The following is a 52,668-nucleotide window of genomic DNA, read 5'->3' as shown; positions in this document are numbered from 1 at the left end:
CATAAAAGCTGTACAATAAAAACCATGGCAGAGTTAACCATTAACCACTGCGGATGGATGTATTGTTAATTGGCTGCCCAGACCTTGTGGAATAGAGATATATTCAGCAGAAGTTTATTTTATTATTAATTTTTATTAATTTATTTAACATAATTACAACATATAAACAAAATATTGCAAATACATACATACATACATACATACATACATACATATACATTTGAGATAAGCACACATATACAAAAAAAGAACAAAAGAGAAAAAGGAAGAAAGAAGAAAGAAAAAGAAAAAATAAAGAGAAGGAGAAGAAAAGTTGGAAGAATTTCTTCCAAATTTATTCTACAAATATCTCAAAAATAAAACTTCATTGATTGACTTCCATCGCTTACACTGCACTTCCTATATACATGCTGGAAGCAAACAGACATGTGACCTACAACAAGCCACACATCTGTTCTAAAGGTGGAATGGAACTATATCCTAACAGCCGGGAGGCGCTGCGTCCAGCCTCCATGTGCTGGTCCCAGGGGGGGTACCATTCAGCGTGGTCCATGTCTGGTCCGAGGCTGAAGCGGGGTCCAAGGCAGGGAGTCGGGCATGGGCAGGAACTCTGGCAGAAAGCAGGACAGGATGCCGGCAGGAGCAGGTAACCAACAATGTTGCTCCCACAACCTGGGACTGGGCGGGCTGGCCTTTATCTCCTCTGAGGCATAGGGTGGCCCCGGTCCACAGGTGACTCGCCTCTCCTGGCCTGGAGGCGAGCACTCCTCCTGCGGGAACTTAGTTCCCCCCGCCTCTCTGCCCTGAGCCTCTGGAGAGGCTGGAGGGTGACCGGACCCAGAGGCCACCTCCGCTTCCTCTGACGGGGCTGAGAGTGGAGCAATGGGTCCTCCATCACCTCCGGAGCCAGAGCAGATTCAGCTGGTGCCTGCTCCTGAGGATCCGGCACAGGTGAGGGCCCTTCAGGTTCAAGCCCCCGCCCCTGCTCAGCCGGCCCTGGAGGCGGGGACCCCTGTGCAGGCTGGGATTCCTCAGGTTCAGCCTCTGAATCCGATTCCCAGGCCATCACACTCCGCCTCTTCCCTGGCGCCCTCCAGAACTTGGCGCCCTGGCGTCCCGTGCCACTAGCCTCTATGGGTAAGACGACCCTGCCTTTGAGGAACTTATTAAGAAAGGAGAGGATCCCCACAAGCCCTTTTGTTTGGGTATAGTGGGTAGAGACAAGATAAAAAAAAATTCTTATATGCAACAACTGCGGCAAGAATTTTGTTAGCCCAAAGATGGAAACAACAGGAGTTACCAACAAAAGAAGAGTGGCAGATGAAGATGATGGACTTTGCAGAACTGGCGAAACTGACAGGAAGAATTCTGAACCAGCGAGACCAAGCATTCCAAAAGGACTGGAACAAATTTATATTATATTTGAAATACAACTGGAAGCAATTAACATCATTAGCAAGGTTATCTGAAGATCTGTAAGATGAAATTGCTACCTATCCAGGTTGAGTAATATAATATTTTAGGTAATGATATAACAAGGGTAGGAAACGAAGCGAAATGTGAAGATGTGAAGATTAATTTTGCAAACCACCAGATGCGAGGGAAGGAAGTCATGAGGTTCAGTCGAGCCAAAGAGATGAAGTAAGAGGTTACATAAAGTGATTATATGTAAAACCAATAAAAATCATTTATAGGAAGGAAGGAAGGAAGGAAGGAAGGAAGGAAGGAAGGAAGGAAGGAAGGAAGGAAGGAAGAGTGAGTTATGTATTAAGCTGAATCCTAGAACAATAGGATCCAGAATGCAGCAGTCTGACTGGTCCGCAGGAGCCACCCAATCCAGCTCCAGGTGGAAGTGAATCAGTGACCTGATTGGCCTGCAGGAGCAGCCAATCAGGCTTCTGGAGGAAGTGAAGCCGCAACCTGATTGGCCTACAGGAGCAGCCCAGAATTAGCCAATCACATGCGGCCCATTGTGTAAATAATGTATATATAGCTAGACGTTTTGAAAATGGTATAGGTGCAATATACTCTGAACAAAAGGCTAAACTAATTGTAAACAATGTGGTGACGGAAGAATTTAAGATAGAAAAAGGGACACGACAGGGGTATCCAATCTCCCCACTGCTTTTTATATCGGTCCTGGAGTTTCTGCTAAATATGATTAGAAGGGACCGGTTGGTTGAAGGTACAGTGGTGCCCCGCAAGACGAACGCCTCGCAAGACGGAAAACCCGCTAGACGAAAGGGTTTTCCGTTTTGGAGACGCTTCGCAAAACGAATTTCCCTATGGGCTTCCTTCGCAAGACGAAAGCCCATAGGGAAATCTCCGGGACAGCTGGGAAGCGCAGCACGTCTTCCCCACTGTCCTCGGACCTCCTCCGAAGCCTGGCGGGGGGGGGCGGAGAGACCTCCTCCCGCCGCCAGGCTTTGGAAGGCTGCTCTGAAGCCTGGGGGGGGGCGGAGAGGTTTTTTTAAAACCCCGGGACAGCGGAGGACTTCTCCGCTGTCGGGGCGATTTTAAAATGCTGGCGGGCGGCAGCGCTGCCGCCCGCCAGCATTTTAAAATCGCCCCGGACAGCAGAGAAGTCCCCCGCTGTCCCGAGGTTTTTAAAAATGCTGGCATCTTCCCCGCTGTTCCCGGACATCTTTTGAAGCAAGGGGCGGCAACGCGGAGGAGCGATCTTCTCCCCTCCGCCCCTTGCTTCAAAAGAGGGGACAGAGGGGAAAGCGCGCGCGTCTTCCCCTTTCTCCCCGGACCCCTTTTGAAGCAAGGGGCAGCAACGGGGAGAAGCGATCTTCTCCCCTCCGCCCCTTGCTTCAAAAGAGGGGACAGAGGGAAAGGCGCGCGCGCCTGCCCCTCTCTCCCCGGACCCCTTTTGAAGCAAGGGGCAGCAACCGGGAGAAGCGATCTTCTCCCCTTCGCCCCTTGCTTCAAAAGAGGGGACAGAGGGGAAAGCGCGCGCGTCTTCCCCTTTCTCCCCGGACCCCTTTTGAAGCAAGGGGCAGCAACGGGGAGAAGCGATCTTCTCCCCTCCGCCCCTTGCTTCAAAAGAGGGGACAGAGGGAAAGGCGCGCGCGCCTGCCCCTCTCTCCCCGGACCCCTTTTGAAGCAAGGGGCGCGCCTTCCCCTCTGTCCCCGGAGATTGCGGGGGAGGCAACGGGGAGAAGCAATCTTCTCCCCGCTGCCCCTTGCTTTAAAACAGGTCCGGGGACAGAGGAGAAGGCGCGCGGCGCTTCCCCTCTGTCCCCGACGGTCTCCTTAGGAACGCATTGATTGATTTTCAATGCATTCCTATGGGAAACTGTGCTTTGCAAGACGAAAAACTCGCAAGACGACAAAACTTGCAGAAAGAATTAATTTCGTCTTGCGAGGCACCACTGTATACAGGTCGGAGCCAAACAGTACAAACTGAGAGCATTTGCAGATGATTTAGTATTGACGCTACAGGAGCCAGAATCTAGTACTAAAAGAGTTTTAGAACTGATTCAAGAATTTGGTCAAGTGGCAGGATTTAAACTGAACAAGCTAAAAACTAAGGCAGTGTTTCCCAACCACTGTTCCGTGGCACACTAGTGTGCCGCGAGATGTTGCCTGGTGTGCCGCGGGAAAAATTTAAAAAATTGAAAGATTTTTTTTTTTAGAAGTCAAATTCTCGATTGGGGCGCCATCACTAGATGACCCCTGGGGTTCCCTCCCTTCCTCCCGCTCTGCGCCTCCCTCCTCCTCCTCCGGGGAGGCCCTTCCTGGCTCTCAGCCAAGGCTTGGCGGCTGCCACTCACTCACTCGCTCGCCCACCCGTCCCTCCATCCCTGCACCCGGCCTCTCCCCCTCCGTCCCCGGCGCGGGGGCTGCCGGGATCCGTAGTCCCCTCGCCCTTGGGCTCCGCGCCCGCGCGGGGTGCGCAAACTACGTTTCCCAGCGTGGCCTGGCGGGCCGGGCGTTTTATTTGAAGCGCTCTTCTCCTGGCCATGGAATGAGCGCGGCGGCGGCGGCCGGGCGGGCAGGGGCTCTTCCGCGCAGACCCCGCGCAGCCTGCCTGCGCCCCCGCGGAGATTGGGCAGCAGGATGGAGCCCGGGGATCCCCGCGGAGGTGGAGCGGTGGAGGCTGCCCCCCAGGTAGGGCTGCGTCGGGGGGGGGTATTTTTGCAATGCTGCATCCGCGCCGGAGGGGACGCATCGGACCGCGGGGAGACCCCTTGGCGTGCGTGCAAGGCAATGCATGCGTGCAGGCGTTGCTTGGAGTGCAGTGCAATGCAATGGCAACGTGGCGCCCTGCATGCATGCATGCAACTTCCACCGGCGCTCCGGACTTGGCAGGTGAGGGGGGTCCCCAGTGGGCGGCAGAGAGAGCCGGGAGGGCGAAGGGGAGCCAGGGGGGAGCAGTGCTGCTCCCCGAGCCGAGCCCGGGGGGAAACTTCAGCGTCGTTGCGCCGGGTGTTGGAAGCGGAGGCTGGCGGGGGCCCCTCACCTGCAAAACCTGGTCGCCTCTCATATATTTCGTGCATTGCATTCATCGCCCGCTTTCTCCTCCAAGGAGCTCCCGGGGGCGCACGTGGTTCTCCCCGTGTTATCCTCGCAACAACAGCCCTGCGAGGTGGGTCAGGCGAGTGGCCCAAGGGAGCACCCAGGGATTGTCCTGGCCAGGTGGGGTGATTTGAACCCTGCTCTCTGCCTGGTCTTCGTCCTCATTTAGCCCCCACATGTGCATGACTGTGCATGACTGAGGTTTCCCCCCCTCGTCTTGGCTATGGTGTGAGTCTGTGCTGTTAATTAATGGGGTTCTGCCTTCGGAGAAGATGATCCAGCCCTCAAGGAGGTGATTATGTAATTTGCTAGCAATTCATGTCCCTCCCGGCGTGACGCTGCGCGCTGACGTCACGGGGCTGTAATGGTGGTGTGCCTCGAGATTTTTTTCATGAAACAAGTGTGCCTTTGCCCAAAAAAGGTTGGGAAACACTGAACTAAGGTTTTAGAGAAAAATTTAACACTGATTGAAAGAGAGAGGTTTCAGAATGAGACAGGCTTGACTGTGGTTAAGAAAGTGAAATACTTGGGGATTAATATGACAGCAAAAAAATGGGAATTTATTTAAAGACAATTATGAAAAATGCTGGGCCAAAGTGAAAAAAGATTTAGAAAAACTTGAAGCTTTCACTGTTGGGTCGTATTGCTGTGACAAAAATGAATGTATTGCCTAGAATGTTGTTTTTGTTTCAGACATTGCAAATTGTGGACAAGATGGACTGTTTCAAGAAGTGGCAGAGAGATATTTCTAGATTTGTCTGGCAGGGCAAGAAGCCCAGAATAAAATTTAAGATATTAACTGATGCAAAGGAAAGAGGTGGATTCGCCCTGCCAGACTTTAAACTTTACTATGAATCAGCAGCTTTTTGCTGGTTGAAAGAATGGCTGCTTCTTGAAAATACAGACATTTTGGATTTAGAAGGTTTTAACAACGTATTTGGATGGCATGCATATTTATGGTATGATAAAGTCAAAGCACACAAAGCATTCAAAAATCATATTGTCAGGAAAGCATTGTTTAATGTTTGGATAAGATACAAGGATTTATTGGAAAATAAAACCCCAAGGTGGTTGTCACCGATGGAAGCGGAAGCTTTGAAAAGGCTCAATATGGAGGCCAAATTGCCGAAATATTGGGAAATTTTGGAACAAGAAGGAGACAAATTGAAATTGCAGAGTTTCGAGAAATTAAAAAACAAAGTGAGAGACTGGCTTCATTATTATCAGATAATGGAAGCATATAATTTGGATAAGAAAATTGGCTTCCAGGTGGAAAAGTCAAAACTAGAAACAGAACTGTTAGAACCCAAAACTAAGAATTTGTCAAGAATGTATAACTTGCTGTTGAAATGGAATACTCAGGATGAAACGGTGAAATCTGCTATGATTAAATGGGCAAAAGATGTTGGACATAATATTATGTTTGCTGACTGGGAACAGTTATGGACCACAGGTATGAAGTTTACGGCATGTAATGCCCTAAGAGAGAATATTATGAAAATGATATACAGATGGTACATGACACCAGTCAAGCTTGCAAAAATCTATCACTTGCCCGATAATAAATGTTGGAAATGTAAAGAAACTGAAGGTACATTCTTTCACCTTTGGTGGACGTGCCCAAGGATTAAGGCTTTCTGGGAAATGATATATAATGAACTGAAAAAGGTATTTAAATATACCTTCCTGAAGAAACCAGAGGCCTTTCTCCTGGGCATCGTCGGCCAATTGGTGTTAAAGAAGGACAGAACTTTTTTATGTATGCCACAACAGCAGCAAGAATACTCATCGCAAAGTATTGGAAGACACAAGATCTACCCACCTTGGAAGAATGGCAGGTGAAGGTGATGGATTACATGGAATTGGCAGAAATGACCGGCAGAATCCGAGACCAGGGAGAAGAGTCGGTGGAAGAAGATTGGAAGAAATTTAAAGATTATCTACAGAAATATTGTAAAATTAATGAAGAATAGAATGATGTTGGATAGTAATTAAGGGGTTTCCAGCTGTAATGCTTTAAGAGAATATGAAAAAAGGGTTACAAATGGGTTAGAATTTAATGGTAAGGATTTGCTGAACCAATAATTTGAAGTGGAATACAAAAAAGGGAGGTATGAGGAGGTCCGGGAAATAAGTTAAAGGAAAATAAGTGACAGAAAATATGTGTCTTTTTTTTTAACTGTCTTTATTTTGTATTTTTATTTTTTGTTTTTTATTTTTTACTGTATTACTTTAAAAAAACTTAATAAATAATATATATATATAGAGAGAGAGAGAGAGAGAGCGCTAGAAGTTTTGGGGGAAGTTTCATTCATTGCTACTAGGAGCTGAATAAAGAGCATGAAATTCACACTCGACTCAGAGTATATTTCAGAGAAGATCCCTGCAGAGTTCCTCCTGCAGGCAGATTTCAAACCTGCTGCAGATAGACATGCGCAGGCCCAGCAGCCAGGTCTGTGTGACAGAGACTGAGTGTTCCCTGCTCACAATAAGATCCCTATCGGTTGCACATAACATCTCAGAACATCTTGATGCCTCTGTGATGCTATCAAAGGTATTGTGCAAGATCAAAGTCACTTGTGGTTCAGAACAATGCAGTGGGGGGGGGAGAGATCTTGCAGGCCCTGGGCAGAACCGCAGTGGGAAATGTAGCATGCCAGGAAGACCTGCGAGTGAGAAAGAGCTCCTGTTCTCTAGCTTTGCACTGTAAGGGAAACAGCAGCTGTCATAATCCATCCTGGTTTCTGATTTGATCCCGGAATGTCCCAGGAACGAGCCGCCGCTTGTGCTGCCAGTGGTGCCGTGCTCTCACAGGGGTCAGTGCTGCCAAAAGACGTCCGAACCAGCTGATTTGCGCAGCACCAAAAGATGTGTGTCCCAATTTTAATTAGGGAAATGCTGGTGGGTATGTGCTCATACGCATTTCTGCTTCTCCCTCTGCGTCCCCATGGGAAGAAACGCTCCTTAACACAGAATCGGAGCAAACTTCAGCTGGGTTTTTAACAGACTGCTGCTTGTTCTGATTCAGTACTACAGTCGTATCTTGGATGTTGAACAGAATCCATTCCGGAAGTCCGTTCGACTTCCAAAATGTTTGGAAACCAAAGCTGGCCCGGGAACTCTAGGGTGTTGCTATTTATGGACCTTAAGGTCCTCCACGGGGCATATTGGGAGAGGCAAAGCACCTTGGCAGAAAGGCAGGATATAAATGCAACCATTGCAATAAATAAATAAAAGGTGGCAGCAGATGATCTTGAGGTAGAAGTGGTGAAAGGGCCTCTCATTGGTCAGAGACAGTAGGGTGTAGTGGTTAGAGTCAGACCTAGGAGACCAGCGTTCAGATCTCCCACTCATCCAGGAAGCTCCCTGGGTGTGACCTTGGCCAGTCACTGCCTCTCAGCCTACCCTACCTCTCAGGGTGGTGGGGGGATGAAATGAGGTGGGGAAGAACCACCTGGGCACCATCTTGATCTCCCTAGAGAAAAGGGTCTGGGTGCAAATAAATAAATAAATAAACAAACCCATATGCTGAAAGCAAATTTCAGGCACATTTTCCACACCCACCCCAAAGAATCCTGGGAACTGTAGTTTGTTAAAGGTGCTGGGAATTGTAGGTCTGCAAGGGGAAAGCTCCTGTTCCAAGATTCCTGGCTTTCAATGTATGCTGTGGGTGTGTTTGTAGTGGTCTTCTGCTAAGCCTGAGGCTTCTTTGGGTCTCAGTGGGGAATGGTTCTCAGAGCAGGGAACAGAAGTGGGGTCCCCAAGTCAGTTCCCTGCCTGCCTTCTTGGGGTGCCGCCCTGTTGCTGGACCTATTCAGCCCCTCAGGATCTCGCTTCCTCTTGCCCAACCAGATGCTTCTAGGGAGTCACACACTTTTCTCCTTTTGTTCACCAGAATTGCGTCTGCTCCTTATTAATCTATTGTTTCCTTAGAACAAAGTGTGGACATTATTTTTAAGAACTGGGTCAGGACTTTCTCCATGGAAAGGTGGAGGCTCAGAAATGAACAGAATAATCCTTTGTCTGGAAAGAGAAAGCCGGCGACAAGAGTTCCTTCTTTTTTTCCCGAGGTGGCTTTGCGTTTCCAAGATGGAGTTTTTGTCTTACGTCTTTGATACTTATCACTTAGTTCAGGGGTCAGCAAACGTTTTCAGCAGGGGGCCAGTACACTGTCCCTCAGACATTGTGGGGGGCTGGACTATATTTTGTGGTGGGGGGGAATGAATGAATTCCTATGCCCCACAAATAACCCAGATATGCATTTTAAATAAAAGGGCACATTCTACACGCTTATTCCCGGACCATCTGCGGGCTGGATTTAGAAGGTGACTGGGCTGGATCCGGCCCCCCGGGCCTTAGTTTGCCTACCCATGGCTTAGTTCATCATTGTCAGCATCATTGTTCATTAATCCACTTTCGCCCAAAGAGCTATATGAAACCAAAATATAGAGAGAGCTCAAAAATCAGGTGACAGTGATGGCCACGAACCTGGATGACTTTAAAAGAGGATTAGACCAATTCATGGAGGAGAATAAGGCTTTTGATGGCTCAACTCTGCTTCCAAAGTCAGAAGCAGCAATGCTTCTGAATACCAGTTGCAAGAGACAACTGGATGGCAGAAGACTCTTGGCTCAAATCCTGCCTACTGGTTTCCCATTGGGGGCTCTGCCGTTCATGTGAAATGGGTGCAAGTGTGATCTAGCAATGGCCCAAATCAAACCAATCTCCCTTTGAGCTCACACTTTCCCCACCCAGATATGTCCGCCACCAAACCATATTGTGGAGTCTTCCTGGCCTTCTCTGTGGGGTCTGGATCCTCCAGACAGGGCGGGTCTATCCTTCTGACCTGCCCTTTTCATCTCATGGGACGATAGTGACCACCCCTGCCTTCCCATCACCTTTGACAATAGTTCAGACAGAGACCAGGACAGAGAAATGAAAGGACTCTTTCATGCAGCGCGTAGTTAACTAGGGAACTCACCCTCCCAGGAGGCAGAGATGCCACCAACCTAGATTGCTTTAAAAGAGGGTTGGACAAATTCATGGAGGATGAGAGGGCTATTGATGGCTACTAGCCAAGAGGACCATGCTTCTGAAAACTAGCTACTGGAAACTGCAGGAGAGGAGATTTCCTCTTCTGCTTGAATCCTGCTTGTGGGCTTCCCAGGAGAGGCAACTGGTTGCCCATGAATCCAGCAAATGTTCTTCTTATGTTCCTATGTTCTAACAAGCCCCAGGGGGTTCATGTTGCTGGGAGCCTCCCGGGCAAGACCCCGGGTTTGGAAGAGGATATGACATCTTTGAGATTACTCCTTGGTAGAGCTGCCTTAAAGGTAAAGGGACCCCTGACCGTTAGGTCCAGTCGTGGCTGACTCTGGGGTTGCAGTGCTCATCTCGCTTTATTGGCCGAGGGAGCTGGTGTACAGCTTCCGGGTCATGTGGCCAGCAGGACTAAGCCGCTTCTGGAGAACCAGAGCAGCGCACGGAAACGCCATTTACCTTCCCGCCGGGGCGGTACCTATTTTTCTACTTGCACTTTAACGTGCTTTCGAACTGCTAGGTTGGCAGGAGCAGGGACCGAGCAACGGGAGCTCACCCCGTCGCGGGGATTTGAACCGCCGACCTTCTGATCGGCAAGTCCTAGGCTCTGTGGTTTAACCCACAGCGCCACCCACGTCCCACTAGAGCTGCCTTACTGATAAGAAAAATAAAAAGAAAGCAGAGAGCATTTCCCAACTCTGACAGCTACATATCTGGCCTGGAAGCTAGTTCCAGGACTGTGGAAACAAGCTAGGGTTGCTCCATAGTGAGTGGGAAATGATCTCTGCACATGCTCAGACAGACTGTTCTTAATTTTAGTCTCTACATAGCTCTGAGCCTGGTTGGAAGTCTGGAATCTTCCCTCTGTGGTTCAGCATTCAGGAACTTTTGGAGTCCAGCTTTCTGAGGAAGGTGAAGCTCTCAGCCCACAGAGCGCAATATAAATAGAGGGCTTTAAAACATTATTTTGCAGGTGTAATCACAGGGACAGAGTTTCTGTCACCTCCAGTTTGACAATGAACAGGAAGGGTTCGGTGAGAAAATATATCAGAGAAGAAGGGGGATTCCAACTAAACACCGGGAAGAACTTTGTGAGCTATTCAACGGTGGGACAAACAACCTCAGAAGGTGGTTGGGGGATTTTCAGCAGAGGTTAGGTTATCCCCCAGGGATTCTTTAGCTGTGATTGCTAGATATCCCTTGGGGCTCTTTCCAACTCTACAATTCTATGAGGCTTCGAGTTGGTGACCCTAAACATTGATGGGAATTCGCCGCAGGATCGGCCAGCTTTGTGTCCAAAAAAAGGATGGAACTTGGTTCTAATGCCTCAAAAGCTCATTTTGGCCAATTATCCAAAGCCATTGGGCCGATGTGCTGGGATGGATTTCATGAAGCACCTGCTGACCATTTTAAACGGCATTTTACCAGGGGTGGTTAAAACATCTGACATAGTTGCCATAGAGTACTCAGATCAAGACGGTCACTCGGTACGGTCGCGTTTCTAGATCATAACCTGTTAAATTTTATTTTCAGAGCAAGAAATCTATTCAAAAGCAAAAGGATACAGCTACTAAGATTTTTTTTTCTATGAGGTTTTGCACTCTGGTGTTGTTTCTTCACCTTCCTGGAGTGTGGCACCATGCACGTCCAATGGCTCTCTTGGCAGGAGAAGCAGCTCAGGTGTACAGGTGTGTGAATCTGCAGCAACACAGCCTGCTCCTTCTTCCAGCAGGGGTGGGGCTGGCTCCAGCTGCTGTGCCTCTCTTTCCTCCTCCCCTCCCATCTTTCCGATGGGAGGTATAAAATAAACAGACGCTGGAGCCGGCCAAAGTGCCATGGAGATGATGATGAAGAAGACCCAGTGCACCTTCCTCCTCGTGGGTCTCTTAGCCTTCTGGGCCAGGGTGCCACCTGCCTCAGCTCAGGGAGGTGAGTGGACATGGAGCAAAACCTTGAAGCTGTGCTTGAAAACTAGGTGTGATGTTGCCCTGGCAAGGACCTTTGCGCTTAATCTACAGGGTTCCAAAATGCAAATAGCAGTTGTTGTTGTTGCTGCTGCTGCTGCTGCTGCTATTCTTGGGAAGGTGGGAGTGGGGAGCTGATCATGAACAGGCGTGTAGGAAGGGGTGTTAACCATCCCTGCCACCTGTAATCCAGCTGAAATCCCTCCTGTTAAGTTTGTCTCTCCACTAAGACCCCTAGATTCTTTTCACAGGTACTACTGTTGCCTGAAGAACTTGGTATGGGCTGCTGTTGCTTTAACTGTGTTGAGGTCAAATCCTTGGAAATCTCTCCTTTCTCCACAGATTCAGTGTCATCGTCATCTGAGGAACACCTAGCACCTCCTGGTGTGCCTCTGCCAAAAACCCCTGGTATGTCCACCACTTCCCCTTCCGGGTCTGTGGGCAGGCTCCTTCGCTGCCGGTCAGTTGTCCTTCCCCCCATCCCTGACTCCCATGCAGCACCAGATGTCCTGCTCCCCCTCCCTGTAGTGCTGCTTTTGCATTGGAAACTAAAACTCCCAAGGGTGCCACTATTGGGGCCTCTTTGCAAGATGGTACCTGGTGTGCCAATAGTACATGTGAGAAGGATCTAGGGGTCTCAGTAGATTAAGGGATGCCATAGTACCCTCTATTCTGCCCTGGCCAGACCACACCTGGAGGAATCCTGTGTCCCTGGCAGATGGCCATCCAACCTCTGCTTGAAAAATCTCCAAGGAAGGACAGGCCACTACCTTCCAAGGCTGTCTGCTCCACCGGGAACAAACAAGCTTGCTCCACCTGCCATGTGACAGCCCTCGATATATTTGACGGTGGCCCTCATATCTCCTCTCAGGGCTTATGCACACACACACACACACACACACACCGCTCTTTCCAGACACCTGTCTACTTTTTAAAGCTCTGTGTCTGAGCATTTGGGGTTTTTAAAGCCGACTTATGGTGCTGGAGAAGACTCTTGAGAGTCCCATGGACTGCAAGAAGATCAAACCTCTCCATTCTGAATGAAATCAGCCCTGAGTGCTCACTGGAAGGACAGATCCTGAAGCTGAGGCTCCAATACTTTGGCCACCTCAGGAGAAGAGGAGACTCCCTGGAAAAGACCCTGATGTTGGGAAAGATGGAGGGCACAAGGAGAAGGGGACGACAGAGGATGAGATGGCTGGACAGTGTTCTCGAAGCTACAAACATGAGTCTGACCAAACTGCGGGAGGCAGTGGAAGACAGGAGGGCCTGGCGTGCTCTGGTCCAGGGGGTCACAAAGAGGCAGACACGACTAAATGACTAAACAACAGCAACAACACCCTAGAACTTTCTGCCCCCAAACCTGTTCTTTAGTGCTCAATGGGAGCAAACATCATTTTCCTGCAGATTGCAGTTTGCTAAAACAGAGCTTTAAAAAGTGGGTTTTCGAGGGGAAAGCTGCTGAGCGAAAGAAAAAAGGGTGCTCAGACATGCAGCTTTAAATCACAAACTGCCTGGAAGGAGTAGAGAGAGGGTTAGGCTCTTGTGCTGTTGGTCAGTTGCCCTCCACCCATCCCTGCCTCTGACGGTTTTCCTTTCTCTCCCAGCCATGAGATGCCCCACCAACTTGAAGGACCAAGAGCTGGAGTGTGGCGCTCAGTGCACATCACACAGCAACTGCCCAGGAGAGCAGATGTGTTGCAGGTATGGCCGCCTGCGGAGGTGCATGTTGCCCGTCAACGGTGAGTCCTCTCCCCTTGTCCCTTCTCAGCTTGTAAATTGCTTCAGTATTTACATTTATGGAGAACTCATCAGGTGGAAAGTTTCCCTATGTTTCAGAGTTTTTGTCTGTGCACATAGAATCATAGAATCATAGAGTTGGAAGAGACCACAAGGGCCATTGAGTCCAACCCCCTGCCAAGCAGGAAACACCATCAGAGCACTCCTGACATATGGTTGTCAAGCCTCTGCTTAAAGACCTCCAAAGTAGGAGACTCCACCACACTCCTTGGCTGCAAATTCCACTGTCGAACAGCTCGTACTGTCAGGAAGTTCTTCCTCATGTTTAGGTGGAATCTTCTTTCTTGTAGTTTGGATCCATTGCTCCGTGTCCGCTTCTCTGGAGCAGTACAAAACAACCTTTCTCCCTCCTCTATGTGACATCCTTTTATATATTTGAACATGGCTATCATATCACCCCTTAACCTCCTCTTCTCCAGGCTAAACATGCCCAGCTCCCTTAGCCGTTCCTCATAAGGCATCGTTTCCAGGCCTTTGACCATTTTGGTTGCCCTCCTCTGGACACGTTCCAGTTTGTCAGTGTCCTTCTTGAATTGTGGTGCCCAGAACTGGACACAGTACTCCAGGTGAGGTCTGACCAGAGCAGAATACAGTGGCACTATTACTTCCCTTGATCTAGATGCTGTACTCCTATTGCTGCAGCCCAGAATTGCATTGGCTTTTTTAGCTGCCGCGTCACACAGTTGGCTCATGTCAAGTTTGTGGTCAACCAAGACTCCTAGATCCTTTTCACTTGGGAATTCCAGTATTCAGGGGGAGCGCTCCCACCATCTTATATTGTTACGAGCAACCCAGTGAGACTCCAGGCACTTACACAGGTTCTGTTTCCTTGGAACAAAGGTCAGCAAAGACTGTGGTGCCTTGAGGATATATGCTTTAATTTGCACCAGGGGTGCCATCTTGGCCCCGCAACCATGGGTCCCTGGGGCCCTGTGCATGGCCCTGGCGCCGAAATTTGTGTTGGGATGTGTCCAAGGAAACGGGGGCAATTGGCAGGCCCCCAGCTGACTTCAGCCCACCGGCGGCAGCCGGGCGAACTCCGGTCCATGGAACAGCATCAAACTGCGACTCAGAGCTTCAGAAGCCTTTCAGAAGCTGATCACACAAGCCAGCAGAGATAACAAACTCTTCGCAACGGAAGGGCGGACAGAGACATATGTAAAACATACTTACATGCAGTTTATTCAGCATACATCAGGACAAAGGGAAAACATGTCTTCTCCCTTTCATGTCCAAGCAAGACAGAATAAGCAAAAGCTCTACACAAACAGAAGTTCCCAGCAAGCTGTGCTGGAGTGTAAACATGCATGTGATACACAACAATCATGCCTCTTCCTTTTAAGATGGAACGGAATATTCTAACAATTTGTGGGTGCCCAACCTCTTCATGGGGAACTGTGTGGGTGCTCAGGCACCCAGGGCCCCAGGGAGTCGGCACCTATGATTTGCACAGGTATGCAACCTGAGGGTGGAGGAGTCACAGCATGAACACACTTCCAGGAGATCTTCCTTCGTCACATCTTTGGATCCAGCACAGAGCAATCAGCTCTCTCTGTCTCCAGATTCCAGGAACGGGGGGGAGGGCCACATTCCCTTCTGGGCAGCCTTCCAGGGGCCACATGCCAGGGGTGGGTGGGGCCAGAGGCAAAGGTGAGCTGTGTATGCAATATTTACCTTTTGAACAGTTCCCTTTTCTACATACCCTTGCAGGGACGTTGTCAGAGGTCAAGGGTGGATGCCTGTCCTGCCACAAAATGATGTATATGAAGCAGGTGCAGGGAAGGGTTTCCTGGAGAGGGTCCAAAGGGCCAAATAGAGAGGTCTGGAGGGCCACATTCCTGATGGCGACTGTGCTATTTGCTCCTTCTTTTCCACTTCTCATTTGAAAACAGTCCTCTGTAGGCGGCAGCAGATGGTGGGAAGAAAAATAGGGACTGCTGCATTTCTTCAGAAAGAGGACAGACTGCTATTGTTATTGTTATTGTTGGAATTAGAATTGGAATTTATATACTGCCCTATACCCAGAGGTCTCAGGGCGGTTCACAGAACTAAAGGCCACTGAATGAGAAGATATTTGGTTCCTTGCCTTAGCTTTATTATTTGTCATGAAAATATACATCAAAGCGGTTTACATCAATATAAAGCCATACAGTGAAATCCATGAAAAATTAAAAACAGTCCTCAGTCCTCATTGTGGAAGGATGTATCCCTGACCTTGCAGGGCAGCAGCTGAAGAAGGAGCAAAAAAGGTTTTCTTGTGTGTGTTTCTTTGTGGCTGATTAGCTGCTCTCCCTGTGCAAAGGTCAGAGGGGGCAGGGTTTCTACTGAGACAAGTGATTAGCTGTGGGAGGAGCTTATCAGAGCTTGCAGGGCAGCGGCGCGCGCCTAGTGGTGCGCGCAGTTTGATCCATCTTTTAGATTTAGGGGAGCTAGTCTCAAACGTTTGTTGGGGGAGACCTAGGTTTTTTTGTGGGGGAAGTTATTTGTCCTGTCTTCAAGCTTTTTATGATGGAGGACCTCTGTAGCCACCCCCAACGACACGTTCTCAAGATGGAGGGGGAGGGAACAGCTGCAGTCGCCTGCGATTCCTGCGCAATGTTTGCCATCTTGCCAAAGGTTGCAGGCAGCTTTACCTGCAGCAATTGCATGTTGATTGCCCTCTTAAAAGACAAAGTCCAGCAACTGGAGGAAAGTGTAGCTACGCTCCAAAGAATTAGAGAGCTGGAGCTCTTCTTGGAAGCAACAGAGCACACCGTCCCCACCAAGGAGGAGACAGGGGACTCCCCTGAGAAGGAGGCTAGTTCACCAACACAGGAGCCAGATATATGGAGAAACGTGACTCAAAGAAGTAGGAGGCCCAGGGTTCGCTCTGATTGTTTAGAAATACACAATTGCTTTGAGGTCCTCTCCCCTAGCATGGAAGACGAAGAGCAGACTCCATTTGAGGATCTCTCCCTCATTACAGTCGATCAGGTATATGAAGACGAGCAGCAAAGTCAGTCCTCAGGGAATGTGCAGGTGACCTTGGAACGGACAGCTCACGGAAGAACCCCGACCAAACCTAAGAGGAGGCGTGAAGTGGTGATAGGGGATTCCCTACTGAGGGGAACAGAAGCAGTGATCTGTGGGCCTGACAAGATGTCTTGGGAAGTGTGCTGTCTCCCTGGGGCTAAGATCCAAGATGTAACTGAACGACTGCAAGGAATCATAAAACCCACTGACAAATACCCCTTCCTCTTGGTTCATATGGGAACCAATGACACTGCAAGCAATAGCCTCCAGAAGATCAAAAGAGACTACGAGGCTCTCGGCAGGAAATTGAAGCAATTAAATGCACAAATTGTCATCTCATCTGTCCTCCCAGTTGAACAACGTGGCCCAGGGAGAGAGGGAAAAATAGTGGAAGTGAACAGCTGGCTTCACAAATGGTGTAAACAGGAACGGTTTGGATTCTTAGATCACGGACTGCAGTTTCTTGAAGATGGACTTCTGGCAAGTGATGGGCTGCACCTCACAACGGTTGGGAGGAATGTTTTTGCCAAAAATCTCAGAAACCTCATCAGGAGGGCTTTAAACTGACTAATGTGGGGGAGGGAGATAGTGCTCCTGAAGGTAGGAGTCTATCAATTGATGAAGATGATCATCCAAATGTCATAGACCAAATGGAGCAAACAGCACGCAGACCTAGTGGTGGGAGGAAAAAATCCTTAAATAAGAGACACGGGGGAATGATTAATGGACTTCAATGTCTGTACACTAATGTGCAAAGCATGGGAAATAAACAAGATGAGCTTGAGCTCTTGGTACAGCAAACTAAATATGACATAATAGGCATCACTGAAACCTGGTGGGATAAGTCCCACAATTGGAATGTAATAATGGGGGGATACAATCTATTTCAGAGAAACAGACCAGACAAGAAAGGAGGAGGAGTGGCGTTATATGTCAGGGATGTGTAAACCTGTGAAGAGATCCAAGATTTAGAACCTCAAAGCCAAAGTGAGAGCATTTGGGTCAAAATCAAGGGAGAGAAGAATAACAGTGACCTCATTGTGGGAGTTTACTATAGATCCCCAAGCCAAACGGAGGACATAGATGATGCCTTCCTGGAACAGATGGCCAAGCATGCAAAAGGAAGGGAGATAGTAGTAATGGGGGACTTCAATTACCCGGATATTTGTTGGATGTCAAACTCAGCCAAGAGCATAAGGTCAAACAGATTCCTCACTGGCCTTGCAGACAACTTCATTGTCCAGAAAGTGGGAGAAGCAACAAGAGGAACAGCCATTTTAGATCTGGTGCTAACCAATGTTGATGACCTGGTTAGTGGGGTAGAAATGGAAGGATCATTAGGCGCGAGTGATCATGCTCTTCTATACAGTTTACTATACAGCGGAAAGGAGCAGCCAAGCATACTAGGACTCAATTTCTTGACTTTAAGAAAGCCGACTTCATAAAACTTAGGGAAGTGCTGGGTGAGATCCCATGGACAGCAATACTAAAAGGAAAGGGAGTTCATGATGGCTGGGAGTTTGTTAAGAGGGAGATAGTAAAAGCACAACGTCAGGCAATACCAATGAGACGGAAACATGGAAGGTGCCTAAAGAAGCCAGGGTGGCTATCTAAAGAACTTTTAACTGAGTTAAGATTAAAAAAGGATGTGTACAAAAAATGGAAAAGGGGGGAAACCACCAAAGAGGAATTCAAACAAATAGCCAGCACGTGTAGACACAAAGTCAGAAAAGCTAAAGCACAGAATGAACTCAGGCTTGCTAGAGAGGTTAAAAGCAACAAAAAAGGCTTTTATGGGTATGTTCGTAGCAAAAGGAAGAACAAAGAAACAGTGGGGTCACTCAGAGGAGAAGATGGTGAAATGTATCTGAAGAAGTGTGCATGCACACGAAAGCTCATACCAAGAACTAACTTAGTTGGTCTTTAAGGTGCTACTGGAAGGAATTTTTTTTATTTTGATAATTAAAGAAGGAGGAAAATGGAAATTAAAACCATATGAACAAGTTAAAGAATACGTTTATGATTGGTTGCATTATCTTCAGGTTAATGAAATGTTTAAAAAAGACATCAAAGAAAGTGGCTATGTAGAAAAAGATTCTAAGTTTCAAATGGATATTATAAACAATGATTGTAAAAATCTGTCAAAAATGTATAAGATATTGTTGGAATGGCATACGAAAGACGAAGAAGGGAAATCGGTAATGATACAATGGGCCAGGGATTTTGGTTATAATATACAATTTGATGATTGGAAAAAATTATGGAAAGAAAATTTAAAATTTTCTGCATGCATGGCGTTAAAGGAAAATGTGATGAAAATGTTTTATAGATGGTATATAACACCAGTAAAACTAGCAAAAATGTTTAAGACGTGTAACAAGTGTTGGAAATGTAAAGAAAAGGAAGGAACGTTTTATCATATGTGGTGGGACTGTAAGAAAGTGAAAAGTTTCTGGGAGATGAAATATAATGAGCTGAAAAAGATGCTAAAATACACATTTGTAAAGAAACCAGAGGCTTTTCTTTTAGGGATTTTTCGTGGCAGCAGCAGCTACATTTTGCACTCCCAGCCTGTTGGTCTCAGGCAAGTGCCCTCGCCGTACCTTTTCCGGCACCTGCTAAAAATGTTTCTTTGACAAATCTGCCCAGACGTTTAGAAAGTTGGTGCAAGTTTTAATCTGTTGTTAGCCTATTGCTCTTTAACTTTTTGAATGTTTCAAGTAGTTGTTGTTGATTTTTCAATAGTTATATCGTTTTCTCTTTTTTTGTAAACCACACTGAGCTGTGTTTGTTCTTACAATCAAGCAGTGTATAATTTTTAAGGAATAAGTAAATCAATAAAAGGGGCCCAATCCAAGCCCCTCCGAGGACTGTTTCGGAGCACATTTTAAGGCACCTTTACCTGCCCTACACCTGGCATCACCTACCTGTGGGGCAGGTGGGCTTGGCTTGCTGGGGGAAGGGAACAGCCTCATGAACCAAATTAGGATCCCTGCCAGTTCTGATGAAGCCACAGGGCTGCTTGGTTCATTCCTCTCTGAGGTCAAGATGGTGGTCTCCCATCATTTCAACTTGCCCTGCTTCCTCTCTTCTGTTTTCCGGCAGATCTCTGCAACCTCCCCAGGGATCCTGGCTCCTGCAATTTGTCCTTGAACTACTTCTACTACCACGCCCCCACCAAGAGGTGCAGGAGGTTCAAGTACAGCGGCTGCAAAGGGAACGCCAATCGCTTCTACACCAGGAAGCATTGCATGGACGTCTGTGGGGAAGTTGGTAGGTGAGATGTCGAGCTCTGTTGGAAGCTTGGTTTGCAGATCAGGAACAGATGGATGGGTGAATTGTTAAGTATAATTGTTTAATTGTACACTGAAATGGAAAATGACTCTGTAATGTGTCTGTATGTATACTGTGTAGCACGGCATGGAAATTTCCACTGATGCTAAGTAGAGAGCCTAACGGCTAATGATTAAGTGAGACTGGTATTTAACTTAAATCAGATGAAAACGATGCAATCGCCAGCCTATGCATATGTTAATCTGTAGGTCTCAGTTTGGGGTGTGCTAGTTTTTGTTCTGAAGCCACTGAAGAGAAAGAACTCTCACTCTAGGAAAACAGCCTCAGGCTAATGACGGAGGTTGTTTGCAAGAGAGGCAGAGCTTTGATTTCAGCTCTGGATGGGAGATATTCATAATCTAAGATCATAGAAATCATAGAATCATAGAGTTGGAAGAGACCACAAGGGCCATCGAGTCCAACCCCCTGCCAAGCAGGAAACACCATCAGAGCACTCCTGACATATGGTTGTCAAGCCTCTGCTTAAAGACCTCCAAAGTAGGAGACTCCACCACACTCCTTGGCAGCAAATTCCACTGTCGAACAGCTCTTACTGTCAGGAAGTTCTTCCTAATATCTAGGCAGTGGTGTAGAGTGGGTTGTCAGCACCCGGGGCAAGGCAAGTAATTTGCGCCCCCTAACCCATGGATTTGCGCCCCCTAACCCACGGATTTGCACCCCCTAACCCTAACCCCCAGATGTTGCGCCCGGTGTGGCCACCCCCCCCTGCACCCCCCACGCTACGCTAATGTGTCTAGGTGGAATCCTCCTTCTTGTAGTGTTGGGATCAGCATAAGATATCATGCATCTATCTGAGTGTAACTTTATTGTTCTAAGTTTGTTTTGGAGTTAAGTTCTGAAGTAAAGCTTTTGAACCATATTTTTGGACTGGAGTATTTTTTATTTCAAGAACAGTTTGCTTGTATTCATCCCATTTGCTTCCATATGCACAATATTAGCAGCCTCAGGATGAATCAGTAATGAATGAATTATTTGGCAATGAATGAATCAGGAGAAGCGAATGATCTATCTGCACAAAATTCCCACAGAGGTCATGCAACGGTCTGGTTTACTGAGCATTCATTCTGATTGGAAAGAATCAGACCCACTGGCTGGTGACAACCATCACCTGGTTGCAAATTTTATGGAAAGAGGGTTGCAGGGAGAGCAAGAATTGCAAGTACTCTTAGATGAAACTGGTCATCTTGGCTCATCTCTGTCTGGGTTCAGGCCTGGTTATGGGGCTGAACTGGCCCTGTCAGCCTTCTTGAGAGAAGGATGGGGGAAGGAAGGGGGTGGCTATCTAGGGGTTCCTTCATCTCTCAGCAGCTTTTAATTCCATTGACCGTGGCATCTTTTTTTTTAAAATAATATTTATTGCTTTTAAACCTTACAAAAAGAAAAAAAGAAAAAAGAAAAGAAGAAAAGAAAAAGAAAAAGAAAAAACAATACAATACAATACAATATATAAACAATACAAAACGCAACATTAAGATTAACACATTAAACAAAACAAAAGCAAAAACAATTCAAAAAAACACACATCATACCATCTCAATATCCTCTCTTTCATTCCCTTGTTTCATCGACATCCTCTCACCTCCCTTTTTGTATTCCATTTCTATTAATTGTTTCAGCAAATCCTTTCCACCTTTCTCTATTTCTGTCATGTAATTATCTTAACATATTTTAACCTTATTTTCCATTAATACTATAATACTTATTTATACTTAATTCCTTAAAATATTTCTACTAAAGCCGTATAATTCCCTTCCAACATTTTTCTAACACTCATTAATTTTACATTATTTCCATATATAGATTTTACACTTTTTCCAATATTCTTCCACCGTCTCTTCTCCCTGGTCTCGGGTTCTGCCAGTCATTTCCGTCAATTCCAAATAGCCCATCAACCTGGTGATCTTCTGTTCGAGGCTCTTAACTCTTTTCCAGGTCCCTTCTGCAAATCTTCTTCATGTTTATACATGCACTTTACTTTGTCTTCTCCTGATCTTGTTCTTATTTTCCTTCCTTTGATGCTGAAAAGTAGATCTCCGGGAAATTCCCATCTAGCAATGTTTTTATTCCTTCTCGACAAGTCAGCCAAATCTCCATAGTTAGAACTGAAATTCAAAAGATATTTCCAGTTGTGTTTCAAAGTTCCTCCAAGTCTGGCAGTCCCCACAACTCCAGTCTCCTCCTGACCCAAGTCCAGGTCCCAAAGGTCAATAAACCCCTGCATGAGAGGATCTGTCCAACTTTCTTTCTCCAGTCTAAGCGGGGCTCCAATCCTAAAAGTCTGACTTTCTCTAAATTCAGTCTTGAAAGGCATCAACTTATAATCATCGAGTTGCAACTGTACGGCTGGGGCACTCTTCCTCTCCACTTGTGCCACTTTAGGTTCCACTGCAAAAACTTTCTCCCCCGCCTTCTCCTCGATTTGCCATGTCAAAATAGATCCCTGTATCGATTCCTGAATAGTTTCTGTATTAATATTGACTTTTTGTGCCAAATTAGTCACTTTTTGTTCCAAGTTATCAATTTTTATAGTCCTCGCATCTGTCTTCTTGTAAAGCTGTTCCAGTAAATCATTAATCTTACAAAATGCAACCACTAAGGCTTCTTCTGTCGACATTCTTAACGGTTCAAGGTCAATTCCAGATTCTCACAGTTTTATCTTGCAGGTGGAGATGGAAATTCTCCCAGCTCAGCTCTTGTAACAATTTCAAAGGCTTCCTCTAGGGGGAAACAATTTCTATTTGTATCAATCCTTTTAAGCACAGTTCAAACAATAAAGTTAGTTTCAATTTTCAGTTACTTTTACTCCTTTTTAAACGCAGAAGGAAACAATGGAAACAATGTATTTCTCTTCTTTAACTTACTGTCAGCAAACGATCTATTCACAGTCAATGAGCATATCCAAAACTTCAATGCTTACTAGCAGCCCATTTCCAGGTTCTGAGAGGTGGTAATTTGACTTTCTTCACTCTCTCCTGCAGGCTTACACAATCTTAAATTTCCCCCCTCTTCTCCTGCTTCCAAGGGGGGTTTGATGATTTAACCGATGGAAGTTTAATCCTTTATGAAAGGCTTTCCAAGGCTTTAGCTTGCAGCCTCTTTGCTTCAATCTATTTACAAAAGGGGGAGGCGGACTTCCTGTTTGAAACCTCCCCGTTCAGTGCCAAATTAAGACGTTTAAAAATCCAATTTTCCATTCTACTCATGGGTAGTTGTTTTAAAATCAAATTGTCCACAGGAAAAAGTCAGCGCTCTCTGGCAACAGCAATGCGGCTTCACTCCGTGAAAGAAGCAGTCGATTCAAAGCACCGCGCCACTCACCCCACGTCGCTCCGGATCCCCGAAACCGGGTTTCCCCACGAGTTGGGGAGGCGCAAAAGGTGCCAGCCGAATCCCACGTCCACAAGCTTCTCCCACCTGTGGTTTTTAGTGGGTCTCCGCCTTCGCCGTGGTGGCCAGACCCTGATTTCCACGGAGCGGATTCCTCCCGATCAGAGGAATTCCCCCATTGCCTGAGGCACTAACCCGGAAGTCCGACCGTGGCATCTTTCTGAGCCGAATTAATGGGGTGGATATTGGAGGTCCTGGTTTACACTGGTTGCAATCCTATATCCAGAGTGAGTTTCGGAGAGTACCTGGGTTTCCAAGTCCACAAGGCCACATCACTTTGCTGCTTGCACAAAGGGAAGGCGGGTTGGCGCCTTGCACTGAGGGATGTCAGAGATTTCCCATGAAATTGAAACAAAATAAAAAATAACCAGTTTCCTCCTTAGTCCTGCATTATGGAGAGGTGATATGAAAAGCCATCTTCACATACCTGGAAGATGGAGCAAGCTTGTTTTCTGCTGCTCCAGATTAGAGGACCTGAACCAGCAGTGGAGCAAGCCAATCGGGCGCCTGGGGCAGCGTGCATGACCTCTGTGCAGGTCAGCCAGGACAGGATACTCTGCAGGGCCTCCAAGGAGTCGGCCTGCCTCCTCCCACTCAGCTTATTAATTTTATATATTGGCCTTCATCATAAGGTCTCAGGGCAGTTCACTTCAGAGCACAGTGGAGAAAGCAAGGGGAATAAGTATAGCAGTTCCTAAGCCATCCTAAATGCATATTAGGCCAATCAAAATTCAACATATGTAATTGTTTGCAAGCTTTCAGGATCTCCAGAACTCTTTGTCAGTGCTAGAGGCCAAGCAGAGAAGGGGTTTTCGAAGCTATTTTTAAATTAATTGTGATGAGAATGGGGCATCCTTGGGTGGGAGAGATCTGGACCCCTTATTAGCAACCTTCAAATAGCCAAAAGAACTGTAGATGCTGGACTTCAGAAAACCACTCTCCAGCCAGTGATTTTAATTGAGATTCTTGCATCTCAGGGGGTTGGGCTAGATGACCCACAAGGTTCCCTTCCAGCTCTATGATTCTATGATCTCAGGAGCCACCTGCCCCACTTTCTCCCCTCCTGGATCTCACAAGGCCTCTTCTCACAAGCTGATACTCTTACGCTCGCTGAAATTCCGGGTGGTGACATTGCCGTTCTGTCATGAAGTCTCCTTCCCAGACCCCCACCCACCCACAGTTTCCCCACCCCACCCCATTCTCTTATACTGCCCTCCTCTGATGCCTCTTTGATTTCTGGTGGCAGATATCTGTAGCCTCCCCATGGACCCAGGTCGGTGCAAAAGCTACCAGCCCATGTTCTACTACTCACCAAGCAACAGGACTTGTCAGGTGTTCATTTATGGTGGCTGCGAAGGAAATGGCAACCGGTTCTCCACTCAGGAGCAGTGTCTTCGGACCTGCAGAAACCCAGGTGAGAGGCAGATGCAGGCAGATGGAAACGAGAGGGAGATGCAGGTACCGCTTCCTGTGGGAGGGAGCTAAACTGTAGAACTATGCACTGGGTGAAGAAGGACTTTCATTTATCTGCCCTGACTCTTCCAACATCTGGCTTCATTGCATGTCCATAAGTCCATATGAAGTGTGCTGCAAGTGTACTTGGACATGGAAACCACAGGCTGCACACTCCCTTGTCGCACAGGTTGAGGGCGAGGAAAGCCAAAAATTAATGCCCCCCTCCAGCCTTCCTAGGGTGCTGGACTTTGGGAGGGAGACACAGGCTCTGGCAGAGTCCTAGAGCCCTCCCTCTTCCTTTCCAAAGCTGCCTAAGTGCTAACTAGGCTTTGGGAAGAAGGAGGTGCGATGCCTGTACCCTGCCAGAGCCTCCTGCCTCCTTCCCAAAGCCCAGCACCTCACTTATCTGGCTTTGGGACGATGGTGCAAAGGCTGGAGGGCTGTCAAATGTTGCCAAAGGTCTCGAGCCACACATTGGACCTTGTTCTATCACGTCTCTTCTTTTCTCTAAACTGAAAAGTCCCAAATGCTGCAACTTTAAAAAAACAACAACATTTTTATTAACAATTTCAACATAACAAATTATCAAAACATATATTCATTATTTCCCCCCCTTTCCCTCCTTCAAACCCTCCCCCCGAGACTTCCATCAGCTCCTCTCTGATTTCTCAGCACGTATTATTCTCTGCATGTTATGAAATTATACATATCCTTACATTATCTACAGGTATCTCCCCTGCTATCAACCAATACATTAGTGTATGTGTATTCAAAACCTGCCAAGGAGTCCATTTTGTTGTCTTTTTAGATAATTTGTAAAAAGCTCCCATTCTTCCTTAAAGTCACAGTTGTCCTTGTCCCGCAGTCTGTAGGTCAATTTCACCAGCTCTGCATAACTCATCAGTTTTTCTTGCCACTGTTCTTTCGTTGGGATTTCCTCGTTCTTCCACCCTTGTGCTATCAAGACTCTTGCCGCTGTTGTAGCATACCAAATGCTGCAACTTTTCTTCCTAGAGGAGTTGCTACATCCCCTTGTCATTTTTATCGCCTGAATCACCACAACTTGAATAATATTCCATGGCTTTCTATGGCTCCATCAAGTGCCAGTTTTAGGAAACGCCTGGGTCTCTGTGTCAACAGAACCCTAGAGGGGTACCCGGCTTGCGGTCAGAACTGTAAGCTTTGTAACATTTCGGCTGGAGATGGTGGGGATAAAACCCGGGATCCTCAGTACGGTCCCTCCTACCTCCTCCCCTCTTCTCTCCTGTTCCCCAGATATCTGCAAGCTCCCAGAGGACAGCGGCAGCGGCAATAGCCACAAGCTCAGCTACTACTACAACTACGCCAACAAAACCTGCGAGCGCTTCACCTACCACGGCTGCAATGGCAACGAGAACCGGTTCCGGACACTGGAGCAATGCCGGAACACCTGCCTGTACCCTGGTGAGACCCCGAGGGAGAAGCAGCCACCGGCAAGGCTTGGCTGTCGAAGGGGAGCCTTGCTGCCATGGAGTTAAGGAGAGGGACTCATCAAACTGTAGAGCGGGGAGGGACTCCCAGGCGATCTGAAGGACTGTCTCCTTGCCATGCGAGCCTGCCCAACCTCTCAGATCTTCAGGGGAGATCATTCTCAGCACCCTCACAGGCATAATTGGTGGGGATATGGGAGAGGGCCTTCTCCGTTGTGTTTTCTCCCAGGCTTTTGGGAAATGATTGTCTTTAAGGAAAGGGTTTGTGGGATGTGAATCACAAGAGCAGTCAAGTACAACATACCTAGAGTGAACATGTTTACACATGGGAAGGAATGTTTGTCCGGCCAGAAGCGACGCCTGGCCGGGCACGGGCAGCCTCCGCACCCCGCCGCCGCCGCCATCCCCTCGGCCCAGCCACAGGCGGCGGCTGCTTCTGCCGAGTGGGAGGGAGGAGAGCTCCGAGGGGCCTCGCCGCGCCCTGCGCTCCCCAAAACCTTCCGAGAGGAAGCCGGCGGGCGGGCGAGGGTCTCCCAGCAGAAGGGGGCACTGCTGGCTCCGGCTCTCAGTGCAAGTCTCAGCCGCGGGGGGGGGGAGGGCGGAGCTGGAAGCCCCCGGACCGGCTGGGAGGAGGAGAGGCGCTTGCCAAGCCCAGATCTGGAGCTCCACCTACAGCCCAAGGAGAGGAGGGGGCGGGGAGGCGCCCGAGGGGAGGGGGCTTCGGCTGCCTCGGCCCGCGGGGGCTCCGCAAATAATAAATTTAATAAATTCCTGCTGAGCCTTTGGGGGGGGGTCCTTGGCTCCTTCGCTCGCCCCCAGCCCCAGTGGCGTAGCATGGGGGGTGCAGGGGGCGGGCGCAACATCTGGGGGGCGCTCGCACTCAAGTGCTAAAATGGATTAGGGGGCGCAAATTACTTGCCTTGCCCCGGCTGCTGACAACCTACGCTACGCCACTGCTGTCTTCTTATGAGATAGTTTCCAGGTATATGTTACTTTTCTAAGCTAAGTCTGTGTGCTGGTCCCGGGGGGAGGTTACCGTGGGGCAAGGTCCAGGACCTGAGTCGAAAGTCGGCAGACAGTCCTCCACGGGCGAAGCGGGGTCCACAGCGAGGAGCCGGGCAAGGACAGGAACTCTGGGGGAACAGGAATGGGTGCTGGCCAAAACAGCTCTTCAACGACGTTGCTCCCGCAACCTGGGACTGGGCTGACTGGCCTTTATCTTCTCTGAGGCCAGGGGAGGTCCCGGCCCCCAGGAGACCCACCTCTCCTGGCCTTAAGGCGAGCACTCCTCCTGGGAGAAACCAGTTCCCTCCACCTCTCTGCCCTGAGCCTCTGCAGCTCAGGAGAGGCTGGAGGGTTACTGGACCCAGGGGGAGACTCACCTTCCCCTGACAGGGCTGGGAGAAGCGCACCTGCAGGCAATGGGTCCTCAATCACCTCCGGAGCCAGAGTGGATTCACCTGGTGCCTGCTCCTGAGGATCTGGCACAGGTGCAGGCGCCTCAGAATCAAGGCCCTGCCCCAGTTCAGCCGGCCCTGGAGGCGGGGACTCCTGGGCAGGCTGGGATTCCTCCGGTTCAGCCTCTGAATCGGATTCCCAGGCCATCACAGTCTGCCTTCTGGGATCCGATTGTGAACAGAATGTGAGTAAACTCTTTTTATACTTTTATAGAAGACTGTGTCATATCTTGGAATAAGGGGAAAATATCAGAACAGTTATTACAGAGGCTTTAGTGAGCCTGACAAACGCATCCACTGCAAGTTTAAAAAGGGGAATGTTATTCTGCTAAATTGTGGAACTTCTTAACATAAGTTGGAAAGGGTATAATCAAACAATATATCCTCTCCTGCATCCCTGAGCATTCCCACAGGGCTGGTGCTGTGATGTTTTTATTGCAATTATTTGCATGTTTTAATAGATCATGGCTAGATAATTCTAATTCGTGTTGATTTGCTTTTTAATTATTCCCGTCTATGTTTTTAGCCATTTCTATTTCATCTGTAGGCTGCCTTGAGTCCCCATCTGGGGGAAGGTGGGATACAAATAAATATAGTAATGGTGATGATCCTAGAATTAAATCATAGAATTGGCATTAGGGATCCCAAGGGTGATCTAGTAGCCCAATTGAGGAATTAATGCTAAAGGATCAGTGACAGATCCTGCCCCCCAAAACCTCTGCTGAAAGACCTCCAATGAACCATTGGGTCCTTTCCAACTCTATAATTCTATGGTGCAATTCTAGGGGGAGACCATGCAAGAAACTTGCAAATTCCTGTTGATCCATTCACCATTGACTAGACCCAACGCGGGTGGTGCTGTGGGTTAAACCACAGAGCCTCTTGGCTTGCCGATCAGAAGGTTGGTGGTTCAAATCCCTGCGATGGGGTGAGCTCCCGTTGCTCAGTTCCTGCTCCTGCCAGCCTAGCAGTTTGAAAGCACGTCAAAGTGCAAGTAGATAAATAGGTACCGCTCCAGCGGGAAGGTAAACGGCGTTTCCGTGCGCTGCTCTGGTTTGCCAGAAGTGGCTTAGTCCTGCTGGCCACATGACCCAGAAGCTGTACGCCGGCTCCCTCGGCCAGGAAAGCGAGATGAGCGCCACAACCCCAGAGTTGTCCGTGACTGGACCTAATGGTCAGGGGTCCCTTTACCTTTATGTTTAGACCCAACTGGGGCAGCTTTTTTAAGAGAGGTGGGCATGATACTCTTTCACAGTTCCCACGGTGCCCTTGTCCTGATGAGTCTTTGTTTCTTCTGTGGCGGCAGAGATCTGCAAGCTCCCGGCAGACCCCGGTCCCTGTGATGCCTACGTCCCCATGTTCTACTATAACCACCGCAACCAGTCCTGCCTTCCCTTTGTTTACGGAGGCTGCGGGGGAAACCTCAACAGGTTTGAGACTCTGGAGGGATGCAAACAGCAGTGCCGGAACCCGGGTAAGGCAGGACTCCTGCCAATGCAGCTGTCATCCTCATTGTACAGTGGTGCCCCGCAAGACGAATGCCTCGCAAGACGGAAAACTTGCTAGACGAAAGAATTTTCCGTTTTGGAGGTGCTTCGCAAAACGAATCTCCTATGGGCTTGCTTCGCAAGACGACAATGTCTTGCGAGTTCCTGCTGATTTTTTTTTTCCTCCCCCCCCCCTTTTTCTAAGCCGCTAAGCCACTTATCAGCTGATCCGATCAGCAGATAAGCCGCTAAAAGCCTCTAAAAGCCTCTAATAGCGCTAATCCGCTAATCCTTCAATGGGCTTGCTTCGCAAGACGAAAAAAACCACTAGACGAAGAGAATCACATAACGGATTCTTTTCGTCTTGCGAGGCACCACTGTACAGTGGATGCTCAGGTTGCGAACATGATCTGTGTGGGAAGCACGTTTGCAACCCACAGCGTTCACAACCCGCAATGCCGCATCTGCGCACGCACGGGTTGTGATTCGGCGCTTCTGCACATGTGCAAAGTGCAATTTAGTGCTTCTGCTCATGCGCAAGCGCCGAAACCCAGAAATAACCCATTCTGGTTCTTCCGGGTTCGGCGCGGTGTGCAACACGAAATCACACAACCGGAAGCGTCTGTAACCCGAGGTATGACTGTACTTGCCAAAGAAAAAGTGCTCAACAATGTGGAAGACAAGGCCTTTAAAATGTGGGGGGGAAAGGGGGGGAGGCACACCATATTAAAACAAACAAATCAGGAGGTGACAGCTATTGACGGGCGCTAGACATGACGGCTCTGCTCTGCCTCCATGGTTAGAGGAACCCAGTTCCAGGAAACCCCAGGAGGGAAGAGAGTCGCTCTTGGGCTCGAATCCTGCTTGTTGGTTTCCCATAATGGGCAACTGGCTGGCCACTGGGAGAACAGGAGGCTGGATGAGATGGGCTATTGGCCTTACCCAGGAGGCTTTTCTTACATTCTTGGTATTCATTAAGCACAACAATGCGTACAATCAGCAGCACTGTAATATCACCAGAGTAGCCTGTTCGATTAAACTCCAAATGTCTCCTTCTTCAAGCAGTGCACAGTTAAACGGTGGAACTCCCTGCCACAGGAGGCATATCATTCACTTTGCCTTGATCATCTTGGGGGGTGGACAGTGTAGGTTAGAATGGCAAGGTGAGATAGATAATCTACTACGGTCAAAGACTCACATAACATAACACAATAAAAACAGCATTCATAAAGATAAAATATACAATCAGAGCAGATTGCAGCAATAGCTCATGAGTTAAAATTGAGATAGTCATACACCCCTACAACTGAGATTTGGGCTACCATAAAAATTGACCCTGAGGCACCCCAAAGGGCGACTTCAGCAGTTCCCTAGCAAGCCATTTTATACCAGAGGATGATCTGTGCCTACAAATCTGGGCGCAGAATCTGGCTGCCAGCCAGGTCGTCTTGTGATCTTTGCCTAAGAGGAGAGAATTAAGTTTAGACTTGTCTGAAAGATCCGAGAGCCTCTTAAGCAAAGGATCCCACAGGAGGCAGTGATGGCCACCAACATAGGTGGCGTTAAAAGAGGATGGGACAAATTTGTGGAAGAGGAGAGAGCTATGGATGGATATTAGCCACAATGGCTCTGTTCTGCCCTCCACAGTCGGAGGCAGCGGTGCTTCAGGGTGCTGGCCTAGATGGGCCCCCATTGGCCTGATCCAGCAGACTGTTGCATTCTGAAGCCAAAGGAAAGGACTGGACCCTGATAAAACAAAACACGAGGCTTGGCCGGCAAGACTCTGGGAGGAAGTGTGTATCGCCACTCCCTCGTCCAGGCCGCTTTATTAACAAAAGAACCCTTTACACAGTGTTCCTAAGAACCAATCAGATTTCCTCTGAGCATTTCAAAAACCCCGCGTTGGGACAAAGTTAAAACTACAAAGAGCTAATCTGAGCATGCATACATTCTGGGGTAAATAAAACAGGACTAAAGGAGGAATGCATTCAGCAACCCCGGAGGTCATAAACAAGCCGTAAACATGAGGGGAAGGATGGCAAGGAAAGATAGGGATCTTTATCACCTCCTATGTGAAACTCTATTTCTTGGCCCTAAGACTAACAAAACCAAAGAAAGGTACATCAAAGCTATCTACTCTCTTTATGGCCCAGGATGCAACTGGTGAAGCAACCGGTCTGTGTTATAGAATGTTTATACGTGCCTGTCAGGTAGAGAAAATGGGCAGTAGAGAAAATGGGCAGAGATGCAGAGGCTTGTGGGATCTGATCAGAAATTATTGTCAATGACTCAAGCCCAGTCAAGCAATGCTTTCATCGCGGACACAATGGCTTGCTCCATGTTTTCATAATTCCTCATAGCAATCCCATGTGACCACCACAGCAGGCTCACATTATGTTCTTATGAAGGGAAGGTGGGGACTGCTGACTCCTCCTCTCGGCTCTCTGCTGGCAGATATCTGCGTGCTGCCCCGGGATTCGGGTCCGTGTCTCGATTACTCCCGCATGTACCACTACTCCCCGTCGAAGGAGACCTGCTTGCCCTTTCCCTACGGAGGCTGCCAGGGCAACGCCAACCGGTTTGCTACCATGGAGGAATGCCTGGACACCTGCGGGAGCAAAGGTGAGCAGACTTGGGGGTCGTTTCCCTACCTTCTAGCCCCATACCTTCTTATGGAGCAACTTCTGTCTTACTGGGTTGATTTTTACTGGTGCAACACTGTTCACTTTTAAATGAGCAATATGTCTAAGACCATAAAACTCCTATCACATTATGAATGCTCAAAATAAACAGATGTCACAGTGGTGCAAATACTTACCAGTGCTTTAGGGTCTTTCTTGGCTTAATACATTACTAATTGCATTCACACCCTTCCCTTGAAGAAAAAGGAACTCAAGTTTCTCCCCCTTCCTCATTCAATCCCCACAACAACCCTCTGGGGCAGGGCAGGCTGAGAGGCAGTGAGTGGCCCAAGGTCACCCAGTGAATGAATGAATTTTATTATTACGGTCACAGACCAGTTCCAGGTCACTTACAATATCAGGAAAATCATAAAACACAACAGGGATACATTGAATTGAGTTGAGTACAACAGAGACAATTCAGATGTAGCGGCAATTAAGATATACTGAATTTTTTGCTCTATAAGACTCACTTTCTCCCTCCTAAAGGGGAAATGTGTGTACATCTTATGGAGTGAATGCAGACCGTGCAGCTATCCCAGAAGCCAGAACAGTGAGAGGGATCACTGCTTTCACTGCACAGCGATCTCTCTTGCTGTTCTGGCTTCTGAGATTCAGAATATTTTTTTCTTGTTTTCCTCCTCCAAAAACTAGGTGCGTCTTGTGGTCTGGAGCGTCTTATAGAGCAAAAAATATGGTGTGTGTGTGTGTATAATAAATCTTGATCACTAAAATATAACCAAAAATTATCATTTAAAACCTTAATCATTTTGGTAGTACAGCTTGTTCCCTACGTTTTATGGCAGTCACACAGAATTTGGCAGCCCTGAGCGTAATCTCCAGATCCTTGTCCTCTACCAGGAGTTTTAGACATTGAAGTTCAGACCACATTTGGAGATTTTTGTTTAACAGTGAGCTTCATGGCTGAGTGGGGATTTGAGCGCTGGTGTCTCCCAGGTCCTAGTCTAACCACTTTAACCACTGTGCCACACTGTCTCTCTCTAGCTTTAAATACTCCCTGTTGTTTGGTGGTTCCTTTAACTTCATTGGGGGCAACCGAAAAGCCCCCCTCTTTCCAAGTGGTATAGAAATGCCAGCTTGCCAAATTTGTTGAGTCAGTGGGGGGCCAGAGATTCTGGCTCCAGAGTGCGCCACACATCCCAGGCACACTCACTTCTGCAATGCGCAGGATTGGGCTTTTGGCACCAGTTCATTTCCGTGGGGATGTCTGAGAGTCCCTCTGTTTTGTCCCCCCTCTATGTTCTGCACCCACAGATATCTGCAAGCTCCCTGTGGATTCTGGCCCCTGCTTGGCCCTCTTCCCCAAATTCTATTACAACCCACAAAACAAGACTTGCGAGATGTTTCATTATGGAGGCTGCGGAGGGAACGAGAACCAGTTTGAGACCCAGGCGGAATGCATTTGGAGATGCCGCAACCCAGGTCAGAACAAGGAAGGGGAGCAGAGGAGATGGGTGGGGTATTAATAATAATAATAATAATAATAATAATAATAATAATAATGACAAAGGGGGGAGCATTGTGCAGAGGACAGGTAGTCATCGGTCAGGGCCTCTTTAGCTGTGACTCCTGCATTGCAAAGGGGGTTGGACTAGATGACCCTCGGAGGTCCCTTACAACTCTACAGCTCTGAGATCCTATGATCCTATGACATTTGCTGGTGATACAAGCTGCACCAATGCACAGCCAACCTCCTGGGGCAGCCCTGGAAATCTGCAGTCCTTGCCCAGAATCCGCACCTGTAGCACCCTGCTTGTGGTTAACGCTTAGCTGGAATGAAATATTCAACGCAGCAATAGAGAATTTAAAATAATAATTTATTTGTCAGACAAATAAATGAGAGGCACAGTGGTATATGGTTACCAAGCTCTGGCCTGGCCTCCTGCCATTATGGCCAGCACTTATATTCCCTTAATCCAGCCCCCTTTGCTCCTCCTTTGGCTGCCTCTGTCCAATCAGCCTGGTTGGATTTCCTATTGGCTGATTGCTATAACCAATCCTAAAAGATACACCCATATCCTCCTGTCCTTATATGGAACACAAAGAGCTATATATTGTTACATCTATAAATGACAAATAAGTAGTAATATATCTTACATGTGTCTCAACAAGGAATCTTAATTACCAGCTCACCTCTTGCCCTCCTTGCCCTATTGCCTTCTAAAACAAATGGTTAATCTTAAATTTTTATCTTAAACATATGTCAAGGATCTTGAGTTTCACATCAACATTGAAAGATCTCCTTCATTTGAAGGTTTCTAAACAAATGCCTGACAGCTAATATATCAGGACTGCTTGGATGGCGTCTCTTGTCTGGCAGGGGGGCTAGACTGGTGGCTGACTTAATTTCAGGATAAATACAACTCTTACAACTATATGAAATAAGAATCTAGCATTTCTAAATCCTTTGCATAATTACATCTATGCCAATACACTTAATACACAACACAGGTAGCCTCTTAAAAGGAATAAGGCCTTTGTAAAGTAGAAAAGGGAACTCAGTAAAAAAAGCAGTTTCAAAAGAAGCCTCTTCAGTTTACACTCCCCCCCTTCTCCAGCCAGTTGCTTTTCCCATTAGCTCTTCCCAACATTTATTGCCCTCTAACTTTCTCAGTTTAAGAAAGAAACAGCTTTAAAAAAAGACTTCCCAAAAATGCTCTCTTTCTGCCAGCTAGATGCTTCTCCATTTGGTCTTTAACCTTAGAAAGAAGATCTGGCTCACTTTACTGGGAGGCACATTGGTATTATTTTACTATTTACTCATTCCTAATTATGTTCATCTCTGCCTTTTTTATCTTCTGTAACATGTAGGGTCAGTGTCCTCGTTCTCAGCCTGTAATTTCAGCTTTTACGACTTTGAGAATTGTTTTCTGCTATAAATCAAAGGGGCCCCTTTGTCTAGGAGGAAAACACTGTCAAGGTTCTCTAAGCAGCTGGTCTTGTGCCTGGCATGAAACTTTTGAAAATCTTTAAGCTCTCTCTTTAATATACAAGTCCTGATCAAACATTAATAAAATGCAGGCTTATGCCTGATGCCTCATACCCACTTAGCATTTCACAAAAGGAAATATTTTGGTTTCCTACTTTAAATGCGCTCGGGGCAGACCACCTTATCATTGCCGCTATTATTCCTGCTTTTGTTGCTTTTACTTTAATTTCTTAAGTCCTTCTCATTATAAGGTCTCAGGTCTGGGTTACAGCAAGAGCAGATAACAGTACTAAAATCTGTTAAAATGATTTAAAAACAGAAGAATAGAGTGGGGCTGGTGGTGGCACCACTGTGAGCGTGAGCATCCCAGGAACATGAGAAGAGGCCTTCTGGATCAGGCCATGATTTGGCCCAATCCTGTTTTAAAGCCAGCCAAGTTGGTGGCCATCACTACCCCCCCCCATAGAAGCATATTTTATATAAACTAAACCACTCAGTATTCCATTATTAAATCCATCGAAACTTATTTACGCTGCTGAATTTATCTTCAGGCTGACCACGTTTTCAAATAAACACAATATTGCTCCACATACTCAATAAACATTTTCCAGTCTTCTTTAAAAATGTGTTCTTCTTTTTCTCTTATTCTATATGTTAGGTCCGCTAGCTGGGCATATTTCAAGTGTTTCAGTTACATTCTTCTTTAGTCAGGTAAAGGTAAAGGGACCCCTGACCATTAGGTCCAGTCGTGGCCGACTCTGGGGTTGCAGCGTACAGCTTCCGGGTCATGTGGCCAGCAGGACTAAGCCGCTTCTGGCAAACCAGAGCAGCCCACGGAAACGCAGTTTACCTTCCCGCCAGAGTGGTACCTATTTATCTACTTGCACTTTGATGTGCTTTCGAACTGCTAAGTTGGCAGGAGCAGGGACCGAGCAACGGGAGCTCACCCTGTGGCAGGGATTCAAACCGCCGACCTTCTGATCAGCAAGCCCTAGGCTCTGTGGTTTAGACCACAGCAATACTGGCATCCTTTCTTTAGTCGGGACTTTGCTCAATTTCCATTTGGGGGCTGACAAAATGCGGGCCATACTAAGGGCATACATAAATAACCTTTTCTGACACCTGGGAATTTCAGTCTGAATTATCCCCAACCAAAAGGACTCTGGTTTTTTTGGAAAAGTACTTTTAAACATTTTTTTTCAGTTCATTATGAATTATTTCCCAGTACTCTTGCCCAAGCAACTTCAACCCTCCTGCCTGACCCTCTCACATCCTTCCAGATATCTGTAAGCTGCCTAAGGAGACAGGCCCCTGCAAAGCAGCCATGCCCCGGTACTATTACAACCCCGCCACTAAAACCTGCGAAGTGTTCATTTACGGAGGCTGTGCGGGCAACGAGAACCGGTTTGAATCTCTCTCGGAATGTGAGCACGCCTGCAAGAAGCCGGGTAATGATAATGAATTTATTATTTACCTGCCACCCATCCGAGAGGTAGGCAGAAGAGTCTCTTGGCCTAAGCTTCTTGTCGTGGGTTCATTGCATGGCAAGTCCCCCCCCCCCAAGGAAATAAAGACACATGACACAATTATTATGATTAATGGGCTAAATAAGGCCACAACATTATTGGTTACAGGTGATGAGCGGTATTCGTTTAGACATTGGTCCTAACCGACCAGTGGCGTAGCGTGGGGGGTACAGGGGGGGCCGGCCGCACTGGGCGCAACATCTGGGGGTTAGGGTTAGGGGGCACAAATCCACGGGCTAGGGGGCGCAAATTACTTGCCTTGCCCCGGGTGCTGACAACCCACGCTACGCCACTGTAACCGACTATTTCTGACTTCAGCCCGTCCTCTAGAAGTCCAGGAAGGGTTAACCACTGGGAGGGGGAGTCCTGCTGATGCACATCAACTAGGAGCTCCCCCGGGGTCACCGCTAGGGGGCCTCCATAGGCTTCGGACAGGGCCCCTGGAATCCATTAACGGACTACCCTTCAATATGTGGGGCAGGTGATGGCACTACCTCCCCTCTTCCATCTACAGAACAATACCAATGCCTAACCACCAATACCCAGACAGTTGTGACGATTTGCTACGAAGTAGGCGAAAACCAAGTGGCCGGTGCCAATTTCCCAAGTGGAAAAATTCAACGGCAACCAACAAAGGTCCATAGCGAGGTCCAGGAACAAAAACCTTAAAGGGTGGGAGGGTGGGAAACAGGAACAGCTGGAGGTGGCAGAAGAGGGAGATCCCCGGCCTGCGTTAAATAGGGCAGGCCATGTCCCCCAAGCCAGCTGATTGGCTGTCCAGGGGATGACGCGGCCGGGGATTCCCTCAATCGTGCGGAGGCTGAGAGCCAGCCGCAGCGCGTGTGGTGGGAGCGTGAAGCCTGCAACCCCACCTCCTTTTGTAAGCGGAAGTGGCTTTATCAGATATTGTCCCCTGAAATAACCTGCTTCCACTCTAACCGGGCAAAAGCCAAAGCCAAGGAACAGTGGCAGAGCATTGGGCCCAGGTGAGATCCCTGCTGGCATCCCCAGGTAAGACTGCGAGAGATGCCTGCCTGAAATCCTAGAGAAACAATTCTGCCAGTCAGTGTAGACAACACTGAAGTAGATGGACCAATGGCTTGGCAGCTTCCTCTGTTCCTAGAGCAAAAGGGTCACTTTGATCACTAAACCCATGTTTAGATTTACTTATTTTATTAGCGTTTGTGATTGCTCTCTTGTTCCGTTTATGGTTTCTATTGTCATTACAATTTCAAACTGTTTATTTATTTTTAACACTTTTCCGTATTTGAAGATTGCACAAAAATACAAAAAGCCATGAACATACATACCAAAAACTGACAAACAAAAAGAAAAAAGGAAAAGAAAACCTCTATACTATACATAAATGAAAACCAAAACCATCAGATTTTAAACTGTTTAATCCTGCCTCGTATGCAACAAGACACCCCCCCCACAGCAAGCTATTAAGTGGCCTTAAGTGTTTGCCCCAGGTAGACACAGCCCACCCGAAGGCTGGGAGGTGGGTGAACTTGCTCCATTCTCTATAGGGGAAGCTGAAGGCTAAGGCTATTCTTGGGGTGGGGGCAGGGATTCCTACAAGGACAGCGGCAAACTGGGGAGCAGCAGCTGCCCCACACATTGTGGCCTTGGCTAATCTTCCCACCTTGTGCCCAAAGGTCACCCACCCACCTCCCAGGGCAAGAACGAATGTTTGGCTGAGCAGCTCCTAGGATACAAGCATACATACATATTTTTACTTGTATGCCACTATTCCACAGTTCAAGCCATGTTCAAGGCGGCTTGCAACATGAAAAAATACATAATGGCAACATAAGAAAAGTAGAGTGGTACCTCTGGATGTGAACGGGATCCGTTCTGGAGCCCCGTTCACATCCTGAGCAGAACGCAACTTGTGTCTGTGCATGCGCGGGTCGCGATTCACCGCTTCTGTGCAAGCACGTGACGTCATTTTGAGTGCCTGCGCATGCGCAAGCGGCAAAACCCGGAAGTAACCTGTTCTGTTACTTCTGTGTCACCGTGGAACGCAACCTGAAAACGCTCAACCTGAAGCGACTTTAACCCGAGGCATAACTGTAGTTCTAAAGTGTGGGATGTGAAACACAAAGCAGTCAAATACAACATCCCCAGAGTGGACATAAAAAGAGGGTGTCTGGACCAGCCAGTCAGAACTTCCTGTTTCCTCCTGAGCTGGGACAGACTTCTTCTGCATGTGACTAGGGGTGGGCGTGGCCTCACCTGTGCAGGTAACAAAATACCTCAGCGGAGGCCGCCATCTCTCTTTCACTGATTCCATTCGTCGAAGAAGCAACATTTGCTTAGCCTAAGATGCCCAACCAAGAGAGGACAAAGGTACTGTCTCCTTATGGAATAGTTTCCAGATGTATATTACTTTTGTAACTTAAGTCTGCCTTCTGGGATCCATCTGTGAAAAGAATGAGTGAGTGAGTAAACTCTTTTTATACTTTTATAGAAGACTGTGTCGTGTCTATACTTTTCATGAGGGAATAAAAGGGGAATTACCAGGTAACTTATTTTAGAGGCTTGTGCAAGCCTGGCATAAACGCTATCCGCTGCACAAGTTTAAAAAAGGGGAACGTTACTCTGCTAAATTATAGAACTTGTTAACACAAGTTGGAAAGGATATACAGTCATACCTCATGTTACGTTCACTTCATCTTACGTTTCTTCAGGTTGCATCCTGCGGCGACACGGAAGTACTGGAAACGGTTACTTCTGGGTTTTGCTGCTCGCGCATGGGCAGAAGCGCAAAATGACATCATGCGTAGAAGCGGCGAGTCGCAACCTGCGCGTGCACAGACGCGTCGCTGCGGGTTGCGTTCCTTTCATGTTGCGAACGGGCCTCTGGAACGGATCCGGTTCGCAACCAGAGGTACCACTGTAATTAAACAATATATCCTCTCCTGCCTCCCTGAACATTCCCACATAAATAACAAATAAAGCATTAAAAAATACACAAGCAAAGTGAACAATTTCCACATAAATCACAACAAGGTCTCAAATAAAGATGCAAAAAAATAAGTAAATAGCAGCAACCCCCCAAGCCTGCAACAAAAAACGCCAAGCAACACCTCAGCGAGTCTGTTCAGCAGCCCTAGCTTTTGCAGCTGGAGTCAGTCCGGGCCCTGCCCTCCCAGGCCAGTTGGGGAAAGCCTGCAAGGCAGGGAGCAGGACTCCCAGGACTCCCAGCCAGGATGGTCTTGACGTGCCTTTTCTCCTGCCCAGAAGTCCCAGCTCCATTTCTCCCTCCCATCTCTCTTTGTTCTGCGGCTCCAGATATCTGCCGGCTGCCCAGCAATCCCGGAGAGGGGGACCACTCCATCCACCTGTTTTACTACAGCCGCCTTGGAGCAGGCTGCTACCCGTTCACCTACCGAGGCCACAAGGGCAACGCCAACCGGTTTGCAACACTGGTGGAATGTGAGGAGACCTGCAGGGACCCAGGTAAGCGCTTGGTCCTTGCCGCGGGATCACATTCACCCAGTGCTATATCAGCTGCACTGGCTCCCGGTGGAGTCCAGGGTCAGGTTGAAGGGGCTGGTTTTGACCTTTAAAGGCCTACGCAGCCTAGGACCTTCGTACCTACGGGACCGCCTCTCCTGGTCTGCCCCGCGGAGGACCTTACGGTCCACAAATGACAACATTTTGGAGGTCCCGAGCCTCAAGGAGGTTAGATTGGTCTCAACTAGGGCCAGGGCCTTTTCAGTACTGGCCCCGACTTGGTGGAACGCTCTGTCACAAGAGACCAGGGCCCTGCAGGACTTGACATCTTTCCGCAGGGCCTGCAAGACAGAGCTGTTCTGCCTGGCCTTTGGTTTGGACTCAGGCTGACTCTTATGTTTCCCTCCCCTTATGGTCTTGATCCATGGGCTACTTTGAAAATGAGGCTGCATTTTAAATTGGTGTGTTTTTTTTCCTATTATGTTTTTACTGTAATTTTACTGGTGTTAGCTGCCCTAAGCCTGGCTCTGGCCAGGGAGGGCGGGGTATAAATAAAATTTATTATTATTATTATTATTATTATTATTATTATTATTATTAGGGCTCCCTCTCTCTGCATGACATTCCTCAGGGGTATCCCAACCCCTAGGGGCAGAGAGAAGAGGCTTCATAGAAAGAAAAGTCAGAGTACAGTGATTAGGAAAGTAGGGTGGGGCAGACCTTGTGGGGATACGCTCTTTCGCCATCGCCGGTGGCCTCCTATTTCTTCCTCCAGCCTCTACTGCGAATCAGAAATGCCGTACATGACACTAGATATTGTGGGCCTCCAGTGAGGCTGAATGTTGGGAGATTCGGGACAGAGAAAAGAAAGTCCTTCGTCACACAGTGCAGAGTTAGACTGTGGAACTCCCTCCCACTGGAGGCAGGCAGGGCCACCAAGGTGGACGGTTTTAAAAGAGGATTGGACAAAGTCACAGTGGAGAAGGCTGGGGCATCTAGTTGGCCAAATGGGCGGGACCAAATGGGCCTGATCCAGCAGGCTGCTCTTAAGTTCTAATAATAATAATAATAATAATAATAATAATAATAATAATAATAATAATAATAATTTATTATTATTTATACCCTGCCCACTCTGGGTGGCTTCCAACAAAATATTAAAATTAAATAACCTATTAAACATTAAAAGTTTCCCTAAACAGGGCTGCCTTCAGATGTCTTCTAAATGTCAGGTAGTTGTTTTTGTCTTTGACATCTGATGGGAGGGCGTTCCACAGGGCGGGTGCCACTACCGAGAAGGCCCTCTGCCTGGTTCCCTGTAACTTGGCTTCTTGCAGTGAGGGAACCGCCAGAAGGCCCTCGGCGCTGGACCTCAGCGTCCGGGCAGAATGATGGGGGTGGAGACGCTCCTTCAGGTATACTGGACCGAGGCCATTTAGGGCTTTAAAGGCCAGCACCAACACTTATGCAGTGGGCAGGGGCGAAACTAGGCTTTATTTCATCCCAGAACCTGCAAACTGATTTGTGCATATCCAACAGTGTCCCCCCCCCACCAGACCCCACCCCTTTCATTCTTTCTCGCAGCTCAAAACCCAAGGCCCCTTCTGCTTTCTGGCTGCAGATATCTGCCAGCTTCCCCAGAAGCCGGGTCCCTGCAACACCTATGTCCAAAGGTTCTACTTCAACTCCACCAGCAGAGAGTGCACCCCTTTCGACTATGGCAACTGCAGGGGGAACCTGAATAACTTCCCCACTGAAGAGGAATGCCAGCTGGCCTGCAAGGGCCCAGGTGGGTCTCTGGGCAGATGCCCGGAGGGCGACTGAGGCTGCGCTCTGTCTCCACAGTGGATCGCTGACACCTGAGATGTATCTTTCAGGACCCACCCTATTTCTTGCCGTTATATTTTCTTTTAGTAATTGAAAGCTTTAATGTGCCATTTTAAATTGTCGCAACCCAACCTGGGACCTTAGGGTGGGTGGCAATAAATTAAAATGCCGTCGTCATCTGGTTCCACGCATTTGGTGAGGACACGGTTGATCAAAAAGGCCTTTTGGGTTGTCGTTTTTTGAGAACGTAGGAGAATACTTTGCAATGAGTCAGACCGTTCATTCTTCTGGGTCTTAGACAGGGGGCCTCTCCTTACCCTACTGGAGATGCCATTGGAATTTGAACCCAGGAAACTTGGTATGCAAGGCAAGTGCTCTGTCACTGAGCTATGGCCTTTCTCCCCCTGTGCTGGACTTATTGCTCAATCTGAGGACTGGCTCTATGCCTTTGAATTACCATTTTTGAGGAGTGTCGTGTCAGCCCCCTTGAGTTCCTTGGGACGCAGCTTTTGAAAACAAAAATGCTTCATTGGACCCATCCCCTCCACGACCCGAGACGTCCCAGACACCTGGCTGATCTCTTGCAGAGAAGCCCGGCTTCTGCCCCCCTCCGGACCCTGCCGATTGCCTGATGACCTGCCAGAAGGACTGTGACTGCCCAGGGGGCAAGAAGTGTTGCGGCAACCAGTGTGGTCAAGTGTGCAAGGAGCCCGTGAAAGGTGAGAGGCTGCGGGGTCAGGTTGGTGCTGCGGGGCTCCTGGCAAGCCCTTGGGGGGGGTAACTCAGCCAGCTCCATGGCACACAAAGGGTGTGTGTGTGTGTTAGGGAAATGTCAGAGTTTGAGCTGCCTGGGTTAGATTCAAGAGACGGTTGTCAAGCAAGGTGCATCTTGATTTGAGGACCGCAATGTGCTCTGACTTACACCAAGAGCTAAAACACACTCCTCTTTCTACTAAGCATACATTGTGATGTTGCATTCTGAAGGCAAAGGAAGGACTAAAGGTAAAGGTAAAGGGACCCCTGACCATTAGGTCCAGTCGTGGATGACTCTGGGTTTGCAGCGCTCATCTCGCTTTATTGGCCGAGGGAGCCGGCGTACAACTTCCGGGTCATGTGGCCAGCATGACTAAGCCGCTTCTGGCGAACCAGAGCAGTACACGGAAACGCCCTTTACCTTCCCGCCGGAGTGGTACCTGTTTATCTACTTGCACTTTGATGTGCTTTTGAACTGCTAGGTTGGCAGGAGCAGGAACTGAGCAACAGGAGGTCACCCCGTCGCGGGGATTTGAACTGCCGACCTTCTGATCGGCAAGTCCTAGGCTCTGTGGTTTAACCCACAGCGCCACCCACATCCCTGGACCCTGATTAATTAGGAAGAAAGGACTGGACCCTGATTAATACAATAGACACGAGGCTTGACTAGCAAGACCCTGGGAGAAAGTGTGCATCCCAGTCCCTGGCCCAGGCAGTTTTTATTAAGAAAAGAACTTTAACACAGCATTTGTAAGAACCAATCAGATTTCCTCTGAGCATTAAAAAAATCCCCAAGTGGGGACAAAGTCAGATCAGAGGAAGCCTCTTAACCACAAAGAACTATTTACTGTCTGAGCATGCATACATGTTCAGGCTAAATAAACAGGAACCAAGGAGGGATGCATTTAGCAAACCCTGGAGGTAAGGAAAGGAAAGACAGGCATTTTACCACCTCAGTGTGAACTCTGTTCCTGGCTCTAACGTCTACCTAAAGATTAACAAAAGCTACATCAAATCTAACTCCTCCAAAGCTATCTCCTTATTTTTATGTACCCAGGATGCCCGGTGAAGCAACTGGTCTGTGTTAGAATGCTCAATACGTGACGGTCAGGCATAGAGAAAATGGGGCAGAGATGCAGTGGCTTGTGGGATCGATCAGAAATCATGTCAATGACCCAAACCCGGTCAAAGTGATGCTTTCACCACTGACACAATGGCTTGCTTCATTTTTCATAATTCCTCAAAGCAATCCTATGTGACCACTACATTGTGTGACACAGCAATAGCAGGAATTTTCAACTCACACAATAGCAAGGTCACAAAAGGGGGTCTTGTGCTCTTTGCTCCCCATCCTGCTCATTCCCTTTGAGACAAGCCTGCCTTGAGACAAGCTTGCAGGAGCCTCCTTGATCTTTTCAAGGGTGCCTGCTGCTATCAGTTTGTGCAGACCTTGCATTCCACCCAGCCTAGACTTGCACATTGACCATCCTTAGGTTTCTTAATTGCTTTAAAGCTTCGTTTTCCCTCCACACACATGTAGGACAGAAGGGGAAGGAGAGGGAGGGAAAGGCCACCTCTGTGTTTGGGGGGGGTCACTTCAGTTTAAAGAACTCCCTGGTGCTCTTTGATCTTTGGGGTGACTGTGAGGGGGGGAGAAGGGGGGAAGCTGAGCAGAAACTCTTGACAAAAAGCATGTCAGTAGGCAGCACAGAGTTAGTCTATGGAACTCCCTCCCCCATGAGGCAGTGATGGGCACCCAACTGGATGGCTTTGAAAGAGGATTGGGCAAATCCATGGAGGAGGAGAAGGTTATCAAAGGCTGCTAGCCACAATAGTTGGCGGCAGCGATGCTTCTGAATCCCAGTTGCCAGAAACCACAGCTGGAGAAAGTTGGCCTTGTGTTCAGGTCCAGCTCGTGGGTTTCCCAGAAGATGCATCTGGTTGGCCAGATGTTGGACTAGTTGGGCCATTAGGCTGATCCTGCAAATGTTCTCCTTATGTTCTTATATATCCGCCTGGACTGTTCCTGATGTGAATGAATGAATTTATTAATACGGTCACAGACCAGCCGCAACACACACAATATCGCACATCATTAAATATATATATATATCAGAAATACAAAGGACAGTATGAATATAACAAGGATTTAAATATCAAAATTAAAATTAATTACTAGCGTGCTCCCTGTGGTTAACATTTAGGGGTTTGGTCATTATGGGATACCACTTGCTTCCTGCGATTGATTGCAGACACACAGAATTTGGCTACATTTAATGTAGTCTTGGGATTCTTGTCCTCTAGCAGTAGTTTTAAACTATGGTGTTCCGATTCTTTCCTGGACTTTTGCAAAGCAGGTGTAATAAAAGTCAAACGTATATCCTCATAAAGACGGCAACGTAATAGTACGTGTGGAGCAGTTTCAACTTCCAACGAGCCACAAGGGCAGACCCGTGCTGTATATGGTTTACCCTCAAATCTGCCCTGAAGTAAGGCAGAAGGGAGAACGTTGAATCTGGCGAGGGTAAAAGACCGTCTGTATTTGAGTACCTGAAGAACTGACAGATAGTTAGCTGGAGAGAAACCTCTCCCATGGTCCCTTATTGCTGGATGTTTGATCATTTCGCTCATGTGGCATGATGTGGATGTTTGATCATTTCGCTCATGTTCTTGATGTGTCTTCCATGGAGAACCACGAGCCAAGTACAAGTCTTGGGTAGCTTTCCTGGGCTCCCAGGAAGAGTCCAGTTGGACTCCTGTACATGAAGAGCGGGCAAAGAGGACCAAGAGCAGATTCCTCCTTAAGGTGACACAGTTGGCCTTTGTTCACAGGAATGCTCTTGGTATCTGTAGTAGGGAGGTGAAATGGGTGGGTGGGTGCATCTCCAGAACAAGGGCTAGCCTAGCTCCAGGCGCCCACCTGAAATGGTCCCAGCAGCCCTCCCAAATCTTTCTTAGAGCTGCTGGGTAAAGCTTTTTGACACGCTGAGGAGAAGACTGTGTCCTTGCTGCTACCACCTTGCAGAGTCAGCGTTCCCAGGACTGGGCTAAGGTGGAAGAGGAGCAGAGCGGAGGCTGAGATCCAGTCCTGGGGCTGAATGCTGGGGTTGACCTGGCATGCTGGCTGCAGGCCCTGGGGTGGACCTTCTCCTTTCCTAAAGGTCCTAATGACACTGGGCTTGTCCTCTCTGTGGGAACGTTCAGGGATGCAGGAGAGGATATATTGTCTGATTATATCCTTTTCCAACTTGTGTTAACAAGCTCACAATTTAGCAGAGTAACATTTCCCTTTTTAAACTCACAGCGGATGCGTTTGCTCAGGCTCGCTAAAGCCTCTATAACAACTGTTCTGGTATTTTCCCCTTATTCCCTCATAAAAGATAAGACACGACACAGCCTTCTATAAAAGTATAAGAAGAGTTTACTCACATTCTGTTCACAATAGGATCCCAGAAGGCAGACTTAGCTTAGAAAAGTAACATATTCCTAGAAACTATCTCATAAGAAGACAATCCCTTTGTCCTCTCTTGGCTGGAATCCAATAGGGCATCTTTGGCTAAGCAGATGTTGCTTCTTCGACGCATGTAGTCACAGAGAGAGAGAGGTGGCTGCCCTGCCCTGTGCTTTTGTCATTACCTGCACAGGTGAGGCCATGCCCACCTCTAGTCACATGCAGAGGAAGTCTGTCCCAGCCCAGAAGGAAACAGGAAGTTTACCTGCTGGCTGGACAACCAAAATGGTCAAAGGCCTGGAAACGATGCCTTATGAGGAACGGCTAAGGGAGCTGGGCATGTTTAGCCTGGAGAAGAGGAGGTTAAGGGGTGATATGATAGCCATGTTCAAATATAGAAAAGGATGTCACCTAGAGGAGGGAGAAAGGTTGTTTTCTGCTGCTCCAGAGCAGCGGACACGGAGCAATGGATCCAAACTACAAGAAAGAAGATTCCACCTAAACATTAGGAAGAACTTCCTGACAGTAAGAGCTGTTCGACAGTGGAATTTGCTGCCAAGGAGTGTGGTGGAGTCTCCTGCTTTGGAGGTCTTTAAGCAGAGGCTTGACAACCATATGTCAGGAGTGCTCTGATGGTGTTTCCTGCTTGGCAGGGGGTTGGACTCGATGGCCCTTGTGGTCTCTTCCAACTCTATGATTCTATGGACAAACATTCCTCCCCATCTGTAAACATTTTCACTCTAGGAATGTTGTCCTTGACTGCTCTTGTGTTTCACATCCCACAAGAAGCATAGAGGTGGGAGGGGGTCTTGGAGGACTTGAGACTTTGCAAAGGCTGGTCACAGCAACCCCACGCAAATAAACCGCATGGCATTCTCCACCAAGAATCCTGAGAACTGTAGTTTGTCAAGACTGCTGGGAACTATAGCTCTCTTGCGGGAATGTTGACAGTCTTAGGAGAGGATATATTTTTTATTAATATCCTTTCTAACTTGCACTAGCAAGTTCCTTCATTTAGCAGAGTGCATTCCACTTTTCAGGCAGCAGAAAACAAGTTGCTGACTCGTCTGAGCCATTTACTGTTATACAATTCAATCTAGCTCAGATTGAATTGTGTGTTCCTGGTAAGATCCCCTTTTGAATCCCTCCTAAAAGAATAAAGACTTCACCGTCTTATTCATAAGTAACAACAAAAAGTAGGTTTGCTCATGATCAGGCAGAGCACAGTGTAATCCCTGAAGGCAGGCATCAGGCTTAAAGTCACAAACATGCACAAACAGGTTTACCCCATATGGGAGATGACCTGGGGAACTGCTGTGGCAGTCCTGGAAGTTTGCAGGAGGAACAGGAAGGTCAAAAAGAGAAAGGTGGCCGTGTGACTTGGCCTTTTACCAGGTCTGGAAAGGTCAAGCCCACCTGCTAGTCACATGCAAGAGGAAGGATGCTCCAGGCCAGGAGGAGCAGGAACTTCTGACTGGCTGGACCAAACATTCCCTTGCATGTCCACTCTAGCAAAACAAGGAATGTTATACTTGACTGCTCCCAGTGGATTACATCCCAGATCTCTCAGGAGCAAATTACAGTTCCTGGCATTCTTCGGGAGAATCTGTGACTAACTGAAGTGCTACAAAAGTGTTTTTGGTCTGTGGCGTGGATGAGACCATACTTTCACGCACAGTGGGAAAATCTGGGCAGCCAAGGAGGTTGTGTCCCCTTTGGTCAGCAGGTGGCAGCATTGAGCTATGTTTCAGATGCTCCTGCAGACAGGTGGAAGGCAGCTTTTGCCTGTAATTCTATTCAGACAGGCCACCCAGTGAAAACACACCTGTGTGTGCTCATGCACACGCCCACTGGGATATGCTCACTGCCCCCCCCCTCCTGACCCTCTGTACATAATACTGGAAGCCAGTGGGGTCACCCAGCGAAGCTGGAGAGCAGCAGATTCAGGAAAGGGAAAAGGAAGGACGTCTTCACATGTTGCATGTAGTTAATATGCTACTACCAGGTGTAATGATGACCAACAAGTTGGGTGCATTTTAACGATAGTTAAGGGAAATCGAAGGCTACTCCAAGCTCTATTTCATAGAATCATAGAATCCTAGAGTTGGAAGAGACCACAAGGGTCATCGAGTCCAACCCCCTGCCAAGCAGGAAACACCATCAGAGCACTCCTGACATATGGTTGTCAAGCCTCTGCTTAAAGACCTCCAAAGGAGGAGACTCCACCACACTCCTTGGCAGCAAATTCCACTGTCAAACAGCTCTTACTGTCAGGAAGTTCTTCCTAATGTTTAGGTGGAATCTTCTTTCTTGTAGTTTGGATCCATTGCTCCGTGTCCGCTTCTCTGGAGCAGCAGAAAACAACCTTTCTCCCTCCTCTATGTGACATCCTTTTCTATATTTGAACATGGCTATCATATCACCCCTTAACCTCCTCTTCTCCAGGCTAAACATGCCCAGCTCCCTTAGCCGTTCCTCATAAGGCATCGTTTCCAGGTCTTTGACCATTTTGGTTGCCCTCCTCTGGACACGTTTCGGTGTTGTTGTTTTTAATAAATGGTTGGGGAGGATTGTTAGATATCCCATAGACTGTTCCCGGGACAGGTGAGGCTGCTGATCCCTTATTTTCAAATCTGAAAGTTGACATTTATGCCACAAAAGCCCGTTCTGTGACAAGAACGCCACATCAGCTGGAAGAGAATCACTTGCAGAGTGCAAGATCTCTGGTCTCTGGCCACTTCCACCTGAGTCCACTAGAGGGCAGCAGTGCCACACATATACATACCTTGGCTATTGCAGGTTGAGCTGCCGTTCAGTTGCCTTCAGCATCCTCACGACAGGAAGGAATTCCACCGGTGCAGCTTTACCTGGCATGGGGATTTGGTGTGGGGAATGTTGCACCGATTCAACTGAACGCCAGCCCAAAACTCAGCCTGACAATGCAGCCTTAATGAAGGGGCAGGGGCCGCTTCCATCCACTGGTCCTGAATGGGGTCACTGTGCCTCTGAAGGAGCAGGTGCACAACCTGGGAGTCAATTTGGACTCACAGCCGTCCATGGAGATGCAGGTCAATTCTGTGTCCAGGGCGGCTGACTACCAGCTACATCTGGTATGCAGGATGAGACCCTTCCTGCCCGCGGACTGTCTCACCAGAGGGGTGCATGCTCTGGTTATCTCCCGCTTGGACTTCTGCAATGCGCTCTACGTGGGGCTACCTTTGAAGGTGACCCGGAAACTACAACTAATCCAGAATGCGGCAGCTAGACTGGTGACGGGGAGCGGCCGCCGAGACCACATAACACCGGTAACAAAAGACCTACATTGGCTCCCAGTATGTTTCCGAGCACAATTCATAGTGTTGGTGCTGACCTTGAAAGCCCTAAATGGCCTCGGTCCAGTATCCCTGAAGGAGCGTCTCCACCCCCATCGTTCTGCCCGGACACTGAGGTCCAGCGCTGAGGGCCTTCTGGCAGTTCCCTCCGTGCGAAAAGCCAAGTTACAGGGAACCAGGCAGAGGGCCTTCTTGGTAGTGGCAGCTGCCCTGTGGAACGCCCTCCCACCAGATGTCAAAGAGAAAAACAACTACCAGACTTTTAGAAGGCATCTGAAGGCAGCCCTGTTTAGGGAAGCTTTTAATGTTTGATGTATTACTGCATTTTAATATTTTGTTGGAAGCCGCCCAGAGTGGCTGGGGAAACCCAGCCAGATGGGCGGGGTACAAATAATAAATTATTATTATTATTATTATTGCCCCTGTTACACTAAGGTAACGGATGCTCTGCCTGCCTGGAGGGGGGGAATGGACCTGCCAGCCCCTTGCTCCTTCTGTGCATCAATATTTATCTGTGATAGCTGGGCTCGCAGACACCAAGGAATGGCCTCCGGCTGTGCCTGCCGCATTAAATGTGAATCTGTAGCAAGGCCTCCCCCAGCAGGAAGCCCACCCACCCACCCCTAGTGCAAGCCAGGCCCCTCGCCACAACACATGCACCCTTGGCAGACGGTGGCAGCTTCTTCCGTGGAGGCACCAGGAGGGCAGCGAAGGGACTAGGGTAAGTCGGCACATATGCCTCTCCATGCATTTTGAGCAAGAGGAGGAAGCCATAGAATCATGGACTTGCAGAGTTGGAAGGGACCCAAAAGGTCGTGTAATCTCAGGAGCCAACTTCTAGGGCAGGGGTCAGCAAACATTTTCAGCAGAGAGCTGGTCCACTGTCCCTCAGACCTTGTGGGGGGGCCAGTCTATATTTTGAAGGGGGGGGAATGAACGAATTCCTGTTGCCCCACAAATAACCCAGAGATGCATTTTACATAAAAGCGCACATTCTACTCATGTAAGAACACCAGACAGACCCCACAAATATAATAATAATAATAATAATAATAATAATAATAATAATAATAATAATAATATTTCTACCCCACCCATCTAGCTGGGCTTCCCCAGCCACTCTGGGCAGCTCCCAACAGACTATTAAAAACACAATAAAACATCAAACATTAAAAGCTTCCCTAAACAGGGCTGCCTTCAGATGTCTTCTAAAAGTCTGGTACAGTGGTGCCTCGCAAGACGAAATTAATTCGTTCCGATTCTTTTCGTCTTGCGAAGCGCGGTGTCGGGAAAGTTTTGGAAAAGCTTCAAAAATCACCAAAGTCTTCAAAAACCTCAAAAAAGGCTACCACACCGCGTGCTATGAGTTGCTCCTTGAAGTCAAGTCGCAACTGTATTAGCGGTGTTAAGAAAAAGGAAACAAACTTGCAAGACGTTTCCGTCTTGCGAAGCAAGCCCATAGGGAAAATCGTCTTGCGAAGCAGCTCAAAAAACAAAAAACCCTTTCGTTTTGCGAGTTTTCCGTCTTGTGAGGCATTCGTCTTGCGAGGTACCACTGTAGTTGTTCTTCTCTTTGACATCTGGTGGGAGGGCGTTCCACAGGGCGGGCACCACCACCGAGAAGGCCCTCTGCCTGGTTCCCTGTAACTTGGCTTCTCTCAATGAGGGAAGAGCCAGAAGGCCCTCGGAGCTGGACCTCAGTGTCCGGGCAGAACGATGCACCCAGAGATGCATTTTAAATAAAAGGACACATTCTACTCATGTAAAAACACGCTGATTCCCAGACTGTCCATGGGCCGGATTGAGAAGGTGATTGGGCCGGATCCAGCCCCTGGGCCTTAGTTTGCCTACCCATGTTCTAGGGCAGGGGTCAGCAAGGTTTTACCTTGCCTGGGCTGGTTCACTCCCACAGCAATCGCTCCGTGGGCCGGATGGCGTCTGTGCGGATGTGATTTCCAGCACCGCAGAAGCGAGTCCCTGCTCCGGGCTGCGCCGCTTTAGCGCAGCACGTGGGCACTCACCAACTGGCGGCTTGGTTCGGGGGCGGCTCATGGGCCATTTAAACGACCCCCGTGGGCTGCTTGTGGCCCACGGGCTGCAGGTTGCCAACCCCTGCTCTGGGGGCTGAGGTCCCTTTGGTGCTGGGTGGCGCTGGCATGGGCTTCGCCACTGGGTGCCCCTGCTGCCTATTCCTAAAAACTGTTCCCACAATTCCTAAGGTCCAATTTGGCCCTGGGCTAAAGACACCCACTCAATCACTGCCGTCTCATTGTTATTTTTTACCACTTTATTTTGGGTAATAAACAATTCATTTCAAACAACAACAAATAAAACATGTACTTTTGAGATTGATGGTTCATCCCCTCTTTCTCCTAGATCTTGTTATTAGTAAAAATGTGAGTGATTAGTTGTGGGCTGTTGTTTGTAAATGAAACATGTTTAATGCTATCAATTAGCTGGCTGCCAGTCAGCTACCGGGCTTAATTCAAGGTGCTGGTTTTGCGGCACAAAGCCCTATGCATCTTGGGATACAGCCCTTGCCTCCTCTTCGAATTTGTCCAGTCCTCTTTGAAAGTGTTCCAGCTTGGTTGGCCGTCACTGCCTCCCTGTGGCAGGGAGTTCCATAGTTTAATGCTGCCCTGCATTAAGGATGACATTTTTCTTTCTCTCTGGAATCTTCCAATGTTTGGCTTCACTGGGTGTCCTTTTGCAGGTAACACTTAATCTCTGCACTGCATTTCTAAGAACTCGGATTGTTTCGTGTGGCAGCACCGACACTTTGGAACTCCTTGCCTCTTGATTATCAGGCCGGCATCTTCGTTGTATTCTTTTCAGCGCCTGCTGAAGACATTTAGACAAGCCCGCCCAGATGTTCAGAAAGTTTGCATGAGTTGTACTTTGTTGCTGGTCTATTCTTTTGTGGTTTTAACTTTTTGTATGTTCTTACCTGACAGTAAGAGCTGTTCGACAGTGGAATTTGCTGCCAAGGAGTGTGGTGGAGTCTCCTTCTTTGGAGGTCTTTAAGCAGAGGCTTGACAACCATATGTCAGGAGTGCTCTGATGGTGTTTCCTGCTTGGCAGGGGGTTGGACTCGATGGCCCTTGGGGTCTCTTCCAACTCTATGATTCTAAATGATACATTATTACCGATGATTTTATTATTTTACCTTTTTTGTTTTAGGTTTTTTCCTACAATCAAGTGGTATATAAATTTCATTAAATAAATAAACCAGTACTGTCTACAAGCTCCAATGTCCACCTGCACTGATCAGGCACATTTTCACGGTTCTCTCTTGGTTTGCATAATTTGTTTGGGTTTTCCTGGTCTTAAGATGTAATGATAATTATTATTTTATTATTTATACCCTGCCCATCTGGCTGGATTTCCCCAGAAGGGGCATAGCAACCAAAGACCTATTATTAATTATTATTATTATTATTATTATTATTATTATTATTATTATTATACACACAAACAAACTTTGTCCAGCCATCCCTCTGGCTCCTAGGTTTTCAACAATCCTTGCCCACACACTTCTAAGCATACATTTTCCTTCATGAGGACTGGAAGCCTGCTCTGCTCTTAAAGCTGAGCTTCTCCAGAATCTGTTCTCTCTCTGCCCAGAGTCACCTCCTGCGTCTTGTCAGCCCTTCTGCCAAACCAGAGTGGGCACACGCAGCCCTGCCCCGACTGCCCCCTCCCCTCCATACCATCCGAGGGCTCTTGGCCCTGCCCGG

The 52,668-nt window shown here is 48.0% G+C and overlaps 1 protein-coding gene across 1 annotated transcript; it reads left to right on the top strand.

The window, feature by feature from the left end:
* Positions 1–11,399: 11,399 nt before the first annotated feature.
* LOC309534733 (papilin-like) lies at positions 11,400–52,035 on the top strand (the record flags this gene model as incomplete). Its single annotated transcript, XM_082227037.1, has 14 exons — positions 11,400–11,493; positions 11,871–11,936; positions 13,136–13,270; positions 19,446–19,613; positions 24,328–24,495; positions 25,812–25,979; positions 28,769–28,936; positions 31,404–31,571; positions 32,906–33,073; positions 35,861–36,028; positions 39,404–39,571; positions 41,190–41,357; positions 41,983–42,114; positions 51,645–52,035. 14 exons carry the CDS (start codon positions 11,400–11,402, stop codon positions 51,653–51,655), a joined length of 1,950 nt encoding a protein of 649 aa, XP_082083163.1. The 3' UTR covers positions 51,656–52,035.
* Between the last annotated feature and the right edge of the window lie 633 nt (positions 52,036–52,668).

The sequence above is a fragment of the Podarcis vaucheri genome (genome assembly GCF_965113315.1).
Source record: "Podarcis vaucheri genome assembly, chromosome: 6".
NCBI lineage: Eukaryota > Metazoa > Chordata > Lepidosauria > Squamata > Lacertidae > Podarcis > Podarcis vaucheri.
The sequence above is the reverse complement of the archived record's forward strand: the minus strand, read 5'-3'. Positions and strand labels throughout refer to the sequence as shown.